Raw genomic sequence first — 72,089 nt, forward strand, 5'->3', positions numbered from 1 at the left:
ACCTAAAGGGCGTGGTATGGCTTTTGACCCCATTCATTTTTGGGGGTTCCAGTCAGGCCAGGCCCAAAGAGTCCAGTATGGCTTTTGGTGGGAGGGGTACACATGCATAACTTTGGGGGGCCACTCACTTCAGACCTAAAATGTCTGGTTTGGGTTGTTTTGATGAAGCAGGGGGAGGGTTGCAGCAAGACCAGACCTGAAGGGCCTGGTATGACTTTTGGCAGGGAGGGACCCCACACCATTTTGAGGGGTTCCAGTCACATCAGACCTTAAGGGCCTTGTATGACTTTTGGGGGACCTACAGTGAAGGAAATAAGTATTTGATCCCATGCTGGTTTTGAATGTTTGCCCACTCACAAAGAAATGATCAGTCTAAAAATCAAATGGTAGGTGTATTGTAACACAGAGACAGAATAGCAACAACAATTTCAAAAGAAATGCATGTCTAAAAAATGATGCACTGATTTGCATGTTCATGAGGGAAATAAGTATTTGATCTCCTTCACAAAACAGTACTTGGTGGCCAATCCCTTGTTGGCAATCACGTTTTCACCACCATGTTTGACAGTTGGGATGGTGTTCTTGGGGTCATAGGCAGCATTCATCCTCCTACAAACACGGCGAGTTGAATTGATGCCAAAGAGCTTGATTTTGGTCTCATCTGACCACAGCACTTTCAACCAGTCCTCCTCTGCATTATTCAGGTGATCAGTGGTAAACTTCAGACGGTCCTGGACATGTGCTTTCTTGAACAGAGGGACCTTGCGGGCACTGCAGGATTTCAATCCTTGTTGCGTAGTGTGCTACCAATTGTTTTCTTGGTGACTGTGGTCCCAGCTGCCTGGAGATCATTGACAAGATCCTCACGTGTAGTTCTGGGATAATTCCTCACTGTTCTCATCATCATTGACACTCCACGAGGTGAGATCTTGCACGGTGCACCAGATCTAGGGAGACTGACAGTTGTTTTGCGTTTCTTATATTTGCGAACGATTGCACCAACTGTTGTCGCCTTCTCACCAAGCTGCTTGGCGATAGTTTTGTAGCTCAGTCCAGCCTTGTGTAGGTCTACAATCTCGTCCCTGACATCCTTGGAAAGCTCTTTGGTCTTCTCCATGGTGGAGAGTTTGGAATCTGATTGTTTAATTGCTCCCATGGACAGGTGTCTTTTATACAGGTAACAAAATGAGATTAGCAGCACTCCCTTTAAGAGACTGCTTCTAATCTCAGCTTGTTACCTGTATGAAAGACACCTGGTAGCCAGAAATCCTGCTGAATGATAGGGGATCAAATACGTATTTCCCTCGTGAACATGCAAATCAGTGCATCATTTGTTAGACATTCATTCAAAGTCAGCAGGGGATCAAATACTTATTTCCTTCACTGTATATATCTAACTAGAGCTCGGACACTAATAAGGGCCATGGCTGAAAACATCCCAAAATACCACCATGAAATAGAACGCTCCTCTATCTCTCCTCTCCATCCCCCACAAAGGAAATGATGACACAAGGAATAACCACAGGAAAAAACGCACCAAAATGCAATAGGAGAGGAATAAAACGCAGATAAACGTTGGTGAATGTATGTGAGAGTTTCTGCACAAACGTGTGACGAGTCCTATATGAGAGGAGGAGGGGAGGAGAGGAGTACAGGGATATGGGGGAGGACGTCTCCAATGTCATGGGGCATTCTCTGTGTGCGCCCCCCCCCCCCCCAACGCAGGACATTGGTGGGAAGTGAAGCCTTCGGACATGGAGCACACTGCCTTGTACCTGGACAAGGTGGCCGAATGCTGGTGGTGGACTTGAATGGGTCACATTCAGCAGGCACTAGGCCCATCCAAAGCAACAGGTGGGAGATTCCTGCTGCAGCCACTAAGCCAAACATTGCCGCCACGCCATGACTACACCCTTGGACACTGCCTCTGCAGCTACAGGGGGAGGGGTTGGGGGCCAAGAAAAATGCAGCTCATTCGGGAGGTTTTACTGCCCCTCAACCACTAGTGTGAACAAGTCCTTCTGCAGGGGGTTGAGGCATGGTGCTCCAGGTTTTTAATAGTTAACACATATGGTGTGGAGGTGACATAACTCCTACGAGCCACCTCTCAAATGCTTTTATAAAGAGATCTCCTGTGGATTGCTTTTCAGAAGACAACATGTGTAAACAAGGCCTTAGAGGAATCGCTATCTGACCATAGGTAGGCTGGGGCAGCATGAAGTGTGGGCTCCGTACTTCTATGGAACATCAGGGAAATGTACCGGGAAGGAGATCACAGCAGGTCAAAGCTCTACCAATTCCCCAGCATTCAGTCCAGCTATTCAGCTCTGAAGATCCAACTAGAAGGAGCCATTCACACCGGAGCATTGCTATCACTTCTAGGGAAATGCATTTTCCCCGCATATCGGCATAACACACAAAGCTGGGAACAGCACCACATGTGCCATGACATTTCACGTTGTCACCAGAACAGGAATTCAGAGAAAATGTTCCAATGGAGACACTTGTTCCGGTGACAACTGTCTAAAAGGGGATTTCCCTCACATTGGAAAGATATCCTCTCACATCCTGCTGAGTCTACAGGACAGGAAGTGAAGGGAAATCTCCCTCATGAGACACAGGCAATAACAAAAGTTACAGCAGTTCCTTACTTAAGGGCTCATTCTACCCTTTTAGCACTCTGAAAAGAGATGTGATGGGTTGCTTTTCAGAGGACATTTGCCAGGCAATGAGGAGACATTAGGTTGTCTCCTCATGGCCTTATTTAAACCCTAAAAAGACTGCACCACCCTGCTGCAATCATGTACACTGCATGCAGTTGTGGCCTGGCCCTATTCACTTGAATGAGTCACATTAGTGTAGGCATATAAAATGTGTGTATCATAGATAGAATGATATATATAAAATATGAGGAAATGCACTATATACACATTCTTGTGTGTGACGTTGGCACTGATAGCGGACCAGACAAACTGCATTTTTTCATATCAAAAGAATAGAATAAGGACTCCTTACTATGTTCATTTATGCACGAGGTCATTACTTTACCTTTGTTATGTTGGGTTCACCAGTTTTTGGATAAATATGTGGAGAGTCAGGGGGAGTTTCAGAGCAGGTTATGTGCAAATCTACCAGCATTGTAAAATGCAAGTTTGTCTGATTAGATTTGGAAAGGTCTTAATATTCATAGTGTACCTGTTTATGGTGAAGAGAATTTCAACGTGGTTGTCGTGTCCACCTTTGTACAAGGATGTTGGAGATTGCCGTTTTGCTATAAACAAGACAAGGAGTATCTATTTAACTTTTTAATTAAAATCAAAATTAAAGAAACGTCCATTCTTTTTTAGTTCCAGATTTTATTGAAATAACAGTTAAAAAAAAGAAAGAAAGGGCCCTGGGGGGGCCAAAGCCAACATTACAGCAATAGATGTGAAGGAGAGAGCGGGGAAAGAGAATTTATCCAAAAATACCAAACCAAACATCTGGTCATTAATCAGAACAATGCGTAGGAGTTGCGTACATGAGGTGACAGGCTATATACCAGTAATGAGCTATGAGTACATAACCAAGGCCCTGGTGTGTAGGGGACGATTACAGGATACAGGGTATAGTGCAATGAGCCACAGTCCCCATGCAGTGGGGGACTAATGATAGAAGGGTCTAGACCTGGATTTCTCTACCAGGGTTCCTCTAGAGGTTCCTTAAACAATTTCTGCCTCTTAGATAACTTCCCACTGACACCATTGGTCCTTTTAGCTTTCTGGAAGAGGGTAATTCTTCCCCATGACCCTAAGTGTAAGGAGCATTCTTCCCCCCGACCATCACACTAATGTATCATGAGTTGTAGATATAGTCACTTTTAGCAGAGGTTCCCTGAGACCGGAAAGTTATTTCAAGGCTTCCTCTGTGTTGAAAAGGTTGAGAAAAACTGGTCTAGACCAACCTTTCTCAACCCTTTTATCCCAGCGGCAACCCTTGAAATAACTTTACGGTCTCGGGGAACCCCTACCAGTGAAAAATTGCCCCTTACATTGGTGGTCAATGAGAAGAATGCAACCCCCCCAGACAGCTAGAAAGATCACTGGCTTCAGGCAACTGGCTCTACCAAGTGCCGTTGACCTCAGAACTATGGCAGCCCCATCAAATGGAAGTAGGGGAAGGGAAGCAGAGGAAAAGAGAGGGGAAGAGGGGCATGAGATAAGAAAAAAGGAGATGGGGAGAAGAGTGGGGGAGAGAAGGAGAGTGAGGTAGGAAAGACGCATAGGGTATGGTGTTGGGCCATGAAGGGGAATGGAGGGAAGTGGTAGGTGAGAAGTGTGGGGAGTCCCTCTCAGCTGTTCAGCTGCCCCTCTCCGGCCCAAGCCCCCACCTCTTGAAGTCCATCCTTTTTTATGCTTTCTATCCCCTCTTCCTTTATCAGAAGCTACATGATGAAAATATATATCAATATATTGCACTCAATTAACCAAGTCAATACTGGCATGTAACACCCCCTCCATTACCAAGTTATTTTGCAGTTTTAAAAAGTGTTACTAAACCCACAACTGTAAAATCAGTCTGTGTTTGCAGTAAAGCATGCTGGTTATACTCACTGTGGAACCTAAGGGGTTAAACCTCCACATTATGTAAAAAGGCGGTTTGATCCTGTCTTCTCTGATCCTCCCTTTCTTTTACTGTCCCCAATCCATCTGCTGAAAGTACAGAGCCCCTAGGAGACACTCTGCACATGTTCAGTTTGGTGTGTATTCCTAGTTTTTTGGGGGGAGGGTGCATGTGATCGGTACAGGGCTAATAGGCAATGTCCAGAGGGTCAGGGGTCATACAGCCTCATAGGATAGTCAGAGAAGAATGGAAACACCTCCTATAAGCTTAGCCAGTGCTCGGCTGGACACTAACAGAAGTCACAAGACTGCTATATACTGCTGATGAAAAAAAGTATTTTGCTGTTTCTATTTACTGAAATGATTGCATTTCCATGTTCTGTGTACTGTGGGAGACCAGGTATAGTGAATGCAGGCTCCGGGGTTTAGTAACACTAAGTGCTGTGATAGTGTGACTGACAATTATAGGTCATGCAACACAGGACCCAGATTATTTTTAGATCATTTTTTTTTATACAGATAGAGATTTTGAGGCATTTATAACTACTTTTATATTTTCAACTCAAAAAAGGAAACAAGAACATTTATTTTTTAAACTTCCCTTTACGATATTGTTATCAAACAAAAATGACCCCTTTTGTGAAATCAGACACCTCATGGGGATCCCATGTTTTGCACGCTGGTATTGAGGTGGTTACATAAGGCTTCAGTGATCAATTCAAAGCCAGAGTGACCACAGAGAAAGTGGAAGATATAAATGGGGAGTCGGCCAGATCTGAACTGGAGTGCACTAAGACATATTGGCTCTGCCTGGATCATTTACCATGAAGGGTTACACAAGGGGATTCTCTCAACACAAAACCAGTCATACTACTGTGGGCTGCAGTGTGCGATTGTGTATTACTCCAGGGTCTGATTTACGAAAAACCTATTTTTGGTTCATTTCTAACAGTCATTTTTTTTTGCGGAAATTAAAGAAAATTATTTTTGTAATAAATGAATGAACCCAGCCGGTGTTTACTACTGGAATAGCTTTGATTGGTTTACAACGATCACAAGGCACAGAGCCACTCGGATTGGCTCGAGCCCTCATTTATAAGGGGCATACTACAGCATATGTCCATGCAAGGGCCGTGTTTACCTATGGATGCACAGAACAGTCATGTGGATGCGGGTGCATGCAGGTCCCTGAACTCCACACGGTCTGCATTCGAGGACCCGCACCCACACAGATGTCAAAATGGAAGCAGAGGCTGTCTATGCAGCTGCTGCATCCCAATTGATATCAGTGGGACCGTCTGCACAGAGATGCACGGAACGAACATGTGTGCATCCCCTGTGTGGGTAAACACGGCCCTCGCACAGGCAGAGCACACCCTGTGTGAATGAGGCCTTACATTTTGTGCTGCCTAATGATATTGTGAGTACGCCTGGAAAATGCATGCTTGTTGGGAAAAATGACATATATATTGTATATCTATTCTGTACACATAAATGAGGTGAAGGAGAATAGCAGCTCTTGTTGCCCCTTTGAAAAGCCTTGCACAGTGAATTGCTTTTCAGAGGTCAGTAGAGAAAGCTATCATTTCACTTCCTGCTGAGTCTACAGGACAAGAAGTGAAGGGAAACCTTCCTAATGACAGCGCTGATAAAAAGAAAATTACAACAGTTCTTTACTTAAGGGCTTGTTGCACTGAAGGACTTTAGTACTCTGAAGAGTGGTGGATCGCTTTTCAGAGGACATTTTACAGGTGATAAGGACATGGCCTGCTTTAACCCCTAAAAAGTCTGCACCACCACGCTGCAACCGTGTACATTGCACACGGTTGCAGCTTGGACCAATTCACTTGAATTTACTGCCACCAAGTAAACCCCCCTTTTTTACCAGTCAAATGGAAATCTTGTATGTAAATATCACACCACAAGCCAAGTGATTGAGTTGTGACATGGACCTGTTTACTTGAATGGGTCGCATGTGGCGGCTCAACCTCCTGTTTTTACCTCCTGTGACAGCCGTGTGTGTGTGAAGCAATAAAGTATGGATCAGGCGCACTTCTAAAATTGAAAAATGACGCTCCGGGCTGGTTTAACCAGGATGTGGTGGGGGAAGGGCGAGTTCTCACTCAAAACGCACCGCCTTTGTGAGCTGCTGCAGGTGTCAATATATTCTTAAGCAGATATACTGCTACAAGGCGGCAAGGGTGCGCAAAATCACATATATATACACATGTGATTTAGAAGTTCAAGGTAGGGGACACACGTGTGCCATACCCGCACCGCCATTCATGGCCTCGGCTGTCAATCACCGGGTCCCGGCTGGTGATTTCTCGCCGGCACCCAGTGATCGCTGAGTATTTCCGACGGGGGAGAGACCTGTGCATAAACAACACAGATCCTTTCCCTGTCAGCTCCTGTTTTGTGACATCCGTGCCCATTCAGTCTCTGCCCGCATTTTGACAGCAGACATCTCTGGACCCGTGATGGCCCTATGGGCAGCTGGAAGTAAGTGGATTTGTGTCCGTTTACATCAGACTACCTCTGATAAGTCACAATTAGATGCTGAAAAACTGGAAAGGACAACGCCTGTTCTGTCCTATACAGAACCTGAATGGACTCAGAGGTAGGCAGATGTAAATGGGCACGTCCAGTTACAGTCACCTGACCATAGAGCTGCATGGAGCTTTTGATCAGGTCCACCTAAAAACTGATAATTGGAGCTTTCTGGAAATCCTGTGTAAAAAGGGTTTTTTTCATCCCCATCCACTCCAAGTTCCAGAAATTTCAAGGAACAGCAGGAAACACAGGCTGACCCATGATAATGTACCCAACGCAACTAAAAAAAAAAAAAAGGAGCTCTGCACACATGCATAGATCTAAGTAGGTCCTCACTGTAACCTGCGTTAACACGGTGCACAGGTTTGAAGCCGGCCTATAGAGCCCAGTAACAACAAAGTAAGAGGTCATTTGTGCAATGGGGACAAAAACAACCCCCTCCTCCATTTCCTGGTTGCACAACACCCCAATCATGTTAGGTTTGAGATAAAAGCTGTCAAATGTACTTTGTACGCGGTACCTACCAGACTTGCTGCTTATGTCACAGGCACCTCCTCTAATGTGGGTAAAGGGACGCAGAACACCACATTTTGGAGGACATGCCCAAAGGTCAAAGGTTTGGGATTTGTGTATACAATTTTGGGTTTTCTTTGACCCTCGTCAATTTTAAGAAGTCCCCATTACAGGCCCTACTTAACCAACCAATAGAGGAGGAACCAAAGCATTCCAAAAAATTGGTCTGGTTTACATTCCTAGCAGCCAGAATAGCAGTCACCAGGTCCTGGATGTCTTTTGTCCATCCCCTTTTCAGTAGTGAACGCTGTCATGGTAAATGATGCATAAAAAGCCATCAGCCACATTGAATGATAAACTACATTTATTGGAAAGATCATGGGACCCTTGGATAAGTTATATTTCAGCAGACAGACAATCAGCGAAGTTCCAACAAAGGGCAGAGGAGATGGACACGGAACAAAACTCGGATTACCCACATGTCCTGATATTCTTCTTCTAGCTTTCTCTCTCTTCTCTTCCTTTTCTTTCTCTATTCGGCCTTCCTTCTGCATTTACCTGGGTTGTCATATGCACCTGATTAAAGAAACATGTTCATTAGAGTATATCATTTTGGTGAGCACTCAACCTGCGTAAAAAATGTATGGCACAGCTATTGATATGAGAAATATCAAACCAGACCTCAGTACAAAAAATGATGCTGTACATGAAATCCCTTTTGCACTTAAAGGGTAACTCCACTTTCATGGGAAGAAAATTAGCAAACAAATCCCCCCCAAAAAATATAGCGTGTACAATGCCGATCAATGTAATATTGTAATTGAGTGTTATTAAAGATTACCTTTCCTTTTCAATCTGCAGCGTAAATTTTTGTAAATGTAATACAATATGGCTACCTGAAGGTGTTCTGTACACAGATGGTGTACAGAACATCCCCTAGAAATGTCATTTCCTGCTTTTGTGATTGGCTTACTGATTTTCCCAGAAGTCAGCACTAAGATGCAAGTCATATTTTTGGCATCCTCTGCAACAAAAATATAATTTTTGGTGAGATATTCTCAAAGGGAAATCACATCTAAAAAGGGATGCAGACCCTGCCAACTTCCCCAGAGCCTTGCAGGTGCAGCAGCTAATTGATCATTATAAAACCACTCCTATAAAAATTCACTCTGAACATGGGACACAAACAGCTATTCTTTCAGAATAACAAAAGGTAGGAACCCTTGCAATGTAAGTACATCACCCAGAGGGGAAGGTTTTTTTCTCAACAAAAGTGAAGTTACTCTTTAAATTACCTGCTAAGTCTTGGATGCGATGTTCCTATAATTTGTACATTTAATTGCCAATACAAATATTCAAACAGAAAAGCAGTCAAGCGGAGGGAGCATGGACACAAAGGTCCTCTGCTTGCGAGAGGGTAAAGAAAAGTAATAAATAACAAAGTAAAAATATTAAATAATAAAGAAATTTACGTCCTTTTTTCCCATGAATAGAGCTTTCTTTCGGTGGCATTTGATCGCCTGTGTGGTTTTTATTTTTTGCGCTATAAAAAAAAAAAAAAAAAGACCGAAAATTTTGAGAAAAAAAACAGTATTGTTGACTTTTTCCTAATAAACACATTAAGTAAAAAAAATTTAAAAATCAAATTTCGTCACAAATTTAGGCCAAAATGTATTCTGTGACATGTCTTTGATAAAAAAAAAATCCCAATACACGTAAATGAATTGTTTTATGCAAAAGTTATAGTGTCTACAAATGGCGGTATATATAGTGGAATTTGTTTTTTATACTAGTAATGGTAGCAATCAGCAACTTATAATCAAAAAAATATATAGGTTGCGCTAAACAAAATGAATAAACTAATCAAAAAAATACTGCAGTCAAAAATTAAAATGCAATCAAACAAATGATATATAAATCAATAATATTGTGAACAATATAAAATAAAAAATGCAGCGCTAAGTAAATAAATGATACTGGTCATAATAAACTGGAAAGTGTTAAAAACCAGAGATATAAAAACAATGCGTAATAAAATCAATATGTAGGTAATAAAACTCTATCAGATAACAACAATAAAGTGCTGAGATAATGGTGGTGATGCGTGCACATAATCTCAAAATATCAAAGTCTTGTGGCTTCCGTGGTGAGAAAGACAAACATTGCACTAACCAGATAGCGCAAAGGAAATGCGCATGGAGCAATTAAGACCAGCTCCTGGTACTCAGGGTATATGATACTGGAAGGAAGTGGTGTCATCTATGTAGTAGCCACTAGGTGTCCTCCATCTGAGAGAAAAGCATCCAGGATCCAGGAATGTCAGCCACAGCCACCAGGGGGGGTTTTGTTACACACAGCTCCCAGCCACAGCAAAGTACCTTCAAAACACAGGCTCCCAAGGAAATAAAGAGCCCGCAGAGAAGGCCTCCAATAGTGTGATAATGTTTTATTCAGGGGTAAAACAAATAACAAATAGAAAACCAACTTACATTAGTAGCTCAGCCGTCAGGAGACAGCTGGCTTGGTAGTACATGTACAAGAAGCAGTGAAATGGCACTTCCCTGACGCGTATCGTGTCCATACACATCATCAGAGGGAATCCTTTGCGCTATCTGGTTAGTGCAATGTTTGTCTTTATCACCACGGAAGCCACAAGACTTTGATATTTTGAGATTATGTGCACGCATCACCACCATTATCTCAGCACTTTAATGCACTTTATTGTTGTTATCCGATAGAGTTTTATTACCTACATATTGATTTTATTACGCATTGTTTTTATATCTCTGGTTTTTAACACTTTCCAGTTTATTATGACCAGTATCATTTATTTACTTAGCGCTGCATTTTTTATTTTATATTGTATACTGTGTATGGGTTCTCGAGGTACCTTTTAATGCTAGCGGCTACTACATATTCTATACCCAGCGCACGATATCTCATCTCTTTTAATAATATTGTGAAGTCCAAAAAAAGTCCAAAGTAATACGTGATGAAATAATAGTTGATCCAAATATCACCAAAAGTGCATCCACCACCGAATGAATTGAATAAACTCACCAGAGCGAGATGCTGATCATGTTATAAATCAGCATAGAACGCTTTCTGCTCTGGGAGCAATGATCAATAACTTGGGGCTGCAACACTGGGAATTTAGTAACTGGTATCCAGGGAGCAATACTCTGCAGGGAATATATATCATCCAGATCCACTTCACCCCTCAGTCACCGACTCTTTAGGATGATCAGACCTCCACTCAAAATACAAGGGAATAAAGACTCATGGTGCAGTACTTCATAAAACTTCCAATTTACTCAAAACACATTGCACTTACAAAAAGCAGTGTCTTAGCCGACGCCAGCATGAACAGCGCGTTGAATATCACAGACACGGACCCAGCCTGGCTGCGCATGCGCCGTATCAACGACTCGGGAACGTCCTGACGTCACATCCAAAGGCTCCGCCCCATGCGTTTCGCCATCGACGTCTTCACATGACGTCCTCTGGTGAGTTTATTCAGTTCATTCGGTGCTGGATGCACTTTTGGTGATATTTGGATCAACTATTATTTCATGACGTATTACTTGGGACTTTTTTTGGACTTCACAATATTATTGATTTATATATCATTTGTTTGATTGCATTTTAATTTTTGACTGCAATATTTTTTTGATTAGTTTATTCATTTTGTTTATTTTTTTGATTTACGCACCCTATTTTTATAGGTTAGGTTTTGCCGCTATTTTTACACTGTGTTCCGTGGCGCTATATTTTAAAATCAGCAACTTATAGTGGGACTGCAGGGGGGCATTCTAACACTGAGCGATGTGGAATGGGACACTGACTAACTGTCACTGAGATCACCAGTGACACCAAAATAGCAATCAGTACTAATATAAAGCACGGACACTGTACTAATGACACTGGGCAGGAAGGGGTTAACTTCTGGGGCGATCAAAGGGTTAACTGTGTGCTGTTTCGCTGTGTGTGTGCTTTACACTGTAAGCACACTGCTTTGTATGGCTTTGCAATGCAGAGCCATACAAAGCAGTGTGCAGGAGCTGACAGAGGAGGGATCTGTTTGTTTACAAATAGGTCTCTACCCGGACCGTGATACACGGTGATCGCCGTGTGCCGGCGGGAAATCATTGGCCGGGACCGGGTGATTTTCAGCCAAGGCCGTGCACGCCCCCTACCCAGAAATGCAAAATCACGTATATAAATATACACATGTGATTTTGCGCACCCCTGCCACCCTGTAGAAGTATTTCTGCTATAGGCCGGTGGGAAAGCGGTTAAACACTACAGCTAAATATTTCAGGATATTTTTTTATTGGACCCTTTCCCCGGGACAAACGTTGCAAGCTGCAATTTCTACTAAACTGCTTTGTTTGAGACATGCCAACTTTGGAAAACACCGGTGCTAAAACTAATGAATGGCAACTAGTCTGCAAAGGACTTGCACCATTGGGACGGTCGGTTCTCTTGCAGTAATGGAGACAGATCTTGCTAATTGGGCCATACACATACCAATTATCTCACAAGAGATCCTAAAAGGTACAAACTAAGAAGCATTTTGTAATGTAAATAAAGTTTCATGTCTTGGCTTCTAAAACTTACCTATAAGCTCGGCAATGCCTGTATGCATATCAAAGAATGGATCGGTAACCAAAGGAGCCCGGTTCTGGCTGTAGGACTTGCTGATGGTCTCAAACAGCAGTAGGTTCTATGATCCGTCCTTGTCAGGGTATCCAGGTGGATTCCAGCTCACATCCATCACAATCTGCTCTGGGAGGAACTAAGTCCACTGCAGCTGAAACCCATTCATCCGCCCTGCCACAGAAACATAAAAGCGTCACAACAACCACAGCTGACCGGCATACTCTTGATCAAAGCTACAAGTAAAGCCGCACTTTTCCCTATGAAGAGGAAAGCAATGGGTGTGCCTTCCCAAGTAGCAGGCAATCTTTATTGCCCACTGTGTGTGTTCAGTCATCAGCTACAATGACTCTGCTCAGAGCTTACACAGGGGAGAGGACCCCCCCATCCCCCACCTGCCTGATGTGAAAACTCTGGAGAAGGATATTTACCTGGAAAGTGAAATGGATCCCCTCCAATATTATTTCCCCATTCCACAAACCAAACAAGGCTTTGCCATAGTGTGAGGATGAGAGCACCTTAACACAGCGTTCCCACTCCAGACTGGACGGGACCATGTTGTAGTTCTGGTTCTGCTAATGTTCGGTCCAGTTTCATTGTAATGCTGCCTAAAGCAATACCTACATATGGTTCAGTGCTGCACAGACAGCTGCACAATAAAACCGCACAACACACTGACTTAAAGCCGTACTAAGCCCAAAAACAAAAATGTCATATATTGCCGTGTACCGATCCTTGGATGTGATGCATGCATTAGATTTGGTGATCCTGCCAGTAACACACCTCCTGTATTAGAGTGCCCTACTCTGGATGAAGGAGCACAGGTACACACAAGGACAGCAGCACTGTCAGTCTGGGGGGAGGGGAGTGTTACGTGTACTAGCAGATTCTGATACACTAAAAAATTGAAGCCAAACTTCAGCTCACACTGCCGCTACACAAGCAGTTACAGCAAAAAGGTTTTTTTTTTGGTGGGGGGAATAAAGGTATTACGTTCAAAAATAAAAGCAGACCATTGTAATCACCTGTCAGTGGAAAATGGTTTCAACAATCTAACTGCTACACTTGCAGTAGAGCTTGTTTTCTTGAAAAATGTACTCTGAGCTGGGAGACTCCGTGTACATGACAGCTGACAGGCGGGGGAAGCATCTATGACAGCAGAAAGCGATTGGGTCTCTTCTGTCATAAAACTCTACCTGTCACATTTATTTAACCACTTGCCTACCGGACACTTTTACCCCCTTCGTGCCCAGGACAATTTTCAGCTTTCGACGCTCTCACACTTTGAATGGCAATTGCGCAGTCATGCAGCACTGTACCCATATGACATTGTTATCATTTTTTTAAACACACAGAGCTTTGTTTTGGTGGTATTTAAAAGGAAGGAAATATAGAAGGAAATGACAGGAGGACGTCATATGATGTCCTCCCACTCTAACTGCGCATGTGTGCCCCCAGGGACGTGCAGCGATCAGTGGTGCGCTGTGTCCCCGGGAAACAGCGGATGACATCAACTCTGTCATGTGATCAGCTGTGTCCAATCACAACTGATCACATGTAAACAAGGAAACGCCGGTTATCGGCATTCCTCTCCTCACACTGACAGCGCGTGAGGAGAGCCGGTAAGGGGCATTCCTCAGAGGGGACATGTACACTGATCATCAGGGCACTGATGATCAGTGTAGCCCCATCAGTGCCCATCAATGCCACTTGTCAGTGCCTACCAATGCAAAACAATGCCACATATCAGTGCCCATCTGAGCTGCCTTTCAGTGCCATATATCAGTGCTGCTTTTCAGTGCTCATCATATATGCCTGTCAATGCCCATCACTGATACCTACAAGTACCTCCTCATCAGTGCCCGTCAGTGACGCTTATCAGTGCAGCCTCATTAGCGCACATCAGTGAAGGAGAAAAAATTACTTATTTACAAAATTTTCTAACAGAACTAAGAAAAAAAATATTTTTCAAGATTTTCAGTCTTTTTTAGTGTGTTAAGCAAAAAAACCCCGTGGTGATTAAATACCACCAAAAGAAAGCTCTGTCTAAAAAAAATATACATAAATTTCATATGAGTACAGTGTTGCATGACCGCGCAATTGTCATTCAAAGTGCAACAGCGATGAAAGCTGAAAATTGACCTGGGCAGGAAGGGGGTGAAAATGCACGGTAGGCAAGTGGTTAATCACCACTGGGTGTTTTATTTTTGCACCATAAAAAAAAAAAAGAGCAAAAAATTTGAAAAAAAAACATTTTTTTCTATGTTTCTACAAAAAAATTTTCCAAACAGGTAATTTTTCTCCTTCACTGATGTGCGTTGATGAGGATGCACTGATAGGCGACACTGAGGCTGCACTGATGAGGAGGCATCAATGAGGAGGCACTGATGATGCCGCACTGATATGCAGCAATGATGGGCACTGATAGGCGGCACTGCTGGGCACCGATTATCAGTGCCGATCTGTTCTGTGTCATTTGCTGATTATCGGCAGTCCTTTCCTCACGCTGTGACAGTGTGAGGTACAGGACAAGGGAAGAGTGTTGTGGAGCTTTTTGTTTATGGATAGAAACACTCCAGGAACAAGTGTGAACATTGCAGCACTCTGATACAAGTTGAGGCACTCTGACATTGGTGCGGCTTGTCATGTGATTTAAAAGCTCCAAATTGCATGACAAATTGCACCCCATTGCCAGCAATGGAGCCGTTCATATTGCAGAGACTCATATTGCAGCGATTATGAAAAAGGTTCCTGAACGATTTTTGCTGATTTCATTGCGACTTGCATAGACTTCTGTTATATGAGGCTGCAAGCCGCAATGAAATCGGCGGTGCAAATCGCACTGATATGCGGCTCTGGAATGGCGCTGAAGTAGTGTGATTTCAGTGCCGCACCAGTGTGAACCGGGGCTCACTGGATGCTTGTGCAGCACTTGGACACAATTTGGACATCATTGTAAAGCAGAATTCTGGGTACAAATGACTTTTCCCTGTTCAGTGGGGCTGTGCGGGTCAGCTGAGTATGAGCTTTGCGCTCCCCCCCCCGAGAAAAAACAAGCAGCTGATCCATGCAGTGGGGGGGGGGGGGGCAAACATTTGTGAGCGCAATTCTGCTTTCATGTAGAAGTATAGGCCACATCTTTGGGGGGGTTAGAACCCTGGCACAGCTGCTGGGGGGGGTGATTGGGGGTCTTTCTGCACAGTGCCGTGTTACTATGGACAGGTGGGGGGGGGGGGGGGCAATTGATGGTGGAGCTGCAGCTGTCTGTCCCTCACCCCCCATCACCTATCAGCCTCTCCATACAGAATATACCCCCCAACCCCCTCCACCTTCCCTCATACCACCTCCATGCGGCCCCCCCTCACCTCCTCAGCTGGTCTCTCCCGGTCGCCATCACCTCAGAGACGGTTTCTCTAGCCCTCCCTCACTCTCAGCTTCTTCTCTCCTCTCCCCCGTACATTAGATAGAATAAAATGGCCTCCGTTGGGGAAGAAAGCCGAACTCTATGATGTGTATTGGAGCTGACTGGGAAGGGAGACATCTATGGCGGGAGGCGGTATTACCGCTACGGCACAATCACACCTAGTGACCTCTTGTGGCCGCTTTTATGAATAACCCTTAAACTCACCAAAAGACTGTCAAATTTCTGTCAAATCAATAAAATGATATCAAATTTATTTGGGTACAAGCGTCAATCAAAATAGGTAGGCCTGAAAAATGACAGCTGGTGTGAGGTGGCAGAGTGTGATTGGCTGATTGGCAGGAAGTCCGCTTAGCTCCGCCCCCAGGCTGCAGCTCACCTCAATGCTGCCCTGGTATCCGAGCCATAAGCAGCATCAGAGCTTGTCTCCTGCGACTGACAGAGATTATCGCCATTTATACGGATTTCGATTCCTATTATCACTACTATATAATTCTTTATATTATTAGTGGTAATATTTCATATTTTTAGCCATTTACAGGTCATCCAGCACCACCAGGATGCCTCGGCCTTCACGACGCCCATCTCGTGGGAGGCCTTCACATCAGGAGGACGGAGAGTCTCCGATCGCCCATCGGACTAGGTCCAGAGTCCAGCGTCATCGGAGACGGGAGGAGGCCTCCACCCACCGAAGCCGTTCACCAAGAGAACGAGCCGGGGCCCCTGAGCACTACCCACCTCCGGCCATGCAGCAGCATGCCAGGGCCCCTGAGAACCATCCTCCACTGGCCATGGAGCAGCACGACAGGGCCCCTGAGAACCACCCACCACCGGCCATGGAGCAGCGCGCCGAGGAGGAGGTAAGTGTGTGTCCCATTTGTTTGGCAGGTTGTGAAGATGGAGAGAACACGACCATCCTGGCCTGCGATCACGAGTTCCACACCAGCTGCATCTGCCGATGGTTTGGAGAGAACCCCACCTGTCCACTCTGCCGGGCTGATTTTTCCAACCAGCTATTTCTCCTTCGGAACTACGTACACGAAGTCGTCAATGGAGACATGTGGATTGGGTATGTAATTGGTGATGATGGTGCTATTTACGTTCAGTTTATTGCAGTCGGTAATTTGACCATCTTGCTTTAAAAGCCTGGATGACATCAGCTGTGTTGGAAATGTATATGACAACTGGTGTTGTGTATGTAATATTTTTTTTTTTCAATATATATTATACTATTAGTATTATTATTATACATGTTTACCTGTTTAAACCATACTTGTAGTAGTTATAGGTTAATGCTTTGAAAAAAAAACAACAAAAAAATTAAAAAAAAAACAACAAAAAAACAAAAAAAAATTTCTTCTTCTTATTATTTACTCTTAGCCATTTTATGATTGTAATATAGTATTTAATGCTTTGAAAAAAAAACAAAAAAAGTAAAAAAAAAATTAGTATTATTATTATTATTATCCGTTTTATGATTGTAGGAGTTATAGTATTTAATACTTTGAAAAAAAAAAAATAAATAAATAAAAAATGTATTATTATTAGCCGTTTTATGATTGTAGATGTTATAATATTTAATGCTTTGAAAAACATGGCCGGATCTAGGGGGGTGCTGGGGTGGACTGCACCCCCATAGATTTCAGTGGTGCCCCCCCAGACTACTGAGCTCCTTCCCCCCCATCCCCACACTCAGAGCCGGGACAAAGGAAAGGAAGCCTGGAGTTAAGTCCTGAAAGTGACAAGAGAGCAAGGAGTAGCGGTTCTGTGCTCTGCCCCCTCCTCCTGTCAGAACAGTGCTGCTCCATATAGCTGATGACACAGGATCGCTCCGTCCATCGGACTGTACACAGTTTCAATACCTGCCCCTATCTCTTCCAAGGACCGCTTATCTCCCACAGCAGTAAATGTAGATCGGGGCGGGTAATGAGACTGTGTACAGCCCCATGGTCAGAGCGATCCTGTGTCATCAGCTATATAGAGCAGTTCTGTTCTGACAGGAGGAGGGGGCAGAGCACAGCACCGCTCCTCTAGACTGTAATTTGGGGGGAGGGGGGGCTTACAGGCAAATTGTACATAATGAGGGGAGAGGTGTGGGGGAAACAGTCATTTCTGCTTGGGATGAGAAGGGGCTATCTGTGCTGGAAAGGGTAATGGCAGTTGCGGGGGGGATTCTGTTAGAAGGATTTGGGGGGATTTAAGCCAGGAGGGGGCATGGGGGAAATGTTTGTGCCTATTTGTGCTAAGAGGAGGCGGGGGATTTGGGCTAAGTGGGGGCAGAGGATTTGGAAAAGGAGAGGATCTGTGCTGGGAAGGGTACTTTGGAAGGGGTTGTACTAGGAGTAGGAATTTAGAGGAATTTGACATAGGGAGGGTATTGGAAGATGGGGATTTGGGGGAGGGGGGATTTGTTCTAGAAGGAGGATGGGGGATATGTGCTAGGAGGGGGGATTAGCGGGGAGATTTGTGCTATAAGGGGGGATAGGGGCGATTGTGCTAGGAGAGGGGATTGGAGGGATATGTGCTAGCAGAGAGGATTAGCGGGGAGATTTGTGCTAGAAGGGCGGATGAGGTTGATTGCGCTAGGAGAGGGGATTGGAGGGAATTGTGCTAGGAGGTAAGATTGGGGGGATTTGTGCTAGTAAGAGGTGATGGAATTTGGGTTAAGAGGGGGGACTGGGGGGGGGGGGGGATTTGGAGATTTGTGCTTGGATGGGAAATTTGAAACGAAGGTGGATGTGTGCATGGAGGGATTATTTTTTGGGCGAGGGAGATTTGTGCTAGGATGAGGGAATTGGGGGCACTGGAAGCGGAATTGGGGGGCAAAGATTTGTGCTGGGAAAGGGGTCTATACTGGGAGGAGGGGGAATTTTTGCATTGTTGTGTGGGGAGAATTTTGGTTTGCAGACACAAGTTATGCTTGGGGGGAGCATGCTGATTCATTCTCTTTTCTTTTTGGGGGGGGGGATTTATGCTGAGACATGATGCTCACACATGAGGGGGGGCTTAGTTTGTCATCTTCACCCTGGGAGCTAGTCGACCTTGTCCTGGCACTACACACAGGGCAGTCAATAGATCTCCTCCTCCCCACTCATCACATTGCTGAAATCGGATTCCCTTACAGACACAGCCTCGATCTGCATGTATAGCTGGCTGCTATGTTGCAGTTCTGACCCTGTCCTCTCCTCTTCTGACCCTGTCCTCTCCTCTTCTGACCCCTGTCCTCTACCCTGCTGACCCCTGTCCTCTACCCTGCTGACCCTCTGTACCCTGCCATGCTGACCTCTGTCCTCCATCCTGCTGACCCGTGTACACTGCCCGTCGGCTTTCTTTACAACTTACCTTTTCTTGGAGCGGGTCCGGTGTCACCCCGTATAGGTTGCATGCTGGCGATCCCCGCAGGATGGATCGGATCCATCCCGCGGGGATTGTCGGCTTGCTTTGCAACTTACCTTTTTGTGGAGCGGGTCCGGTGTCACCCCATGCTTTCGGGGTCACCCGGTGCGGGCCGCACTTGCCTCGGGACGCCACTGCTCCCATCCTCTGCCCTGCTGACCGCCTGTACACTGCCCTCCTGAGTCTTGTACACTCCCCTGCTGACCTCTCATCCTCTGTCCTGCTGACCCCCTGTACACTGCCCCGCTAACCCTTGTACACTGCCTTGATAACCCGCTGTAAACTTCCCAACAAAGTAATGGCCTCTGTACTCTGCCCTACAAACTGCTGTCCCTATCTCTCTGCCCTGCTGGCCCCCCTGTACACTGCCCTAATGACTTCTATACACTGCCCTGCTGACCTCGCATCCTCTGCCCCCATGATGTTTTTTACTGCACCACCACATCAGACAGGCTAGATCCGGCCCTGTTGAAAAAAAAAATGATTACACTAGTATTGTTTATACTGTTATTAATATGATTATATATTTTTAGCTTTTTTAGGATTGTAGTAGTTATACTGTAGTAGCTGATTCTTTGGAAAAAAAAATTATACAATTATACTGGTATTGTTTATATTATTATTTTTATTATTATTATATATTTTTAGCTTTTTTATTATTGAAGTAGTTATAGTAGTTGATTCTTTACAAAAAATGACACTGGTATTGTTTGTATTATTATTATTATTATAAACCGGTTGCTGAACAGCCACAGTACATATACTGCGGCAGGGCGGCACCGCTGCACAAAATCACATTTATAAACATCATTCACACTCCCGATGTTTTCGCGGGCAGGGGGGGGCGCGCACGCGCCTCCGCCGACCCGCGGGTGTCACGATTCGATCCCTGAGGGATCAATCATTCAATTTCAGCCAGTGATGTCCGGCTGAAGTTGAATGATTGGTCTTTGTCCTATCCTATCCTGTGTTGACAGTTACACAGGACAGGATATGATGTAAATCTTCTCTGCCTGGGCACATTCCATCCCAGAGAGAGAAGAAGACACAGAAAATGTGAGTACAAAGCACTAAACTAACAGTTAGAACACACCTAGGTCACATTTAACCCATTGATCGCCCCCCCCCCCCCCCCCGGTTAACCCCTTCACTGCCCTGTTACCAGTGTCATTGTTTACAGTGCATAGATTTTTACTGATTACTGTATTAGTGTCACTGGCGACTTCTGATAGTGTTAGCATCAGTTAGCGCCCATCCCAGAAAGCATCAGATTGCCCGCTAGTACACCAGTAATCATATTTAACCCCTTGATTGCCAGGAACACGCTCACTTGCACACTAAACCTCCATTGCTAGTATAGTGTCTGATTGGATCAATATCTTTGATCAGATCAGCGATATACCAGCGTTCACATTAGTATAGTGTCCCCAAAAATGCAGCGTTAGCGGGATCAGCCCCGACACCTGCGTTTAGCCCCTACGACCCCCCCTTCTTCCCCAGCAAGTGCAGTGTCAGTAGATAACTGTCACTTGATACTTTACACACAAAACCGCAGTGTTCACAGAATCGGACCTGATCTCTGTTAGCACGTGTCGGTAAATTTCCTGTAGCGGTTCAAGCAGTCCCTGACAGCCAGGCGCTCTTTTTCCCGTGAGTCGCACTAGGTACCTATAAATTTAGTGGCCAAAATGTCCAACCAAAGGTACTCTAGTGAAGAGGCCTACAGGATTCGGAGCATGTCAGGTGAGAGCGAAGGTGAAGACTCACTAAAAATTAAAAATACAAATCCCCCCAAAAAAATAAAAAAATTTAAAAACCAAAAATAGTTATAGTTTTTTTTGTTGTCATTTTTTGTGATTGTTCTACTTTTACTGTTTTATTGTTACTGTTTTATTGTTAATCATTTCTGTTTGTAGGAATGCTTTCAGCTGCAACACTGACCTGTTTATTCTGACAGCAACAGGAACTTGCTCTCAGAATAGACATAAATCAATGTGGGCAGGGCTGTTGGATGAGATTTATCATCCACAGTTAAAAAAAAGAGAATATATGCCAAAGCATGGGGGCCTGGGGTGGCCAGTGGGTGGATGGCCCCTATGCTTCGGCATATATATTTTATATTTGTTGGCACACTTCATGTGTGCCCACCATTAGAAGTGGGTGGATGCAGGGAGGTTTTCTAATGGTGGGCATACCACCAAACACTTTTCCTTATAAAGTTGTTTTATTGAGTTTGTTTTATTGTTAACCATTGTTGATTTCCGTGCAGGAATGTCAAACTGCAGCACTGACCTGTTTATTCTGACAGCAATAGGGTCTTGCTTTCAGAATAGACATAAGTAGGTGTGTGCAGTGCTGTCGGATGAGATTTTTCATCCACAGTTAAAAAAAAAGAATATATGCCAAAGCATGGGGGCCTGGGGTGGCCAGTGGGTGGATGGCCCCTATGCTTCGGCATATATATTTTATATTTGTTGGCACATTTCATGTGTGCCCACCATTAGAAGTGGGTGGATGCAGGGAGGTTTTCTAATGGTGGGCATACCACCACACACTTTTCCTTATAAAGTTGTTTTATTGAGTTTGTTTTATTGTTAACCATTGTTGATTTCTGTGCAGGAATGTCAAACTGCAGCACTGACCTGTTTATTCTGACAGCAACAGGGTCTTGCTTTCAGAATAGACATAAGTAGGTGTGTGCAGTGCTGTTGGATGAGATTTTTCATCCACAGTTAAAAAAAAGAGAATATATGCCAAAGCATGGGGGCCTGGGGTGGCCAGTGGGTGGATGGCCCCTATGTTTCGGCATATATATTTTATATTTGTTGGCACACTTCATGTGTGCCCACCATTAGAAGTGGGTGGATGCAGGGAGGTTTTCTAATGGTGGGCATACCACGCACTTTTTCTGGCAGAGATTTCTTCTCTTTTTTTTCATTCAGCCAACAGGCTGCATAAAGAAAAACAAAACATAGCATATACACCCAACAAGGACCAGCGACGTACTGGTACATCACTGGACTTTGAATGGTTATACCAGGGTGATGCCTGCAGCTGCAGGCATCATCCTGGTATCTTTTTTCAGCCGGCAATGGGCTTTCATGTAAAAGCATTTCTAGTGGCTAATTAGCTGCAGGATTGCTTTTACAAGCAGCGGGGGAAAATGCCGCCCCCCTCCTCCTCCCTGAGATAGCATTAAAAGTGATAAAAAAAAAAAAATTAAAGGGACAGTGTAAAAATAATTAAATAAATCAGAAAAAGAAAAAAAAAAAAAAAGTACCCTCGCCCATCCGCGCACCCCTGCGGTTGTAAGCGTTGACCCTGTGCCAGTATGGAAACAGCGATTGCACCATGCATGTGAGGTATCGCCATGAACGTCAGATCAAGGGCAGTAATTATAGCTCTAGACCTCCTCTGTAAATCTAAAATGGTAGCTTGTAAAGGCTTCACCGCTAGCTCCGGCCAATGGTGTACGTCTGACTGGAAACTGTCAGAACTGTCATCCACTATTGGGCGAAGCTATTGATGAAATCACCGCTAGCTGAGACTTTGGCAGATCATGGCTCTTACTGTTAACTCAGCTGTGATTGGTCAAAGTATTGCACCTGACCTGTTGTCAGATGCAATGCTTTGGCCAATTACAATGTGCCGCCAGAGCGTATTACATTGTGGGGCGCGCGGGCAAACGGCCCAGATAATCGTGTGTTTAGCGATCACATGAACAACCAATGTTCGACATATAGATCAGCCCTAATATACAGCTAAGAGGCTGGAGGTACCACCGAAAGTGCCCCGTTTGTTTGTTTTAGGAGGAATTGGGGGCACGGACTTTGGCTATTGGGAGTAGAAAAGGTCCTGATGTGCGTGGGAATAGACAATGCACCAGGGTGTTGTCAGAGAAAGAACTAGCACCCCATCATTGGTGACAGTGGGAGGAATTGTGACCCACCATGAGTGTCATTGGGAGGAATTGTGACCCACCATGAGTGTCATTGGGAGGAATTGTGACCCACCATGAGTGTCATTGGGAGGAATTGTGACCCATCATGAGTGTCATTGGTAGGAATTGTGACCCATCATTAGTGTCATTGGGCCCTATTACTGCTGTCATTGGAAGGAATTATGACCATTTTTGGTGTCATTGGGAGGAATTATGACCCATCATGAGTGTCATTGGGAGGAATTGTGACCCATCATGAGTGTCATTGGGAGGAATTGTGACCCATCATGAGTGTCATTGGGCCCTATTACTGCTGTCATTGGAAGGAATTATGACCGGTTTTGGTGTCATTGGGAGGAATTATGACCCATCGTTGGTGTCAATGGGCCCCATTACTGTTGTCATTGGCAGGAATTGCGACCCATCGTTGGCGTCATTGGGAGGAATTGTGACCCATCGTTGGTGACAATGAGAGGAACTGTGACGCTTCGTTGGTGTCATTGGGAGGAATTGTGACCCATCGTTGGTGTCACTGGGAGGAATTGCGACCCATCGTTGGCGTCATTGGGAGGAATTGTGACCCATCGTTGGCGTCATTGGGAGGAATTGTGACCCATCGTTGGCGTCATTGGGAGGAATTGTGACCCATCGTTGGTGTCATTGAGAGGGACTGTGAAGCTTCGTTGGTGTCATTGGAAGGAATTGTGACCCATTGTTGGTGTCATTAAGAGGGACTGTGATGCTTCGTTGGTGTCATTGGGAGGAATTGTGACCCATCGTTGGTGTCATTGGGCATAATTACTGGTGTCATTGGGAGGAAATGCGCCCCTTCATTGGTGGCAGTAGGGGGAATTATGTCCCTTTGTTGCTATCAGTGGATGGAATAGTGCCCCAAGGGCTGGACAAAGGGCCGCAGTTTGGAGACCACGGCTGTAGAAGATGGAAAACCTTTCCTTCCTGAGATCAGTTCCACTGTAAAAGAATGAGGTGTGTCACCAGATTCCATATTTCCTTCCAATCCAAACAGCTGGATCTCTATGATTGGAGGAGAGAAGACATGGCAATGTATGGGGGTCACTGTCATCACTCAGAGCGTCCCGCTACAAAGACAAGTCTACACCCCCCACAGGGGACTAGGGGGAGGAGGAGCCAGTACCCCCCCATCTATACACACCTTACCTCTCACCATATACATCGTACTCCATACCAATCCCGGGATCTATTCATCCATCCTATGGGGAGTGCTGTGCACCCCTCCCCTACCCCATCACACCACTCACCACAATGACCCCCCCCCATCCACATCTACACTATGGCACACCCCATATGTTTCCTACACACTCTTCTACATCACAGCGCACTCCAGGTGTCCCCCATACACTCTCCTATACCCCATAACACACTCCATGCGTCCCCTATTCACCACTATAACACATCGCACACATCTACCATACACTATCCTAAACCCCATAACACACTCCATGCATCCCCCATACACTGTCCTATACCCCATAACGCACTCCCATGCATCCCCCATACACACTCCATATGTCCCCGATACACTCTCCTATACCCCAAAGCGCACTCAACGCCTTCTCCATAACCCAGTCCATACGTCCACCATACAGTCTCCATGATACACTCCATGCGTCCACACACATTCTCCTATACCCCGTAATGCACTCCATGTGTCCCCCATAACACACTCCATACATCTCCCATATACTTGTCTATACCCCATAACGCACTCCCATGTATCCCCCATACACACTCCATGCGTCCCCATACACTTTCCTATACCCCGTAACACACTTCATGCCTCCTCCATACGCTCTCCTATACCCCATAACAACATGCGTCCACCACACTTTGTCCGATACCCCATAACACCCTCCATGTGTTCCCATACTCTCCTATACCCCCTAACACACTCCTTGTGTCCTTTATACACTGTCCTACACCCCACAACATACTCCATGCATCCCACATACACTCTCCATAACACACTCTGTGTTGCCCATAAACTCTCCTAAACTCGGAAAGCACTCCATGCGTCCCCCATACACTCTCCTATACCCCAAAGCGCACTCCATGCCTTCTCCATAACACACTCCATGCGTCCCCATACATTCTCCTATACCCCGTAATGCATTCCATGTCTCCCTCATACACTCTCGTATACCCAATAACACACTCCATGCATCCCCTATTCACCATCCATAACCCATTCCACGCATCTACCATACACTATCCTATACCCCATAACACACTCCATACATCTCCCATATACTCGCCTATACCCCATAACACACTCCAAGCACCCCCCATACACTGTCCTATACCCCATAACACACTCCATACATCTCCCATATACTCGCCTATACCCCATAACACACTCCAAGCACCCCCCATACACTGTCCTATACCCCATAACACACTCCATACATCTCCCATATACTCGCCTATACCCCATAACACACTCCAAGCACCCCCCATACACTGTCCTATACCCCATAACACACTCCATACATCTCCCATATACTCGCCTATACCCCATAACACACTCCAAGCACCCCCCATACACTGTCCTATACCCCATAACACACTCCATACATCTCCCATATACTCGCCTATACCCCATAACACACTCCAAGCACCCCCCATACACTGTCCTATACCCCATAACACACTCCATACATCTCCCATATACTCGCCTATACCCCATAACACACTCCAAGCACCCCCCATACACTGTCCTATACCCCATAACACACTCCATACATCTCCCATATACTCGCCTATACCCCATAACACACTCCAAGCACCCCCCATACACTGTCCTATACCCCATAACACACTCCATACATCTCCCATATACTCGCCTATACCCCATAACACACTCCAAGCACCCCCCATACACTGTCCTATACCCCATAACACACTCCATACATCTCCCATATACTCTCCTATACCCCATAACACACTCCAAGCACCCCCCATACACTGTCCTATACCCCATACATCTCCCATATACTCGCCTATACCCCATAACACACTCCAAGCACCCCCCAGACACTGTCCTATACCCCATAACGCACTCCCATGCGTTCTTCATACACACTCCATGCTTCCCTTATTCACCATCCATAACACACTTCACGCATCTACCATACACTGTCCTATACCCCATAACACACTCCATGCATACCCCATACACACTTCATGCGTCCCCCATACACTCTCCTATATCCCGTAATGCACTCCATGCGTCCCCCATACACTCTCCTATATCCCGTAACCCACTCAATGTGTCCCCCATTCACTCTCGTATACCCCATAACACACTCCATGCGTCCCCTGTTCACCATCCATAACACACTCCACGCATCTATCATACACCATCATATACCCCATAACACACTCCATGCATCCCCCATACACTGTCCTATACCCCATAATGCACTCCCATGCGTCCTCCATACACTCACCTATAACCCCATAACACACTCCATGCATCCCCCATACACTCTCCATAAAACACTCCATGCATACCCTATACACTCTCATATATCCCATAACACACTCCATGGGTCCTCCATACATTCTCCTTTACCCCATAACACACTCCATGTGTCCCCCATACACATTCCTATACCCTGTAATGCACTCCATGCGTCCCCCATACACTCTCCTATACCCCATAACACTCCATGCATCCCCTATACATTCTCCTCTCTCCCTTAATACACTCCATGCACTACACACACACTTTCTTATACTCCACACATTCCATGTGTCCCCATACACTCTACATAGCACACTCCATGCGTCTCGCATACACTCTACATAACTCACTCCATGAGTTCCCCCATACACTCTCCTATACCCCATAACACTCCATGCATCCCCTATACATTCTCCTCTCTCCCTTAATACACTCCATGCACTACACACACACTTTCTTATACGCCACACATTCCATGTGTCCCCATACACTCTACATAGCACACTCCATGCGTCCCGCATACACTCTACATAACTCACTCCATGAGTTCCCCCATACACTCTCCTATACCCCATAACACTCCATGCATCCCCTATACATTCTCCTCTCTCCCTTAATACACTCCATGCACTACACACACACTTTCTTATACTCCACACATTCCATGTGTCCCCATACACGCTACATAGCACACTCCATGCGTCCCGCATACACTCTACATAACTCACTCCATGAGTTCCCCCATACACTCTCCTATACATTCTCCTCTCTCCCTTAATACACGCCATGCATCCCTCATTCACTCTCTTATACTCCACACATTCCATGCGTCCCCATACACTCTCCATAACTTACTCCATGCATCCCGCATACACTCTCCATAACACACTCCATGCGTCCACCATACACTCTGCATAACATACTCCATGTGTCCTCCATACAATCTCCTATACCTAACACACTCTCTTATACCCCATAGTGCACTCCATACATTCCCCATACACTCTCAATAACAAACTGCATGCATCCTCCATACAATCTCCAAAACACACTCCATGCGTCCCCAACACACCCCTCCATATTCCCTGCACACTCCATGCATTCTCAACTATCCTATACCCCATACGTTCCCCATACACTCTCCATAACAAACTCCATCCATCCTCCATACAATCTCCATAACACACTCCATGCATCCACCATACACTCTGCATAACATACTCCATGTGTCCTCCATACAATCTCCTATACCTAACACACTCCACACTCTCTTATACCCCATAGTGCACTCCATACGTTCCCCATACACTCTCAATAACAAACTGCATGCATCCTCCATACAATCTCCAAAACACACTCCATGCGTCCCCAACACACCCCTCCATATTCCCTGCACACTCCATGCATTCTCAACTATCCTATACCCCATACGTTCCCCATACACTCTCCATAACAAACTCCATCCATCCTCCATACAATCTCCAAAACACACTCCATGCGTCTCCAACGCACCCCTCCATATTCTCTGCACACTCCATGCATTCCCCACAACACACTCCATGCGCCCCCCCCCCTTCCCCCATACACCCCTCCATGCTTCCAGCACATTCCATGCAGTCAGCAGTCCTCTGTCCTCCTCGTTCATCCGGGTCTTTCTATGCCCCGCCCACGTACACCGCTCTGTACCACCCCCCCCCGACACTCTACGGCATGTAATGGCTCCGCCCTGACAAATGACTCACCTTTGACACTCCGCCCCTCTACTATACAACCCAACCACAGACTTCCGGAAAGTTTTTGTGTTTGAAGAACTATTTTCCGATTCATTCTTGGAAGTGTAATTCAGAGCTGTGCCGTCTGCCTTTAGATAGTGGAAGATCCAGGCACGGAGGACTACAACTCCCAGAAGGAAGTGCGCCCTATTAATGCCCAACCTAAACCGAATCAAGAATCAGGAAGGCAGAATCCCCACCCATCTTGAGGCGGTGCTCCACTTCTTTAGGTGGTGGGCGCGATTTGTCAGCTACAGATGGAGCTGACCGGGGTGCCGGAGGCACAGTTCGGATGCTAATAGGAGCCGGGCGGGCGCTAGCAGGGCGCAAGGCGGGCAGAGGTTAGGCGAGAACATTGCGCCGGGCATGAGCCGTGTTTGTCCAGTCATGTTGGTACCTCTAGCGCCTCCTCTCGCCTCTCCCGCTTTCTCGGTAGTTGACAAGCTCCGCCCACAAGCTCTAGAAGTGGAGCGTCGCACTCAAGGATAGATTATGGGCGGAGATTCCGTCATGCCTCTTCCTGATTCGCTAATGGCGCTCAGGGCGGGGAGAAGGGAGGTGCTAGTAGTCGATGGAATCATATCGCACGGTAGGAAGCCCCCACTGACTGTAGGGTCGCGCATTCCCTGCCCCACTGGAAACGCCTACAAAGGGGAGTGGCCACACTGCAGCCCCGCCTAGTTGCACAGACGTTCGATCTCCTCCAATCAAATGGACACACAGCGATCGGTCGGTGGGTTGTGATGTGGCAGCGTGGTCGGAAACACCGAGCCGGGATCGGTCCCCCATGAAATGACTGGATTCTTCCTGTGTCTGGGTTTTCCTCCTAATAAAGGACTTTTTCTAAGTGTGGTGTCTCTCGTCTCTATTGCTGGATTGGATGGTTGTGAAGGAGCAACAAGGTGTACTATGTACCCCATACTGTTCCACGGAGGGGGCGGGATCTGGGGCCCTCTTACTTTTCAGGGGACTTCCACATTCTGATAAGTCACCCACCGAACCTCACAACCACCGGGCCAGAGTTGTGATGAAGAGGCCCTTGTCCTCATCAACATGGGGGCCGGCTACTGTGCCTGGGGTCACCCCTGCCAGGGACCCCCCATGTTGAGGGCATGTGGCCCGGTAAGATTCAGGAGGGGGGGGCTGCATGCCCACCCCCCCTTTCCTGGCCTGCCAGGCATTGTGCTCGGATGAAGGGTCTGGTAGGGCTTCTGGGGGGAACCCTACGCTAAATTTTTCACTGGTGTTCCCCTTAAAAGCCTTACCAAATCTGAAGGGCCTGGTATGACATATGGGGGCACCTCCGCATTTTGTTTTATGGGGTCTGATATGGGGGACCCCATGGATGTTTTTGAAATTCCAGTCAGACTAGTCTTAAAGAGCCTGCTATGGCTTTTTTGGGGGGACTATACACACATTTGTCACATTTATAGGGCCTGGTGTGGCTTTTAGTGGGGACCGCACACATTTTGGGAATTCTAGTCAGAGCAGACCTAAAGGGCCTGGCATGGCTTTTGGGGGACCGCATGCATATTTTTGGAATTTCAGCCAGAGAAGACCTAAAGGGCGTGGTATGGCTTTTGACCCCATTCATTTTTGGGGGTTCCAGTCAGGCCAGGCCCAAAGAGTCCAGTATGGCTTTTGGTGGGAGGGGTACACATGCATAACTTTGGGGGGCCACTCACTTCAGACCTAAAATGTCTGGTTTGGGTTGTTTTGATGAAGCGGGGGGAGGGTTGCAGCAAGACCAGACCTGAAGGGCCTGGTATGACTTTTGGCAGGGAGGGACCCCACACCATTTTGAGGGGTTCCAGTCACATCAGACCTTAAGGGCCTTGTATGACTTTTGGGGGACCTACAGTGAAGGAAATAAGTATTTGATCCCATGCTGGTTTTGAATGTTTGCCCACTCACAAAGAAATGATCAGTCTAAAAATCAAATGGTAGGTGTATTGTAACACAGAGACAGAATAGCAACAACAATTTCAAAAGAAATGCATGTCTAAAAAATGATGCACTGATTTGCATGTTCATGAGGGAAATAAGTATTTGATCTCCTTCACAAAACAGTACTTGGTGGCCAATCCCTTGTTGGCAATCACGTTTTCACCACCATGTTTGACAGTTGGGATGGTGTTCTTGGGGTCATAGGCAGCATTCATCCTCCTACAAACACGGCGAGTTGAATTGATGCCAAAGAGCTTGATTTTGGTCTCATCTGACCACAGCACTTTCAACCAGTCCTCCTCTGCATTATTCAGGTGATCAGTGGTAAACTTCAGACGGTCCTGGACATGTGCTTTCTTGAACAGAGGGACCTTGCGGGCACTGCAGGATTTCAATCCTTGTTGCGTAGTGTGCTACCAATTGTTTTCTTGGTGACTGTGGTCCCAGCTGCCTGGAGATCATTGACAAGATCCTCACGTGTAGTTCTGGGATAATTCCTCACTGTTCTCATCATCATTGACACTCCACGAGGTGAGATCTTGCACGGTGCACCAGATCTAGGGAGACTGACAGTTGTTTTGCGTTTCTTATATTTGCGAACGATTGCACCAACTGTTGTCGCCTTCTCACCAAGCTGCTTGGCGATAGTTTTGTAGCTCAGTCCAGCCTTGTGTAGGTCTACAATCTCGTCCCTGACATCCTTGGAAAGCTCTTTGGTCTTCTCCATGGTGGAGAGTTTGGAATCTGATTGTTTAATTGCTCCCATGGACAGGTGTCTTTTATACAGGTAACAAAATGAGATTAGCAGCACTCCCTTTAAGAGACTGCTTCTAATCTCAGCTTGTTACCTGTATGAAAGACACCTGGTAGCCAGAAATCCTGCTGAATGATAGGGGATCAAATACGTATTTCCCTCGTGAACATGCAAATCAGTGCATCATTTGTTAGACATTCATTCAAAGTCAGCAGGGGATCAAATACTTATTTCCTTCACTGTATATATCTAACTAGAGCTCGGACACTAATAAGGGCCATGGCTGAAAACATCCCAAAATACCACCATGAAATAGAACGCTCCTCTATCTCTCCTCTCCATCCCCCACAAAGGAAATGATGACACAAGGAATAACCACAGGAAAAAACGCACCAAAATGCAATAGGAGAGGAATAAAACGCAGATAAACGTTGGTGAATGTATGTGAGAGTTTCTGCACACACGTGTGACGAGTCCTATATGAGAGGAGGAGGGGAGGAGAGGAGTACAGGGATATGGGGGAGGACGTCTCCAATGTCATGGGGCATTCTCTGTGTGCGCCCCCCCCCACGCAGGACATTGGTGGGAAGTGAAGCCTTCGGACATGGAGCACACTGCCTTGTACCTGGACAAGGTGGCCGAATGCTGGTGGTGGACTTGAATGGGTCACATTCAGCAGGCACTAGGCCCATCCAAAGCAACAGGTGGGAGATTCCTGCTGCAGCCACTAAGCCAAACATTGCCGCCACGCCATGACTACACCCTTGGACACTGCCTCTGCAGCTACAGGGGGAGGGGTTGGGGGCCAAGAAAAATGCAGCTCATTCGGGAGGTTTTACTGCCCCTCAACCACTAGTGTGAACAAGTCCTTCTGCAGGGGGTTGAGGCATGGTGCTCCAGGTTTTTAATAGTTAACACATATGGTGTGGAGGTGACATAACTCCTACGAGCCACCTCTCAAATGCTTTTATAAAGAGATCTCCTATGGATTGCTTTTCAGAAGACAACATGTGTAAACAAGGCCTTAGAGGAATCGCTATCTGACCATAGGTAGGCTGGGGCAGCATGAAGTGTGGGCTCCGTACTTCTATGGAACATCAGGGAAATGTACCGGGAAGGAGATCACAGCAGGTCAAAGCTCTACCAATTCCCCAGCATTCAGTCCAGCTATTCAGCTCTGAAGATCCAACTAGAAGGAGCCATTCACACCGGAGCATTGCTATCACTTCTAGGGAAATGCATTTTCCCCGCATATCGGCATAACACACAAAGCTGGGAACAGCACCACATGTGCCATGACATTTCACGTTGTCACCAGAACAGGAATTCAGAGAAAATGTTCCAATGGAGACACTTGTTCCGGTGACAACTGTCTAAAAGGGGATTTCCCTCACATTGGAAAGATATCCTCTCACATCCTGCTGAGTCTACAGGACAGGAAGTGAAGGGAAATCTCCCTCATGAGACACAGGCAATAACAAAAGTTACAGCAGTTCAGGGCTCATTCTACCCTTTTAGCACTCTGAAAAGAGATGTGATGGGTTGCTTTTCAGAGGACATTTGCCAGGCAATGAGGAGACATTAGGTTGTCTCCTCATGGCCTTATTTAAACCCTAAAAAGACTGCACCACCCTGCTGCAATCATGTACACTGCATGCAGTTGTGGCCTGGCCCTATTCACTTGAATGAGTCACATTAGTGTAGGCATATAAAATGTGTGTATCATAGATAGAATGATATATATAAAATATGAGGAAATGCACTATATACACATTCTTGTGTGTGACGTTGGCACTGATAGCGGACCAGACAAACTGCATTTTTTCATATCAAAAGAATAGAATAAGGACTCCTTACTATGTTCATTTATGCACGAGGTCATTACTTTACCTTTGTTATGTTGGGTTCACCAGTTTTTGGATAAATATGTGGAGAGTCAGGGGGAGTTTCAGAGCAGGTTATGTGCAAATCTACCAGCATTGTAAAATGCAAGTTTGTCTGATTAGATTTGGAAAGGTCTTAATATTCATAGTGTACCTGTTTATGGTGAAGAGAATTTCAACGTGGTTGTCGTGTCCACCTTTGTACAAGGATGTTGGAGATTGCCGTTTTGCTATAAACAAGACAAGGAGTATCTATTTAACTTTTTAATTAAAATCAAAATTAAAGAAACGTCCATTCTTTTTTAGTTCCATATTTTATTGAAATAACAGTTAAAAAAAAGAAAGAAAGGGCCCTGGGGGGGCCAAAGCCAACATTACAGCAATAGATGTGAAGGAGAGAGCGGGGAAAGAGAATTTATCCAAAAATACCAAACCAAACATCTGGTCATTAATCAGAACAATGCGTAGGAGTTGCGTACATGAGGTGACAGGCTATATACCAGTAATGAGCTATGAGTACATAACCAAGGCCCTGGTGTGTAGGGGACGATTACAGGATACAGGGTATAGTGCAATGAGCCGCAGTCCCCATGCAGTGGGGGACTAATGATAGAAGGGTCTAGACCTGGATTTCTCTACCAGGGTTCCTCTAGAGCAGCGGTTCTCAACCTGGGGGTCGGGACCCCTTTGGGGGTCGAACGACCATTTCCCAGGGGTCGCCTAAGACCATCGGAAAACACATATTTCCGATGGTCTTAGGAACCGAGACACCGCTCCTCTGACTCAGTCGATGTGTGGGCGGGATGACACGCTGCCCTGTCACCTGGCCACACCTCCGGGATCCCTCAACAACTCCGCCTCCTCGCCGCTGATTGGCCACCGGAACTGTAGCTCAGGAGAGGCACACAGGCGGCCAATCACCGGCGAGGAGGTGGAGCTTGGAGAGGAGGAGCCGAGCGGCAGCGCGCGTAGATCTAAGAAGATCGAGGGAACTGCCGGAGTAAGTGAAGAGGAGAGCGGCCAGAGAAGGAAGACAGCTGACAGGTAAGTGAGAGAGCGAGCCCAGGCTGGAGCAGGGGTCAGCAAGGTAAGTATCATTGGTGTCAGTGGGAGGAATAGTGCCCCATCATTTGTGTGACTAATACCAACAATGGGGCACCATTTCTCCCACTGACACCAATGATGGGGCACTATTTCCTCCCCCCCCCGCACTGACACCAACGATGGGGCACTATTCCTCCCTCCCACTGACACCAACGATGGGGCACTATTCCTCCCCCCCACTGACACCAACGATGGGGCACTATTCCTCCCCCCCACAGACACCAACGATGGGGCACTATTCCTCCCCCCACTGACACCAAGAATGGGGCCCTATTCCCCCCCCTGACCCCAAAGATGGGGCACTATTTCCCCCTCCACCACACTGAAATCAATGATGGGGCACTATTCCTCCCACTGACACCAATGATGGGGCACTATTCCTCCCACTGACACCAATGATGGGGCACTATTCCCCCCCCTGACCCCAAAGATGGGGCACTATTTCCCCCTCCACCACACTGAAATCAATGATGGGGCACTATTCCTCCCACTGACACCAATGATGGGGCACTATTCCCCCCACTGACACCAATGATGGGGCACTATTCCCCCCACTGACACCAATGATGGGGCACTATTCCCCCCACTGACACCAAGAATGGGGCACTATTCCCCCCCCTGACCCCAAAGATGGGGCACTATTTCCCCCTCCACCACACTGAAATCAATGATGGGGCACTATTCCTCCCACTGACACCAATGATGGGGCACTATTCCTCCCACTGACACCAATGATGGGGCACTATTCCTCCCACTGAAACCAATGATGGGGCACTATTCCCCCCACTGACACCAATGATGGGGCACTATTCCCCCCACTGACACCAATGATGGGGCACTATTCCTCCCACTGACACCAATGATGGGGCACTATTCCCTCCACTGACACCAATGATGGGGCACTATTCCCCCCACTGACACCAATGATGGGGCACTATTCCCCCCACTGACACCAATGATGGGGCACTATTCCTCCCACTGACACCAATGATGGGGCACTATTCCTCCCACTGACACCAATGATGGGGCACTATTCCTCCCACTGACACCAATGATGGGGCACTATTCCTCCCACTGACACCAATGATGGGGCACTATTCCTCCCACTGACACCAATGATGGGGCACTATTCCTCCCACTGACACCAATGATGGGGCACTATTCCTCCCACTGACACCAATGATGGGGCACTATTCCTCCCACTGACACCAATGATGGGGCACTATTCCTCCCACTGACACCAATGATGGGGCACTATTCCTCCCACTGACACCAATGATGGGGCACTATTCCCCCCACTGACACCAATGATGGGGCACTATTCCCCCACTGACACCAATGATGGGGCACTATTCCCCCCACTGACACCAATGTTGGGGCACTATTCCCCCCACTGACACCAATGTTGGGGCACTATTCCCCCCACTGACACCAACGTTGGGGCACTATTCCCCCCACTGACACCAACGATGGGGCACTATTCCCCCCACTGACACCAACGATGGGGCACTATTCCCCCCACTGACACCAACGATGTGGCACTATTCCCCCCACTGACACCAACGATGGGGCACTATTCCCCCCACTGACACCAACGATGGGGCACTATTCCCCCCACTGACACCAACGATGGGGCACTATTCCCCCCCCTGACCCCAAAGATGGGGCACTATTTCCCCCTCCACCACACTGAAATCAATGATGGGGCACTATTCCTCCCACTGACACCAATGATGGGGCACTATTCCTCCCACTGACACCAATGATGGGGCACTATTCCCCCCACTGACACCAATGATGGGGCACTATTCCCCCCACTGACACCAATGATGGGGCACTATTCCCCCCACTGACACCAATGATGGGGCACTATTCCCCCCACTGACACCAATGATGGGGCACTATTCCCCCCACTGACACCAAGAATGGGGCACTATTCCCCCCCCTGACCCCAAAGATGGGGCACTATTTCCCCCTCCACCACACTGAAATCAATGATGGGGCACTATTCCTCCCACTGACACCAATGATGGGGCACTATTCCTCCCACTGACACCAATGATGGGGCACTATTCCTCCCACTGACACCAATGATGGGGCACTATTCCCCCCACTGACACCAATGATGGGGCACTATTCCCCCCACTGACACCAATGATGGGGCACTATTCCTCCCACTGACACCAATGATGGGGCACTATTCCCTCCACTGACACCAATGATGGGGCACTATTCCCCCCACTGACACCAATGATGGGGCACTATTCCCCCCACTGACACCAATGATGGGGCACTATTCCTCCCACTGACACCAATGATGGGGCACTATTCCTCCCACTGACACCAATGATGGGGCACTATTCCTCCCACTGACACCAATGATGGGGCACTATTCCTCCCACTGACACCAATGATGGGGCACTATTCCTCCCACTGACACCAATGATGGGGCACTATTCCTCCCACTGACACCAATGATGGGGCACTATTCCCCCCACTGACACCAACGATGGGGCACTATTCCCCCCACTGACACCAACGATGGGGCACTATTCCCCCCACTGACACCAACGATGGGGCACTATTCCCCCCACTGACACCAACGATGGGGCACTATTCCCCCCACTGACACCAACGATGGGGCACTATTCCTCCCACTGACACCAACGATGGGGCACTATTCCCCCCACTGACACCAACGATGGGGCACTATTCCCCCCACTGACGCCAACGATGGGGCACTATTCCCCCCACTGTCGCCAACGATGGGGCACTATTCCCCCCACTGACACCAACGATGGGGCACTATTCCCCCCACTGACATCAACGATGGGGCACTATTCCCCCCACTGACACCAACGATGGGGCACTATTCCTCCCACTGACACCAACGATGGGGCACTATTCCTCCCACTGACACCAACGATGGGGCACTATTCCCCCCACTGACACCAACGATGGGGCACTATTCCTCCCACTGACACCAACGATGGGGCACTATTCATCCCACTGACATCAGTGATGGGGCACTACTCCTTCCACTGACACCAATGATGTGGCACTAGTCCTCCCACTGCAAAATTACAGTTATGAAGTAGCAACGAAAATAATTTTATGGTTGGGGGTCACCACAACATGAGGAACTGTTTTAAGGGGTCGCGGCATTAGAAAGGTTGAGAACCACTGCTCTAGAGGTTCCTTAAACAATTTCTGCCTCTTAGATAACTTCCCACTGACACCATTGGTCCTTTTAGCTTTCTGGAAGAGGGTAATTCTTCCCCATGACCCTAAGTGTAAGGAGCATTCTTCCCCCCGACCATCACACTAATGTATCATGAGTTGTAGATATAGTCACTTTTAGCAGAGGTTCCCTGAGACCGGAAAGTTATTTCAAGGCTTCCTCTGTGTTGAAAAGGTTGAGAAAAACTGGTCTAGACCAACCTTTCTCAACCCTTTTATCCCAGCGGCAACCCTTGAAATAACTTTACGGTCTCGGGGAACCCCTACCAGTGAAAAATTGCCCCTTACATTGGTGGTCAATGAGAAGAATGCAACCCCCCCAGACAGCTAGAAAGATCACTGGCTTCAGGCAACTGGCTCTACCAAGTGCCGTTGACCTCAGAACTATGGCAGCCCCATCAAATGGAAGTAGGGGAAGGGAAGCAGAGGAAAAGAGAGGGGAAGAGGGGCATGAGATAAGAAAAAAGAAGGAGATGGGGAGAAGAGTGGGGGAGAGAAGGAGAGTGAGGTAGGAAAGACGCATAGGGTATGGTGTTGGGCCATGAAGGGGAATGGAGGGAAGTGGTAGGTGAGAAGTGTGGGGAGTCCCTCTCAGCTGTTCAGCTGCCCCTCTCCGGCCCAAGCCCCCACCTCTTGAAGTCCATCCTTTTTTATGCTTTCTATCCCCTCTTCCTTTATCAGAAGCTACATGATGAAAATATATATCAATATATTGCACTCAATTAACCAAGTCAATACTGGCATGTAACACCCCCTCCATTACCAAGTTATTTTGCAGTTTTAAAAAGTGTTACTAAACCCACAACTGTAAAATCAGTCTGTGTTTGCAGTAAAGCATGCTGGTTATACTCACTGTGGAACCTAAGGGGTTAAACCTCCACATTATGTAAAAAGGCGGTTTGATCCTGTCTTCTCTGATCCTCCCTTTCTTTTACTGTCCCCAATCCATCTGCTGAAAGTACAGAGCCCCTAGGAGACACTCTGCACATGTTCAGTTTGGTGTGTATTCCTAGTTTTTTGGGGGGAGGGTGCATGTGATCGGTACAGGGCTAATAGGCAATGTCCAGAGGGTCAGGGGTCATACAGCCTCATAGGATAGTCAGAGAAGAATGGAAACACCTCCTATAAGCTTAGCCAGTGCTCGGCTGGACACTAACAGAAGTCACAAGACTGCTATATACTGCTGATGAAAAAAAGTATTTTGCTGTTTCTATTTACTGAAATGATTGCATTTCCATGTTCTGTGTACTGTGGGAGACCAGGTATAGTGAATGCAGGCTCCGGGGTTTAGTAACACTAAGTGCTGTGATAGTGTGACTGACAATTATAGGTCATGCAACACAGGACCCAGATTATTTTTAGATCATTTTTTTTTATACAGATAGAGATTTTGAGGCATTTATAACTACTTTTATATTTTCAACTCAAAAAAGGAAACAAGAACATTTATTTTTTAAACTTCCCTTTACGATATTGTTATCAAACAAAAATGACCCCTTTTGTGAAATCAGACACCTCATGGGGATCCCATGTTTTGCACGCTGGTATTGAGGTGGTTACATAAGGCTTCAGTGATCAATTCAAAGCCAGAGTGACCACAGAGAAAGTGAAAGATATAAATGGGGAGTCGGCCAGATCTGAACTGGAGTGCACTAAGACATATTGGCTCTGCCTGGATCATTTACCATGAAGGGTTACACAAGGGGATTCTCTCAACACAAAACCAGTCATACTACTGTGGGCTGCAGTGTGCGATTGTGTATTACTCCAGGGTCTGATTTACGAAAAACCTATTTTTGGTTCATTTCTAACAGTCATTTTTTTTTGCGGAAATTAAAGAAAATTATTTTTGTAATAAATGAATGAACCCAGCCGGTGTTTACTACTGGAATAGCTTTGATTGGTTTACAACGATCACAAGGCACAGAGCCACTCGGATTGGCTCGAGCCCTCATTTATAAGGGGCATACTACAGCATATGTCCATGCAAGGGCCGTGTTTACCTATGGATGCACAGAACAGTCATGTGGATGCGGGTGCATGCAGGTCCCTGAACTCCACACGGTCTGCATTCGAGGACCCGCACCCACACAGATGTCAAAATGGAAGCAGAGGCTGTCTATGCAGCTGCTGCATCCCAATTGATATCAGTGGGACCGTCTGCACAGAGATGCACGGAACGAACATGTGTGCATCCCCTGTGTGGGTAAACACGGCCCTCGCACAGGCAGAGCACACCCTGTGTGAATGAGGCCTTACATTTTGTGCTGCCTAATGATATTGTGAGTACGCCTGGAAAATGCATGCTTGTTGGGAAAAATGACATATATATTGTATATCTATTCTGTACACATAAATGAGGTGAAGGAGAATAGCAGCTCTTGTTGCCCCTTTGAAAAGCCTTGCACAGTGAATTGCTTTTCAGAGGTCAGTAGAGAAAGCTATCATTTCACTTCCTGCTGAGTCTACAGGACAAGAAGTGAAGGGAAACCTTCCTAATGACAGCGCTGATAAAAAGAAAATTACAACAGTTCTTTACTTAAGGGCTTGTTGCACTGAAGGACTTTAGTACTCTGAAGAGTGGTGGATCGCTTTTCAGAGGACATTTTACAGGTGATAAGGACATGGCCTGCTTTAACCCCTAAAAAGTCTGCACCACCACGCTGCAACCGTGTACATTGCACACGGTTGCAGCTTGGACCAATTCACTTGAATTTACTGCCACCAAGTAAACCCCCCTTTTTTACCAGTCAAATGGAAATCTTGTATGTAAATATCACACCACAAGCCAAGTGATTGAGTTGTGACATGGACCTGTTTACTTGAATGGGTCGCATGTGGCGGCTCAACCTCCTGTTTTTACCTCCTGTGACAGCCGTGTGTGTGTGAAGCAATAAAGTATGGATCAGGCGCACTTCTAAAATTGAAAAATGACGCTCCGGGCTGGTTTAACCAGGATGTGGTGGGGGAAGGGCGAGTTCTCACTCAAAACGCACCGCCTTTGTGAGCTGCTGCAGGTGTCAATATATTCTTAAGCAGATATACTGCTACAAGGCGGCAAGGGTGCGCAAAATCACATATATATACACATGTGATTTAGAAGTTCAAGGTAGGGGACACACGTGTGCCATACCCGCACCGCCATTCATGGCCTCGGCTGTCAATCACCGGGTCCCGGCTGGTGATTTCTCGCCGGCACCCAGTGATCGCTGAGTATTTCCGACGGGGGAGAGACCTGTGCATAAACAACACAGATCCTTTCCCTGTCAGCTCCTGTTTTGTGACATCCGTGCCCATTCAGTCTCTGCCCGCATTTTGACAGCAGACATCTCTGGACCCGTGATGGCCCTATGGGCAGCTGGAAGTAAGTGGATTTGTGTCCGTTTACATCAGACTACCTCTGATAAGTCACAATTAGATGCTGAAAAACTGGAAAGGACAACGCCTGTTCTGTCCTATACAGAACCTGAATGGACTCAGAGGTAGGCAGATGTAAATGGGCACGTCCAGTTACAGTCACCTGACCATAGAGCTGCATGGAGCTTTTGATCAGGTCCACCTAAAAACTGATAATTGGAGCTTTCTGGAAATCCTGTGTAAAAAGGGTTTTTTTCATCCCCATCCACTCCAAGTTCCAGAAATTTCAAGGAACAGCAGGAAACACAGGCTGACCCATGATAATGTACCCAACGCAACTAAAAAAAAAAAAAAGGAGCTCTGCACACATGCATAGATCTAAGTAGGTCCTCACTGTAACCTGCGTTAACACGGTGCACAGGTTTGAAGCCGGCCTATAGAGCCCAGTAACAACAAAGTAAGAGGTCATTTGTGCAATGGGGACAAAAACAACCCCCTCCTCCATTTCCTGGTTGCACAACACCCCAATCATGTTAGGTTTGAGATAAAAGCTGTCAAATGTACTTTGTACGCGGTACCTACCAGACTTGCTGCTTATGTCACAGGCACCTCCTCTAATGTGGGTAAAGGGACGCAGAACACCACATTTTGGAGGACATGCCCAAAGGTCAAAGGTTTGGGATTTGTGTATACAATTTTGGGTTTTCTTTGACCCTCGTCAATTTTAAGAAGTCCCCATTACAGGCCCTACTTAACCAACCAATAGAGGAGGAACCAAAGCATTCCAAAAAATTGGTCTGGTTTACATTCCTAGCAGCCAGAATAGCAGTCACCAGGTCCTGGATGTCTTTTGTCCATCCCCTTTTCAGTAGTGAACGCTGTCATGGTAAATGATGCATAAAAAGCCATCAGCCACATTGAATGATAAACTACATTTATTGGAAAGATCATGGGACCCTTGGATAAGTTATATTTCAGCAGACAGACAATCAGCGAAGTTCCAACAAAGGGCAGAGGAGATGGACACGGAACAAAACTCGGATTACCCACATGTCCTGATATTCTTCTTCTAGCTTTCTCTCTCTTCTCTTCCTTTTCTTTCTCTATTCGGCCTTCCTTCTGCATTTACCTGGGTTGTCATATGCACCTGATTAAAGAAACATGTTCATTAGAGTATATCATTTTGGTGAGCACTCAACCTGCGTAAAAAATGTATGGCACAGCTATTGATATGAGAAATATCAAACCAGACCTCAGTACAAAAAATGATGCTGTACATGAAATCCCTTTTGCACTTAAAGGGTAACTCCACTTTCATGGGAAGAAAATTAGCAAACAAATCCCCCCCAAAAAATATAGCGTGTACAATGCCGATCAATGTAATATTGTAATTGAGTGTTATTAAAGATTACCTTTCCTTTTCAATCTGCAGCGTAAATTTTTGTAAATGTAATACAATATGGCTACCTGAAGGTGTTCTGTACACAGATGGTGTACAGAACATCCCCTAGAAATGTCATTTCCTGCTTTTGTGATTGGCTTACTGATTTTCCCAGAAGTCAGCACTAAGATGCAAGTCATATTTTTGGCATCCTCTGCAACAAAAATATAATTTTTGGTGAGATATTCTCAAAGGGAAATCACATCTAAAAAGGGATGCAGACCCTGCCAACTTCCCCAGAGCCTTGCAGGTGCAGCAGCCAATTGATCATTATAAAACCACTCCTATAAAAATTCACTCTGAACATGGGACACAAACAGCTATTCTTTCAGAATAACAAAAGGTAGGAACCCTTGCAATGTAAGTACATCACCCAGAGGGGAAGGTTTTTTTCTCAACAAAAGTGAAGTTACTCTTTAAATTACCTGCTAAGTCTTGGATGCGATGTTCCTATAATTTGTACATTTAATTGCCAATACAAATATTCAAACAGAAAAGCAGTCAAGCGGAGGGAGCATGGACACAAAGGTCCTCTGCTTGCGAGAGGGTAAAGAAAAGTAATAAATAACAAAGTAAAAATATTAAATAATAAAGAAATTTACGTCCTTTTTTCCCATGAATAGAGCTTTCTTTCGGTGGCATTTGATCGCCTGTGTGGTTTTTATTTTTTGCGCTATAAAAAAAAAAAAAAAAAGACCGAAAATTTTGAGAAAAAAAACAGTATTGTTGACTTTTTCCTAATAAACACATTAAGTAAAAAAAATTTAAAAATCAAATTTCGTCACAAATTTAGGCCAAAATGTATTCTGTGACATGTCTTTGATAAAAAAAAAATCCCAATACACGTAAATGAATTGTTTTATGCAAAAGTTATAGTGTCTACAAATGGCGGTATATATAGTGGAATTTGTTTTTTATACTAGTAATGGTAGCAATCAGCAACTTATAATCAAAAAAATATATAGGTTGCGCTAAACAAAATGAATAAACTAATCAAAAAAATACTGCAGTCAAAAATTAAAATGCAATCAAACAAATGATATATAAATCAATAATATTGTGAACAATATAAAATAAAAAATGCAGCGCTAAGTAAATAAATGATACTGGTCATAATAAACTGGAAAGTGTTAAAAACCAGAGATATAAAAACAATGCGTAATAAAATCAATATGTAGGTAATAAAACTCTATCAGATAACAACAATAAAGTGCTGAGATAATGGTGGTGATGCGTGCACATAATCTCAAAATATCAAAGTCTTGTGGCTTCCGTGGTGAGAAAGACAAACATTGCACTAACCAGATAGCGCAAAGGAAATGCGCATGGAGCAATTAAGACCAGCTCCTGGTACTCAGGGTATATGATACTGGAAGGAAGTGGTGTCATCTATGTAGTAGCCACTAGGTGTCCTCCATCTGAGAGAAAAGCATCCAGGATCCAGGAATGTCAGCCACAGCCACCAGGGGGGGTTTTGTTACACACAGCTCCCAGCCACAGCAAAGTACCTTCAAAACACAGGCTCCCAAGGAAATAAAGAGCCCGCAGAGAAGGCCTCCAATAGTGTGATAATGTTTTATTCAGGGGTAAAACAAATAACAAATAGAAAACCAACTTACATTAGTAGCTCAGCCGTCAGGAGACAGCTGGCTTGGTAGTACATGTACAAGAAGCAGTGAAATGGCACTTCCCTGACGCGTATCGTGTCCATACACATCATCAGAGGGAATCCTTTGCGCTATCTGGTTAGTGCAATGTTTGTCTTTATCACCACGGAAGCCACAAGACTTTGATATTTTGAGATTATGTGCACGCATCACCACCATTATCTCAGCACTTTAATGCACTTTATTGTTGTTATCCGATAGAGTTTTATTACCTACATATTGATTTTATTACGCATTGTTTTTATATCTCTGGTTTTTAACACTTTCCAGTTTATTATGACCAGTATCATTTATTTACTTAGCGCTGCATTTTTTATTTTATATTGTATACTGTGTATGGGTTCTCGAGGTACCTTTTAATGCTAGCGGCTACTACATATTCTATACCCAGCGCACGATATCTCATCTCTTTTAATAATATTGTGAAGTCCAAAAAAAGTCCAAAGTAATACGTGATGAAATAATAGTTGATCCAAATATCACCAAAAGTGCATCCACCACCGAATGAATTGAATAAACTCACCAGAGCGAGATGCTGATCATGTTATAAATCAGCATAGAACGCTTTCTGCTCTGGGAGCAATGATCAATAACTTGGGGCTGCAACACTGGGAATTTAGTAACTGGTATCCAGGGAGCAATACTCTGCAGGGAATATATATCATCCAGATCCACTTCACCCCTCAGTCACCGACTCTTTAGGATGATCAGACCTCCACTCAAAATACAAGGGAATAAAGACTCATGGTGCAGTACTTCATAAAACTTCCAATTTACTCAAAACACATTGCACTTACAAAAAGCAGTGTCTTAGCCGACGCCAGCATGAACAGCGCGTTGAATATCACAGACACGGACCCAGCCTGGCTGCGCATGCGCCGTATCAACGACTCGGGAACGTCCTGACGTCACATCCAAAGGCTCCGCCCCATGCGTTTCGCCATCGACGTCTTCACATGACGTCCTCTGGTGAGTTTATTCAATTCATTCGGTGCTGGATGCACTTTTGGTGATATTTGGATCAACTATTATTTCATGACGTATTACTTGGGACTTTTTTTGGACTTCACAATATTATTGATTTATATATCATTTGTTTGATTGCATTTTAATTTTTGACTGCAATATTTTTTTGATTAGTTTATTCATTTTGTTTATTTTTTTGATTTACGCACCCTATTTTTATAGGTTAGGTTTTGCCGCTATTTTTACACTGTGTTCCGTGGCGCTATATTTTAAAATCAGCAACTTATAGTGGGACTGCAGGGGGGCATTCTAACACTGAGCGATGTGGAATGGGACACTGACTAACTGTCACTGAGATCACCAGTGACACCAAAATAGCAATCAGTACTAATATAAAGCACGGACACTGTACTAATGACACTGGGCAGGAAGGGGTTAACTTCTGGGGCGATCAAAGGGTTAACTGTGTGCTGTTTCGCTGTGTGTGTGCTTTACACTGTAAGCACACTGCTTTGTATGGCTTTGCAATGCAGAGCCATACAAAGCAGTGTGCAGGAGCTGACAGAGGAGGGATCTGTTTGTTTACAAATAGGTCTCTACCCGGACCGTGATACACGGTGATCGCCGTGTGCCGGCGGGAAATCATTGGCCGGGACCGGGTGATTTTCAGCCAAGGCCGTGCACGCCCCCTACCCAGAAATGCAAAATCACGTATATAAATATACACATGTGATTTTGCGCACCCCTGCCACCCTGTAGAAGTATTTCTGCTATAGGCCGGTGGGAAAGCGGTTAAACACTACAGCTAAATATTTCAGGATATTTTTTTATTGGACCCTTTCCCCGGGACAAACGTTGCAAGCTGCAATTTCTACTAAACTGCTTTGTTTGAGACATGCCAACTTTGGAAAACACCGGTGCTAAAACTAATGAATGGCAACTAGTCTGCAAAGGACTTGCACCATTGGGACGGTCGGTTCTCTTGCAGTAATGGAGACAGATCTTGCTAATTGGGCCATACACATACCAATTATCTCACAAGAGATCCTAAAAGGTACAAACTAAGAAGCATTTTGTAATGTAAATAAAGTTTCATGTCTTGGCTTCTAAAACTTACCTATAAGCTCGGCAATGCCTGTATGCATATCAAAGAATGGATCGGTAACCAAAGGAGCCCGGTTCTGGCTGTAGGACTTGCTGATGGTCTCAAACAGCAGTAGGTTCTATGATCCGTCCTTGTCAGGGTATCCAGGTGGATTCCAGCTCACATCCATCACAATCTGCTCTGGGAGGAACTAAGTCCACTGCAGCTGAAACCCATTCATCCGCCCTGCCACAGAAACATAAAAGCGTCACAACAACCACAGCTGACCGGCATACTCTTGCTCAAAGCTACAAGTAAAGCCGCACTTTTCCCTATGAAGAGGAAAGCAATGGGTGTGCCTTCCCAAGTAGCAGGCAATCTTTATTGCCCACTGTGTGTGTTCAGTCATCAGCTACAATGACTCTGCTCAGAGCTTACACAGGGGAGAGGACCCCCCCATCCCCCACCTGCCTGATGTGAAAACTCTGGAGAAGGATATTTACCTGGAAAGTGAAATGGATCCCCTCCAATATTATTTCCCCATTCCACAAACCAAACAAGGCTTTGCCATAGTGTGAGGATGAGAGCACCTTAACACAGCGTTCCCACTCCAGACTGGACGGGACCATGTTGTAGTTCTGGTTCTGCTAATGTTCTGTCCAGTTTCATTGTAATGCGGCCTAAAGCAATACCTACAAATGGTTCAGTGCTGCACAGACAGCTGCACAATAAAACCGCACAACACACTGACTTAAAGCCGTACTAAGCCCAAAAACAAAAATGTCATATATTGCCGTGTACCGATCCTTGGATGTGATGCATGCATTGGATTTGGTGATCCTGCCAGTAACACACCTCCTGTATTAGAGTGCCCTACTCTGGATGAAGGAGCACAGGTACACACAAGGACAGCAGCACTGTCAGTCTGGGGGGAGGGGAGTGTTACGTGTACTAGCAGATTCTGATACACTAAAAAATTGAAGCCAAACTTCAGCTCACACTGCCGCTACACAAGCAGTTACAGCAAAAAGGTTTTTTTTTTGGTGGGGGGAATAAAGGTATTACGTTCAAAAATAAAAGCAAACCATTGTAATCACCTGTCAGTGGAAAATGGTTTCAACAATCTAACTGCTACACTTGCAGTAGAGCTTGTTTTCTTGAAAAATGTACTCTGAGCTGGGAGACTCCGTGTACATGACAGCTGACAGGCGGGGGAAGCATCTATGACAGCAGAAAGCGATTGGGTCTCTTCTGTCATAAAACTCTACCTGTCACATTTATTTAACCACTTGCCTACCGGACACTTTTACCCCCTTCGTGCCCAGGACAATTTTCAGCTTTCGACGCTCTCACACTTTGAATGGCAATTGCGCAGTCATGCAGCACTGTACCCATATGACATTGTTATCATTTTTTTAAACACACAGAGCTTTGTTTTGGTGGTATTTAAAAGGAAGGAAATATAGAAGGAAATGACAGGAGGACGTCATATGATGTCCTCCCACTCTAACTGCGCATGTGTGCCCCCAGGGACGTGCAGCGATCAGTGGTGCGCTGTGTCCCCGGGAAACAGCGGATGACATCAACTCTGTCATGTGATCAGCTGTGTCCAATCACAACTGATCACATGTAAACAAGGAAACGCCGGTTATCGGCATTCCTCTCCTCACACTGACAGCGCGTGAGGAGAGCCGGTAAGGGGCATTCCTCAGAGGGAACATGTACACTGATCATCAGGGCACTGATGATCAGTGTAGCCCCATCAATGCCACTTGTCAGTGCCTATCAATGCAAAACAATGCCACATATCAGTGCCCATCTGAGCTGCCTTTCAGTGCCATATATCAGTGCTGCTTTTCAGTGCTCATCATATATGCCTGTCAATGCCCATCACTGATACCTACAAGTACCTCCTCATCAGTGCCCGTCAGTGACGCTTATCAGTGCAGCCTCATTAGCGCACAACAGTGAAGGAGAAAAAATTACTTATTTACAAAATTTTCTAACAGAACTAAGAAAAAAAATATTTTTCAAGATTTTCAGTCTTTTTTAGTGTGTTAAGCAAACCCCCCCCCGTGGTGATTAAATACCACCAAAAGAAAGCTCTGTCTAAAAAAAATATACATAAATTTCATATGAGTACAGTGTTGCATGACCGCGCAATTGTCATTCAAAGTGCAACAGCGATGAAAGCTGAAAATTGACCTGGGCAGGAAGGGGGTGAAAATGCACGGTAGGCAAGTGGTTAATCACCACTGGGTGTTTTATTTTTGCACCATTAAAAAAAAAAAAAGAGCAAAAAATTTGAAAAAAAAACATTTTTTTCTATGTTTCTACAAAAAAGTTTTCCAAACAGGTAATTTTTCTCCTTCACTGATGTGCGTTGATGAGGATGCACTGATAGGCGACACTGAGGCTGCACTGATGAGGAGGCATCAATGAGGAGGCACTGATGATGCCGCACTGATATGCAGCAATGATGGGCACTGACAGGCGGCACTGCTGGGCACCGATTATCAGTGCCGATCTGTTCTGTGTCATTTGCTGATTATCGGCAGTCCTTTCCTCACGCTGTGACAGTGTGAGGTACAGGACAAGGGAAGAGTGTTGTGGAGCTTTTTGTTTATGGATAGAAACACTCCAGGAACAAGTGTGAACATTGCAGCACTCTGATACAAGTTGAGGCACTTTGACATTGGTGCGGCTTGTCATGTGATTTAAAAGCTCCAAATTGCATGACAAATTGCACCCCATTGCCAGCAATGGAGCCGTTCATATTGCAGAGACTCATATTGCAGCGATTATGAAAAAGGTTCCTGAACGATTTTTGCTGATTTCATTGCGACTTGCATAGACTTCTGTTATATGAGGCTGCAAGCCGCAATGAAATCGGCGGTGCAAATCGCACTGATATGCGGCTCTGGAATGGCGCTGAAGTAGTGTGATTTCAGTGCCGCACCAGTGTGAACCGGGGCTCACTGGATGCTTGTGCAGCACTTGGACACAATTTGGACATCATTGTAAAGCAGAATTCTGGGTACAAATGACTTTTCCCTGTTCAGTGGGGCTGTGCGGGTCAGCTGAGTATGAGCTTTGTGCTCCCCCCCCCCCGAGAAAAAACAAGCAGCTGATCCATGCATTGGGGGGGCAAACATTTGTGAGCGCAATTCTGCTTTCATGTAGAAGTATAGGCCACATCTTTGGGGGGGTTAGAACCCTGGCACAGCTGCTGGGGGGGGTTATTGGGGGTCTTTCTGCACAGTGCCGTGTTACTATGGACAGGTGGGGGGGGCAATTGATGGTGGAGCTGCAGCTGTCTGTCCCTCACCCCCCATCACCTATCAGCCTCTCCATACAGAATATACCCCCCAACCCCCTCCACCTTCCCTCATACCACCTCCATGCGGCCCCCCCTCACCTCCTCAGCTGGTCTCTCCCGGTCGCCATCACCTCAGAGACGGTTTCTCTAGCCCTCCCTCACTCTCAGCTTCTTCTCTCCTCTCCCCCGTACATTAGATAGAATAAAATGGCCTCCGTTGGGGAAGAAAGCCGAACTCTATGATGTGTATTGGAGCTGACTGGGAAGGGAGACATCTATGGCGGGAGGCGGTATTACCGCTACGGCACAATCACACCTAGTGACCTCTTGTGGCCGCTTTTATGAATAACCCTTAAACTCACCAAAAGACTGTCAAATTTCTGTCAAATCAATAAAATGATATCAAATTTATTTGGGTACAAGCGTCAATCAAAATAGGTAGGCCTGAAAAATGACAGCTGGTGTGAGGTGGCAGAGTGTGATTGGCTGATTGGCAGGAAGTCCGCTTAGCTCCGCCCCCAGGCTGCAGCTCACCTCAATGCTGCCCTGGTATCCGAGCCATAAGCAGCATCAGAGCTTGTCTCCTGCGACTGACAGAGATTATCGCCATTTATACGGATTTCGATTCCTATTATCACTACTATATAATTCTTTATATTATTAGTGGTAATATTTCATATTTTTAGCCATTTACAGGTCATCCAGCACCACCAGGATGCCTCGGCCTTCACGACGCCCATCTCGTGGGAGGCCTTCACATCAGGAGGACGGAGAGTCTCCGATCGCCCATCGGACTAGGTCCAGAGTCCAGCGTCATCGGAGACGGGAGGAGGCCTCCACCCACCGAAGCCGTTCACCAAGAGAACGAGCCGGGGCCCCTGAGCACTACCCACCTCCGGCCATGCAGCAGCATGCCAGGGCCCCTGAGAACCATCCTCCACTGGCCATGGAGCAGCACGACAGGGCCCCTGAGAACCACCCACCACCGGCCATGGAGCAGCGCGCCGAGGAGGAGGTAAGTGTGTGTCCCATTTGTTTGGCAGGTTGTGAAGATGGAGAGAACACGACCATCCTGGCCTGCGATCACGAGTTCCACACCAGCTGCATCTGCCGATGGTTTGGAGAGAACCCCACCTGTCCACTCTGCCGGGCTGATTTTTCCAACCAGCTATTTCTCCTTCGGAACTACGTACACGAAGTCGTCAATGGAGACATGTGGATTGGGTATGTAATTGGTGATGATGGTGCTATTTACGTTCAGTTTATTGCAGTCGGTAATTTGACCATCTTGCTTTAAAAGCCTGGATGACATCAGCTGTGTTGGAAATGTATATGACAACTGGTGTTGTGTATGTAATATTTTTTTTTTTCAATATATATTATACTATTAGTATTATTATTATACATGTTTACCTGTTTAAACCATACTTGTAGTAGTTATAGGTTAATGCTTTGAAAAAAAAACAACAAAAAAATAAAAAAAAAAACAACAAAAAAACAAAAAAAAATTTCTTCTTATTATTTACTCTTAGCCATTTTATGATTGTAATATAGTATTTAATGCTTTGAAAAAAAAACAAAAAAAGTAAAAAAAAAATTAGTATTATTATTATTATCCGTTTTATGATTGTAGGAGTTATAGTATTTAATACTTTGAAAAAAAAAAAAAAAAAAAATAAAAAATGTATTATTATTAGCCGTTTTATGATTGTAGATGTTATAATATTTAATGCTTTGAAAAACATGGCCGGATCTAGGGGGGTGCTGGGGTGGACTGCACCCCCATAGATTTCAGTGGTGCCCCCCCAGACTACTGAGCTCCTTCCCCCCCCATCCCCACACTCAGAGCCGGGACAAAGGAAAGGAAGCCTGGAGTTAAGTCCTGAAAGTGACAAGAGAGCAAGGAGTAGCGGTTCTGTGCTCTGCCCCCTCCTCCTGTCAGAACAGTGCTGCTCCATATAGCTGATGACACAGGATCGCTCCGTCCATCGGACTGTACACAGTTTCAATACCTGCCCCTATCTCTTCCAAGGACCGCTTATCTCCCACAGCAGTAAATGTAGATCGGGGCGGGTAATGAGACTGTGTACAGCCCCATGGTCAGAGCGATCCTGTGTCATCAGCTATATAGAGCAGTTCTGTTCTGACAGGAGGAGGGGGCAGAGCACAGCACCGCTCCTCTAGACTGTAATTTGGGGGGAGGGGGGGCTTACAGGCAAATTGTACATAATGAGGGGAGAGGTGTGGGGGAAACAGTCATTTCTGCTTGGGATGAGAAGGGGCTATCTGTGCTGGAAAGGGTAATGGCAGTTGCGGGGGGGATTCTGTTAGAAGGATTTGGGGGGATTTAAGCCAGGAGGGGGCATGGGGGAAATGTTTGTGCCTATTTGTGCTAAGAGGAGGCGGGGGATTTGGGCTAAGTGGGGGCAGAGGATTTGGAAAAGGAGAGGATCTGTGCTGGGAAGGGTACTTTGGAAGGGGTTGTACTAGGAGTAGGAATTTAGAGGAATTTGACATAGGGAGGGTATTGGAAGATGGGGATTTGGGGGAGGGGGGATTTGTTCTAGAAGGAGGATGGGGGATATGTGCTAGGAGGGGGGATTAGCGGGGAGATTTGTGCTATAAGGGGGGATAGGGGCGATTGTGCTAGGAGAGGGGATTGGAGGGATATGTGCTAGCAGAGAGGATTAGCGGGGAGATTTGTGCTAGAAGGGCGGATGAGGTTGATTGCGCTAGGAGAGGGGATTGGAGGGAATTGTGCTAGGAGGTAAGATTGGGGGGATTTGTGCTAGTAAGAGGTGATGGAATTTGGGTTAAGAGGGGGGACTGGGGGGGGGGGGGGATTTGGAGATTTGTGCTTGGATGGGAAATTTGAAACGAAGGTGGATGTGTGCATGGAGGGATTATTTTTTGGGCGAGGGAGATTTGTGCTAGGATGAGGGAATTGGGGGCACTGGAAGCGGAATTGGGGGGCAAAGATTTGTGCTGGGAAAGGGGTCTATACTGGGAGGAGGGGGAATTTTTGCATTGTTGTGTGGGGAGAATTTTGGTTTGCAGACACAAGTTATGCTTGGGGGGAGCATGCTGATTCATTCTCTTTTCTTTTTGGGGGGGGGGATTTATGCTGAGACATGATGCTCACACATGAGGGGGGGCTTAGTTTGTCATCTTCACCCTGGGAGCTAGTCGACCTTGTCCTGGCACTACACACAGGGCAGTCAATAGATCTCCTCCTCCCCACTCATCACATTGCTGAAATCGGATTCCCTTACAGACACAGCCTCGATCTGCATGTATAGCTGGCTGCTATGTTGCAGTTCTGACCCTGTCCTCTCCTCTTCTGACCCCTGTCCTCTACCCTGCTGACCCCTGTCCTCTACCCTGCTGACCCTCTGTACCCTGCCATGCTGACCTCTGTCCTCCATCCTGCTGACCCGTGTACACTGCCCGTCGGCTTTCTTTACAACTTACCTTTTCTTGGAGCGGGTCCGGTGTCACCCCGTATAGGTTGCATGCTGGCGATCCCCGCAGGATGGATCGGATCCATCCCGCGGGGATTGTCGGCTTGCTTTGCAACTTACCTTTTTGTGGAGCGGGTCCGGTGTCACCCCATGCTTTCGGGGTCACCCGGTGCGGGCCGCACTTGCCTCGGGACGCCACTGCTCCCATCCTCTGCCCTGCTGACCGCCTGTACACTGCCCTCCTGAGTCTTGTACACTCCCCTGCTGACCTCTCATCCTCTGTCCTGCTGACCCCCTGTACACTGCCCCGCTAACCCTTGTACACTGCCTTGATAACCCGCTGTAAACTTCCCAACAAAGTAATGGCCTCTGTACTCTGCCCTACAAACTGCTGTCCCTATCTCTCTGCCCTGCTGGCCCCCCTGTACACTGCCCTAATGACTTCTATACACTGCCCTGCTGACCTCGCATCCTCTGCCCCCATGATGTTTTTTACTGCACCACCACATCAGACAGGCTAGATCCGGCCCTGTTGAAAAAAAAAATGATTACACTAGTATTGTTTATACTGTTATTAATATGATTATATATTTTTAGCTTTTTTAGGATTGTAGTAGTTATACTGTAGTAGCTGATTCTTTGGAAAAAAAAATTATACAATTATACTGGTATTGTTTATATTATTATTTTTATTATTATTATATATTTTTAGCTTTTTTATTATTGAAGTAGTTATAGTAGTTGATTCTTTACAAAAAATGACACTGGTATTGTTTGTATTATTATTATTATTATAAACCGGTTGCTGAACAGCCACAGTACATATACTGCGGCAGGGCGGCACCGCTGCACAAAATCAAATTTATAAACATCATTCACACTCCCGATGTTTTCGCGGGCAGGGGGGGGCGCGCACGCGCCTCCGCCGACCCGCGGGTGTCACGATTCGATCCCTGAGGGATCAATCATTCAATTTCAGCCAGTGATGTCCGGCTGAAGTTGAATGATTGGTCTTTGTCCTATCCTATCCTGTGTTGACAGTTACACAGGACAGGATATGATGTAAATCTTCTCTGCCTGGGCACATTCCATCCCAGAGAGAGAAGAAGACACAGAAAATGTGAGTACAAAGCACTACACTAACAGTTAGAACACACCTAGGTCACATTTAACCCATTGATCGCCCCCCCCCCCCGTTAACCCCTTCACTGCCCTGTTACCAGTGTCATTGTTTACAGTGCATAGATTTTTACTGATTACTGTATTAGTGTCACTGGCGACTTCTGATAGTGTTAGCATCAGTTAGCGCCCATCCCAGAAAGCATCAGATTGCCCGCTAGTACACCAGTAATCATATTTAACCCCTTGATTGCCAGGAACACGCTCACTTGCACACTAAACCTCCATTGCTAGTATAGTGTCTGATTGGATCAATATCTTTGATCAGATCAGCGATATACCAGCGTTCACATTAGTATAGTGTCCCCAAAAATGCAGCGTTAGCGGGATCAGCCCCGACACCTGCGTTTAGCCCCTACGACCCCCCCTTCTTCCCCAGCAAGTGCAGTGTCAGTAGATAACTGTCACTTGATACTTTACACACAAAACCGCAGTGTTCACAGAATCGGACCTGATCTCTGTTAGCACGTGTCGGTAAATTTCCTGTAGCGGTTCAAGCAGTCCCTGACAGCCAGGCGCTCTTTTTCCCGTGAGTCGCACTAGGTACCTATAAATTTAGTGGCCAAAATGTCCAACCAAAGGTACTCTAGTGAAGAGGCCTACAGGATTCGGAGCATGTCAGGTGAGAGCGAAGGTGAAGACTCACTAAAAATTAAAAATACAAATCCCCCCAAAAAAATAAAAAAATTTAAAAACCAAAAATAGTTATAGTTTTTTTTGTTGTCATTTTTTGTGATTGTTCTACTTTTACTGTTTTATTGTTACTGTTTTATTGTTAATCATTTCTGTTTGTAGGAATGCTTTCAGCTGCAACACTGACCTGTTTATTCTGACAGCAACAGGAACTTGCTCTCAGAATAGACATAAATCAATGTGGGCAGGGCTGTTGGATGAGATTTATCATCCACAGTTAAAAAAAAGAGAATATATGCCAAAGCATGGGGGCCTGGGGTGGCCAGTGGGTGGATGGCCCCTATGCTTCGGCATATATATTTTATATTTGTTGGCACACTTCATGTGTGCCCACCATTAGAAGTGGGTGGATGCAGGGAGGTTTTCTAATGGTGGGCATACCACCAAACACTTTTCCTTATAAAGTTGTTTTATTGAGTTTGTTTTATTGTTAACCATTGTTGATTTCCGTGCAGGAATGTCAAACTGCAGCACTGACCTGTTTATTCTGACAGCAATAGGGTCTTGCTTTCAGAATAGACATAAGTAGGTGTGTGCAGTGCTGTCGGATGAGATTTTTCATCCACAGTTAAAAAAAAAGAATATATGCCAAAGCATGGGGGCCTGGGGTGGCCAGTGGGTGGATGGCCCCTATGCTTCGGCATATATATTTTATATTTGTTGGCACATTTCATGTGTGCCCACCATTAGAAGTGGGTGGATGCAGGGAGGTTTTCTAATGGTGGGCATACCACCACACACTTTTCCTTATAAAGTTGTTTTATTGAGTTTGTTTTATTGTTAACCATTGTTGATTTCTGTGCAGGAATGTCAAACTGCAGCACTGACCTGTTTATTCTGACAGCAACAGGGTCTTGCTTTCAGAATAGACATAAGTAGGTGTGTGCAGTGCTGTTGGATGAGATTTTTCATCCACAGTTAAAAAAAAGAGAATATATGCCAAAGCATGGGGGCCTGGGGTGGCCAGTGGGTGGATGGCCCCTATGTTTCGGCATATATATTTTATATTTGTTGGCACACTTCATGTGTGCCCACCATTAGAAGTGGGTGGATGCAGGGAGGTTTTCTAATGGTGGGCATACCACGCACTTTTTCTGGCAGAGATTTCTTCTCTTTTTTTTCATTCAGCCAACAGGCTGCATAAAGAAAAACAAAACATAGCATATACACCCAACAAGGACCAGCGACGTACTGGTACATCACTGGACTTTGAATGGTTATACCAGGGTGATGCCTGCAGCTGCAGGCATCATCCTGGTATCTTTTTTCAGCCGGCAATGGGCTTTCATGTAAAAGCATTTCTAGTGGCTAATTAGCTGCAGGATTGCTTTTACAAGCAGCGGGGGAAAATGCCGCCCCCCTCCTCCTCCCTGAGATAGCATTAAAAGTGATAAAAAAAAAAAAATTAAAGGGACAGTGTAAAAATAATTAAATAAATCAGAAAAAGAAAAAAAAAAAAAAAGTACCCTCGCCCATCCGCGCACCCCTGCGGTTGTAAGCGTTGACCCTGTGCCAGTATGGAAACAGCGATTGCACCATGCATGTGAGGTATCGCCATGAACGTCAGATCAAGGGCAGTAATTATAGCTCTAGACCTCCTCTGTAAATCTAAAATGGTAGCTTGTAAAGGCTTCACCGCTAGCTCCGGCCAATGGTGTACGTCTGACTGGAAACTGTCAGAACTGTCATCCACTATTGGGCGAAGCTATTGATGAAATCACCGCTAGCTGAGACTTTGGCAGATCATGGCTCTTACTGTTAACTCAGCTGTGATTGGTCAAAGTATTGCACCTGACCTGTTGTCAGATGCAATGCTTTGGCCAATTACAATGTGCCGCCAGAGCGTATTACATTGTGGGGCGCGCGGGCAAACGGCCCAGATAATCGTGTGTTTAGCGATCACATGAACAACCAATGTTCGACATATAGATCAGCCCTAATATACAGCTAAGAGGCTGGAGGTACCACCGAAAGTGCCCCGTTTGTTTGTTTTAGGAGGAATTGGGGGCAAGGACTTTGGCTATTGGGAGTAGAAAAGGTCCTGATGTGCGTGGGAATAGACAATGCACCAGGGTGTTGTCAGAGAAAGAAATAGCACCCCATCATTGGTGACAGTGGGAGGAATTGTGACCCACCATGAGTGTCATTGGGAGGAATTGTGACCCACCATGAGTGTCATTGGGAGGAATTGTGACCCACCATGAGTGTCATTGGGAGGAATTGTGACCCATCATGAGTGTCATTGGTAGGAATTGTGACCCATCATTAGTGTCATTGGGCCCTATTACTGCTGTCATTGGAAGGAATTATGACCATTTTTGGTGTCATTGGGAGGAATTATGACCCATCATGAGTGTCATTGGGAGGAATTGTGACCCATCATGAGTGTCATTGGGAGGAATTGTGACCCATCATGAGTGTCATTGGGCCCTATTACTGCTGTCATTGGAAGGAATTATGACCGGTTTTGGTGTCATTGGGAGGAATTATGACCCATCGTTGGTGTCAATGGGCCCCATTACTGTTGTCATTGGCAGGAATTGCGACCCATCGTTGGCGTCATTGGGAGGAATTGTGACCCATCGTTGGTGACAATGAGAGGAACTGTGACGCTTCGTTGGTGTCATTGGGAGGAATTGTGACCCATCGTTGGTGTCACTGGGAGGAATTGCGACCCATCGTTGGCGTCATTGGGAGGAATTGTGACCCATCGTTGGCGTCATTGGGAGGAATTGTGACCCATCGTTGGCGTCATTGGGAGGAATTGTGACCCATCGTTGGTGTCATTGAGAGGGACTGTGAAGCTTCGTTGGTGTCATTGGAAGGAATTGTGACCCATTGTTGGTGTCATTAAGAGGGACTGTGATGCTTCGTTGGTGTCATTGGGAGGAATTGTGACCCATCGTTGGTGTCATTGGGCATAATTACTGGTGTCATTGGGAGGAAATGCGCCCCTTCATTGGTGGCAGTAGGGGGAATTATGTCCCTTTGTTGCTATCAGTGGATGGAATAGTGCCCCAAGGGCTGGACAAAGGGCCGCAGTTTGGAGACCACGGCTGTAGAAGATGGAAAACCTTTCCTTCCTGAGATCAGTTCCACTGTAAAAGAATGAGGTGTGTCACCAGATTCCATATTTCCTTCCAATCCAAACAGCTGGATCTCTATGATTGGAGGAGAGAAGACATGGCAATGTATGGGGGTCACTGTCATCACTCAGAGCGTCCCGCTACAAAGACAAGTCTACACCCCCCACAGGGGACTAGGGGGAGGAGGAGCCAGTACCCCCCCATCTATACACACCTTACCTCTCACCATATACATCGTACTCCATACCAATCCCGGGATCTATTCATCCATCCTATGGGGAGTGCTGTGCACCCCTCCCCTCCCCCATCACACCACTCACCACAATGACCCCCCCCCCATCCACATCTACACTATGGCACACCCCATATGTTTCCTACACACTCTTCTACATCACAGCGCACTCCAGGTGTCCCCCATACACTCTCCTATACCCCATAACACACTCCATGCGTCCCCTATTCACCACTATAACACATCGCACACATCTACCATACACTATCCTAAACCCCATAACACACTCCATGCATCCCCCATACACTGTCCTATACCCCATAACGCACTCCCATGCATCCCCCATACACACTCCATATGTCCCCGATACACTCTCCTATACCCCAAAGCGCACTCAACGCCTTCTCCATAACCCAGTCCATACGTCCACCATACAGTCTCCATGATACACTCCATGCGTCCACACACATTCTCCTATACCCCGTAATGCACTCCATGTGTCCCCCATAACACACTCCATACATCTCCCATATACTTGTCTATACCCCATAACGCACTCCCATGTATCCCCCATACACACTCCATGCGTCCCCATACACTTTCCTATACCCCGTAACACACTTCATGCCTCCTCCATACGCTCTCCTATACCCCATAACAACATGCGTCCACCACACTTTGTCCGATACCCCATAACACCCTCCATGTGTCCCCATACTCTCCTATACCCCCTAACACACTCCTTGTGTCCTTTATACACTGTCCTACACCCCACAACATACTCCATGCATCCCACATACACTCTCCATAACACACTCTGTGTTGCCCATAAACTCTCCTAAACTCGGAAAGCACTCCATGCGTCCCCCATACACTCTCCTATACCCCAAAGCGCACTCCATGCCTTCTCCATAACACACTCCATGCGTCCCCATACATTCTCCTATACCCCGTAATGCATTCCATGTCTCCCTCATACACTCTCGTATACCCAATAACACACTCCATGCATCCCCTATTCACCATCCATAACCCATTCCACGCATCTACCATACACTATCCTATACCCCATAACACACTCCATACATCTCCCATATACTCGCCTATACCCCATAACACACTCCAAGCACCCCCCATACACTGTCCTATACCCCATAACACACTCCATACATCTCCCATATACTCGCCTATACCCCATAACACACTCCAAGCACCCCCCATACACTGTCCTATACCCCATAACACACTCCATACATCTCCCATATACTCGCCTATACCCCATAACACACTCCAAGCACCCCCCATACACTGTCCCATACCCCATAACACACTCCATACATCTCCCATATACTCGCCTATACCCCATAACACACTCCAAGCACCCCCCATACACTGTCCTATACCCCATAACACACTCCATACATCTCCCATATACTCTCCTATACCCCATAACACACTCCAAGCACCCCCCATACACTGTCCTATACCCCATACATCTCCCATATACTCGCCTATACCCCATAACACACTCCAAGCACCCCCCAGACACTGTCCTATACCCCATAACGCACTCCCATGCGTTCTTCATACACACTCCATGCTTCCCTTATTCACCATCCATAACACACTTCACGCATCTACCATACACTGTCCTATACCCCATAACACACTCCATGCATACCCCATACACACTTCATGCGTCCCCCATACACTCTCCTATACCCCGTAATGCACTCCATGCGTCCCCCATACACTCTCCTATATCCCGTAACCCACTCAATGTGTCCCCCATTCACTCTCGTATACCCCATAACACACTCCATGCGTCCCCTGTTCACCATCCATAACACACTCCACGCATCTATCATACACCATCATATACCCCATAACACACTCCATGCATCCCCCATACACTGTCCTATACCCCATAATGCACTCCCATGCGTCCTCCATACACTCACCTATAACCCCATAACACACTCCATGCATCCCCCATACACTCTCCATAAAACACTCCATGCATACCCTATACACTCTCATATATCCCATAAAACACTCCATGGGTCCTCCATACATTCTCCTTTACCCCATAACACACTCCATGTGTCCCCCATACACATTCCTATACCCTGTAATGCACTCCATGCGTCCCCCATACACTCTCCTAGACCCCATAACACTCCATGCATCCCCTATACATTCTCCTCTCTCCCTTAATACACTCCATGCACTACACACACACTTTCTTATACTCCACACATTCCATGTGTCCCCATACACTCTACATAGCACACTCCATGCGTCTCGCATACACTCTACATAACTCACTCCATGAGTTCCCCCATACACTCTCCTATACCCCATAACACTCCATGCATCCCCTATACATTCTCCTCTCTCCCTTAATACACTCCATGCACTACACACACACTTTCTTATACGCCACACATTCCATGTGTCCCCATACACTCTACATAGCACACTCCATGCGTCCCGCATACACTCTACATAACTCACTCCATGAGTTCCCCCATACACTCTCCTATACCCCATAACACTCCATGCATCCCCTATACATTCTCCTCTCTCCCTTAATACACTCCATGCACTACACACACACTTTCTTATACTCCACACATTCCATGTGTCCCCATACACGCTACATAGCAAACTCCATGCGTCCCGCATACACTCTACATAACTCACTCCATGAGTTCCCCCATACACTCTCCTATACATTCTCCTCTCTCCCTTAATACACGCCATGCATCCCTCATTCACTCTCTTATACTCCACACATTCCATGCGTCCCCATACACTCTCCATAACTTACTCCATGCATCCCGCATACACTCTCCATAACACACTCCATGCGTCCACCATACACTCTGCATAACATACTCCATGTGTCCTCCATACAATCTCCTATACCTAACACACTCTCTTATACCCCATAGTGCACTCCATATGTTCCCCATACACTCTCAATAACAAACTGCATGCATCCTCCATACAATCTCCAAAACACACTCCATGCGTCCCCAACACACCCCTCCATATTCCCTGCACACTCCATGCATTCTCAACTATCCTATACCCCATACGTTCCCCATACACTCTCCATAACAAACTCCATCCATCCTCCATACAATCTCCAAAACACACTCCATGCGTCTCCAACGCACCCCTCCATATTCTCTGCACACTCCATGCATTCCCCACAACACACTCCATGCGCCCCCCCCCCTTCCCCCATACACCCCTCCATGCTTCCAGCACATTCCATGCAGTCAGCAGTCCTCTGTCCTCCTCGTTCTTCCGGGTCTTTCTATGCCCCGCCCACGTACACCGCTCTGTACCACCCCCCCCCCCGACACTCTACGGCATGTAATGGCTCCGCCCTGACAAATGACTCACCTTTGACACTCCGCCCCTCTACTATACAACCCAACCACAGACTTCCGGAAAGTTTTTGTGTTTGAAGAACTATTTTCCGATTCATTCTTGGAAGTGTAATTCAGAGCTGTGCCGTCTGCCTTTAGATAGTGGAAGATCCAGGCACGGAGGACTACAACTCCCAGAAGGAAGTGCGCCCTATTAATGCCCAACCTAAACCGAATCAAGAATCAGGAAGGCAGAATCCCCACCCATCTTGAGGCGGTGCTCCACTTCTTTAGGTGGTGGGCGCGATTTGTCAGCTACAGATGGAGCTGACCGGGGTGCCGGAGGCACAGTTCGGATGCTAATAGGAGCCGGGCGGGCGCTAGCAGGGCGCAAGGCGGGCAGAGGTTAGGCGAGAACATTGCGCCGGGCATGAGCCGTGTTTGTCCAGTCATGTTGGTACCTCTAGCGCCTCCTCTCGCCTCTCCCGCTTTCTCGGTAGTTGACAAGCTCCGCCCACAAGCTCTAGAAGTGGAGCGTCGCACTCAAGGATAGATTATGGGCGGAGATTCCGTCATGCCTCTTCCTGATTCGCTAATGGCGCTCAGGGCGGGGAGAAGGGAGGTGCTAGTAGTCGATGGAATCATATCGCAGGGTAGGAAGCCCCCACTGACTGTAGGGTCGCGCATTCCCTGCCCCACTGGAAACGCCTACAAAGGGGAGTGGCCACACTGCAGCCCCGCCTAGTTGCACGGACGTTCGATCTCCTCCAATCAAATGGACACACAGCGATCGGTCGGTGGGTTGTGATGTGGCAGCGTGGTCGGAAACACCGAGCCGGGATCGGTCCCCCATGAAATGACTGGATTCTTCCTGTGTCTGGGTTTTCCTCCTAATAAAGGACTTTTTCTAAGTGTGGTGTCTCTCGTCTCTATTGCTGGATTGGATGGTTGTGAAGGAGCAACAAGGTGTACTATGTACCCCATACTGTTCCACGGAGGGGGCGGGATCTGGGGCCCTCTTACTTTTCAGGGGACTTCCACATTCTGATAAGTCACCCACCGAACCTCACAACCACCGGGCCAGAGTTGTGATGAAGAGGCCCTTGTCCTCATCAACATGGGGGCCGGCTACTGTGCCTGGGGTCACCCCTGCCAGGGACCCCCCATGTTGAGGGCATGTGGCCCGGTAAGATTCAGGAGGGGGGGGCTGCATGCCCACCCCCCCTTTCCTGGCCTGCCAGGCATTGTGCTCGGATGAAGGGTCTGGTAGGGCTTCTGGGGGGAACCCTACGCTAAATTTTTCACTGGTGTTCCCCTTAAAAGCCTTACCAAATCTGAAGGGCCTGGTATGACATATGGGGGCACCTCCGCATTTTGTTTTATGGGGTCTGATATGGGGGACCCCATGGATGTTTTTGAAATTCCAGTCAGACTAGTCTTAAAGAGCCTGCTATGGCTTTTTTGGGGGGACTATACACACATTTGTCACATTTATAGGGCCTGGTGTGGCTTTTAGTGGGGACCGCACACATTTTGGGAATTCTAGTCAGAGCAGACCTAAAGGGCCTGGCATGGCTTTTGGGGGACCGCATGCATATTTTTGGAATTTCAGCCAGAGAAGACCTAAAGGGCGTGGTATGGCTTTTGACCCCATTCATTTTTGGGGGTTCCAGTCAGGCCAGGCCCAAAGAGTCCAGTATGGCTTTTGGTGGGAGGGGTACACATGCATAACTTTGGGGGGCCACTCACTTCAGACCTAAAATGTCTGGTTTGGGTTGTTTTGATGAAGCGGGGGGAGGGTTGCAGCAAGACCAGACCTGAAGGGCCTGGTATGACTTTTGGCAGGGAGGGACCCCACACCATTTTGAGGGGTTCCAGTCACATCAGACCTTAAGGGCCTTGTATGACTTTTGGGGGACCTACAGTGAAGGAAATAAGTATTTGATCCCATGCTGGTTTTGAATGTTTGCCCACTCACAAAGAAATGATCAGTCTAAAAATCAAATGGTAGGTGTATTGTAACACAGAGACAGAATAGCAACAACAATTTCAAAAGAAATGCATGTCTAAAAAATGATGCACTGATTTGCATGTTCATGAGGGAAATAAGTATTTGATCTCCTTCACAAAACAGTACTTGGTGGCCAATCCCTTGTTGGCAATCACGTTTTCACCACCATGTTTGACAGTTGGGATGGTGTTCTTGGGGTCATAGGCAGCATTCATCCTCCTACAAACACGGCGAGTTGAATTGATGCCAAAGAGCTTGATTTTGGTCTCATCTGACCACAGCACTTTCAACCAGTCCTCCTCTGCATTATTCAGGTGATCAGTGGTAAACTTCAGACGGTCCTGGACATGTGCTTTCTTGAACAGAGGGACCTTGCGGGCACTGCAGGATTTCAATCCTTGTTGCGTAGTGTGCTACCAATTGTTTTCTTGGTGACTGTGGTCCCAGCTGCCTGGAGATCATTGACAAGATCCTCACGTGTAGTTCTGGGATAATTCCTCACTGTTCTCATCATCATTGACACTCCACGAGGTGAGATCTTGCACGGTGCACCAGATCTAGGGAGACTGACAGTTGTTTTGCGTTTCTTATATTTGCGAACGATTGCACCAACTGTTGTCGCCTTCTCACCAAGCTGCTTGGCGATAGTTTTGTAGCTCAGTCCAGCCTTGTGTAGGTCTACAATCTCGTCCCCGACATCCTTGGAAAGCTCTTTGGTCTTCTCCATGGTGGAGAGTTTGGAATCTGATTGTTTAATTGCTCCCATGGACAGGTGTCTTTTATACAGGTAACAAAATGAGATTAGCAGCACTCCCTTTAAGAGACTGCTTCTAATCTCAGCTTGTTACCTGTATGAAAGACACCTGGTAGCCAGAAATCCTGCTGAATGATAGGGGATCAAATACGTATTTCCCTCGTGAACATGCAAATCAGTGCATCATTTGTTAGACATTCATTCAAAGTCAGCAGGGGATCAAATACTTATTTCCTTCACTGTATATATCTAACTAGAGCTCGGACACTAATAAGGGCCATGGCTGAAAACATCCCAAAATACCACCATGAAATAGAACGCTCCTCTATCTCTCCTCTCCATCCCCCACAAAGGAAATGATGACACAAGGAATAACCACAGGAAAAAACGCACCAAAATGCAATAGGAGAGGAATAAAACGCAGATAAACGTTGGTGAATGTATGTGAGAGTTTCTGCACACACGTGTGACGAGTCCTATATGAGAGGAGGAGGGGAGGAGAGGAGTACAGGGATATGGGGGAGGACGTCTCCAATGTCATGGGGCATTCTCTGTGTGCGCCCCCCCCCCCCCAACGCAGGACATTGGTGGGAAGTGAAGCCTTCGGACATGGAGCACACTGCCTTGTACCTGGACAAGGTGGCCGAATGCTGGTGGTGGACTTGAATGGGTCACATTCAGCAGGCACTAGGCCCATCCAAAGCAACAGGTGGGAGATTCCTGCTGCAGCCACTAAGCCAAACATTGCCGCCACGCCATGACTACACCCTTGGACACTGCCTCTGCAGCTACAGGGGGAGGGGTTGGGGGCCAAGAAAAATGCAGCTCATTCGGGAGGTTTTACTGCCCCTCAACCACTAGTGTGAACAAGTCCTTCTGCAGGGGGTTGAGGCATGGTGCTCCAGGTTTTTAATAGTTAACACATATGGTGTGGAGGTGACATAACTCCTACGAGCCACCTCTCAAATGCTTTTATAAAGAGATCTCCTGTGGATTGCTTTTCAGAAGACAACATGTGTAAACAAGGCCTTAGAGGAATCGCTATCTGACCATAGGTAGGCTGGGGCAGCATGAAGTGTGGGCTCCGTACTTCTATGGAACATCAGGGAAATGTACCGGGAAGGAGATCACAGCAGGTCAAAGCTCTACCAATTCCCCAGCATTCAGTCCAGCTATTCAGCTCTGAAGATCCAACTAGAAGGAGCCATTCACACCGGAGCATTGCTATCACTTCTAGGGAAATGCATTTTCCCCGCATATCGGCATAACACACAAAGCTGGGAACAGCACCACATGTGCCATGACATTTCACGTTGTCACCAGAACAGGAATTCAGAGAAAATGTTCCAATGGAGACACTTGTTCCGGTGACAACTGTCTAAAAGGGGATTTCCCTCACATTGGAAAGATATCCTCTCACATCCTGCTGAGTCTACAGGACAGGAAGTGAAGGGAAATCTCCCTCATGAGACACAGGCAATAACAAAAGTTACAGCAGTTCCTTACTTAAGGGCTCATTCTACCCTTTTAGCACTCTGAAAAGAGATGTGATGGGTTGCTTTTCAGAGGACATTTGCCAGGCAATGAGGAGACATTAGGTTGTCTCCTCATGGCCTTATTTAAACCCTAAAAAGACTGCACCACCCTGCTGCAATCATGTACACTGCATGCAGTTGTGGCCTGGCCCTATTCACTTGAATGAGTCACATTAGTGTAGGCATATAAAATGTGTGTATCATAGATAGAATGATATATATAAAATATGAGGAAATGCACTATATACACATTCTTGTGTGTGACGTTGGCACTGATAGCGGACCAGACAAACTGCATTTTTTCATATCAAAAGAATAGAATAAGGACTCCTTACTATGTTCATTTATGCACGAGGTCATTACTTTACCTTTGTTATGTTGGGTTCACCAGTTTTTGGATAAATATGTGGAGAGTCAGGGGGAGTTTCAGAGCAGGTTATGTGCAAATCTACCAGCATTGTAAAATGCAAGTTTGTCTGATTAGATTTGGAAAGGTCTTAATATTCATAGTGTACCTGTTTATGGTGAAGAGAATTTCAACGTGGTTGTCGTGTCCACCTTTGTACAAGGATGTTGGAGATTGCCGTTTTGCTATAAACAAGACAAGGAGTATCTATTTAACTTTTTAATTAAAATCAAAATTAAAGAAACGTCCATTCTTTTTTAGTTCCATATTTTATTGAAATAACAGTTAAAAAAAAGAAAGAAAGGGCCCTGGGGGGGCCAAAGCCAACATTACAGCAATAGATGTGAAGGAGAGAGCGGGGAAAGAGAATTTATCCAAAAATACCAAACCAAACATCTGGTCATTAATCAGAACAATGCGTAGGAGTTGCGTACATGAGGTGACAGGCTATATACCAGTAATGAGCTATGAGTACATAACCAAGGCCCTGGTGTGTAGGGGACGATTACAGGATACAGGGTATAGTGCAATGAGCCACAGTCCCCATGCAGTGGGGGACTAATGATAGAAGGGTCTAGACCTGGATTTCTCTACCAGGGTTCCTCTAGAGCAGCGGTTCTCAACCTGGGGGTCGGGACCCCTTTGGGGGTCGAACGACCATTTCCCAGGGGTCGCCTAAGACCATCGGAAAACACATATTTCCGATGGTCTTAGGAACCGAGACACCGCTCCTCTGACTCAGTCGATGTGTGGGCGGGATGACACGCTGCCCTGTCACCTGGCCACACCTCCGGGATCCCTCAACAACTCCGCCTCCTCGCCGCTGATTGGCCACCGGAACTGTAGCTCAGGAGAGGCACACAGGCGGCCAATCACCGGCGAGGAGGTGGAGCTTGGAGAGGAGGAGCCGAGCGGCAGCGCGCGTAGATCTAAGAAGATCGAGGGAACTGCCGGAGTAAGTGAAGAGGAGAGCGGCCAGAGAAGGAAGACAGCTGACAGATAAGTGAGAGAGCGAGCCCAGGCTGGAGCAGGGGTCAGCAAGGTAAGTATCATTGGTGTCAGTGGGAGGAATAGTGCCCCATCATTTGTGTGACTAATACCAACAATGGGGCACCATTTCTCCCACTGACACCAATGATGGGGCACTATTTCCTCCCCCCCCCGCACTGACACCAATGATGGGGCACTATTCCTCCCTCCCACTGACACCAACGATGGGGCACTATTCCTCCCCCCCACTGACACCAACGATGGGGCACTATTCCTCCCCCCCACAGACACCAACGATGGGGCACTATTCCTCCCCCCACTGACACCAAGAATGGGGCACTATTCCTCCCCCCACCGACACCAACGATGGGGCCCTATTCCCCCCCCTGACCCCAAAGATGGGGCACTATTTCCCCCTCCACCACACTGAAATCAATGATGGGGCACTATTCCTCCCACTGACACCAATGATGGGGCACTATTCCTCCCACTGACACCAATGATGGGGCACTATTCCTCCCACTGACACCAATGATGGGGCACTATTCCCCCCACTGACACCAATGATGGGGCACTATTCCCCCCACTGACACCAATGATGGGGCACTATTCCCCCCACTGACACCAATGATGGGGCACTATTCCCCCCCCTGACCCCAAAGATGGGGCACTATTTCCCCCTCCACCACACTGAAATCAATGATGGGGCACTATTCCTCCCACTGACACCAATGATGGGGCACTATTCCCCCCACTGACACCAATGATGGGGCACTATTCCCCCCACTGACACCAATGATGGGGCACTATTCCCCCCACTGACACCAATGATGGGGCACTATTCCCCCCACTGACACCAAGAATGGGGCACTATTCCCCCCCCTGACCCCAAAGATGGGGCACTATTTCCCCCTCCACCACACTGAAATCAATGATGGGGCACTATTCCTCCCACTGACACCAATGATGGGGCACTATTCCTCCCACTGACACCAATGATGGGGCACTATTCCTCCCACTGACACCAATGATGGGGCACTATTCCCCCCACTGACACCAATGATGGGGCACTATTCCCCCCACTGACACCAATGATGGGGCACTATTCCCCCCACTGACACCAATGATGGGGCACTATTCCCCCCCCTGACCCCAAAGATGGGGCACTATTTCCCCCTCCACCACACTGAAATCAATCATGGGGCACTATTCCTCCCACTGACACCAATGATGGGGCACTATTCCCCCCACTGACACCAATGATGGGGCACTATTCCCCCCACTGACACCAATGATGGGGCACTATTCCCCCCACTGACACCAAGAATGGGGCACTATTCCCCCCCCTGACCCCAAAGATGGGGCACTATTTCCCCCTCCACCACACTGAAATCAATGATGGGGCACTATTCCTCCCACTGACACCAATGATGGGGCACTATTCCTCCCACTGACACCAATGATGGGGCACTATTCCTCCCACTGAAACCAATGATGGGGCACTATTCCCCCCACTGACACCAATGATGGGGCACTATTCCCCCCACTGACACCAATGATGGGGCACTATTCCTCCCACTGACACCAATGATGGGGCACTATTCCCTCCACTGACACCAATGATGGGGCACTATTCCCCCCACTGACACCAATGATGGGGCACTATTCCCCCCACTGACACCAATGATGGGGCACTATTCCTCCCACTGACACCAATGATGGGGCACTATTCCTCCCACTGACACCAATGATGGGGCACTATTCCTCCCACTGACACCAATGATGGGGCACTATTCCTCCCACTGACACCAATGATGGGGCACTATTCCTCCCACTGACACCAATGATGGGGCACTATTCCTCCCACTGACACCAATGATGGGGCACTATTCCCCCACTGACACCAATGATGGGGCACTATTCCCCCCACTGACACCAATGTTGGGGCACTATTCCCCCCACTGACACCAATGTTGGGGCACTATTCCCCCCACTGACACCAACGTTGGGGCACTATTCCCCCCACTGACACCAACGTTGGGGCACTATTCCCCCCACTGACACCAACGATGGGGCACTATTCCCCCCACTGACACCAACGATGTGGCACTATTCCCCCCACTGACACCAACGATGGGGCACTATTCCCCCCACTGACACCAACGATGGGGCACTATTCCCCCCACTGACACCAACGATGGGGCACTATTCCTCCCACTGACACCAACGATGGGGCACTATTCCCCCCACTGACACCAACGATGGGGCACTATTCCCCCCACTGACGCCAACGATGGGGCACTATTCCCCCCACTGTCGCCAACGATGGGGCACTATTCCCCCCACTGACACCAACGATGGGGCACTATTCCCCCCACTGACATCAACGATGGGGCACTATTCCCCCCACTGACACCAACGATGGGGCACTATTCCTCCCACTGACACCAACGATGGGGCACTATTCCTCCCACTGACACCAACGATGGGGCACTATTCCTCCCACTGACACCAACGATGGGGCACTATTCATCCCACTGACATCAGTGATGGGGCACTACTCCTTCCACTGACACCAATGATGTGGCACTAGTCCTCCCACTGCAAAATTACAGTTATGAAGTAGCAACGAAAATAATTTTATGGTTGGGGGTCACCACAACATGAGGAAGTGTATTAAGGGGTCGCGGCATTAGAAAGGTTGAGAACCACTGCTCTAGAGGTTCCTTAAACAATTTCTGCCTCTTAGATAACTTCCCACTGACACCATTGGTCCTTTTAGCTTTCTGGAAGAGGGTAATTCTTCCCCATGACCCTAAGTGTAAGGAGCATTCTTCCCCCCGACCATCACACTAATGTATCATGAGTTGTAGATATAGTCACTTTTAGCAGAGGTTCCCTGAGACCGGAAAGTTATTTCAAGGCTTCCTCTGTGTTGAAAAGGTTGAGAAAAACTGGTCTAGACCAACCTTTCTCAACCCTTTTATCCCAGCGGCAACCCTTGAAATAACTTTACGGTCTCGGGGAACCCCTACCAGTGAAAAATTGCCCCTTACATTGGTGGTCAATGAGAAGAATGCAACCCCCCCAGACAGCTAGAAAGATCACTGGCTTCAGGCAACTGGCTCTACCAAGTGCCGTTGACCTCAGAACTATGGCAGCCCCATCAAATGGAAGTAGGGGAAGGGAAGCAGAGGAAAAGAGAGGGGAAGAGGGGCATGAGATAAGAAAAAAGAAGGAGATGGGGAGAAGAGTGGGGGAGAGAAGGAGAGTGAGGTAGGAAAGACGCATAGGGTATGGTGTTGGGCCATGAAGGGGAATGGAGGGAAGTGGTAGGTGAGAAGTGTGGGGAGTCCCTCTCAGCTGTTCAGCTGCCCCTCTCCGGCCCAAGCCCCCACCTCTTGAAGTCCATCCTTTTTTATGCTTTCTATCCCCTCTTCCTTTATCAGAAGCTACATGATGAAAATATATATCAATATATTGCACTCAATTAACCAAGTCAATACTGGCATGTAACACCCCCTCCATTACCAAGTTATTTTGCAGTTTTAAAAAGTGTTACTAAACCCACAACTGTAAAATCAGTCTGTGTTTGCAGTAAAGCATGCTGGTTATACTCACTGTGGAACCTAAGGGGTTAAACCTCCACATTATGTAAAAAGGCGGTTTGATCCTGTCTTCTCTGATCCTCCCTTTCTTTTACTGTCCCCAATCCATCTGCTGAAAGTACAGAGCCCCTAGGAGACACTCTGCACATATTCAGTTTGGTGTGTATTCCTAGTTTTTTGGGGGGAGGGTGCATGTGATCGGTACAGGGCTAATAGGCAATGTCCAGAGGGTCAGGGGTCATACAGCCTCATAGGATAGTCAGAGAAGAATGGAAACACCTCCTATAAGCTTAGCCAGTGCTCGGCTGGACACTAACAGAAGTCACAAGACTGCTATATACTGCTGATGAAAAAAAGTATTTTGCTGTTTCTATTTACTGAAATGATTGCATTTCCATGTTCTGTGTACTGTGGGAGACCAGGTATAGTGAATGCAGGCTCCGGGGTTTAGTAACACTAAGTGCTGTGATAGTGTGACTGACAATTATAGGTCATGCAACACAGGACCCAGATTATTTTTAGATCATTTTTTTTTATACAGATAGAGATTTTGAGGCATTTATAACTACTTTTATATTTTCAACTCAAAAAAGGAAACAAGAACATTTATTTTTTAAACTTCCCTTTACGATATTGTTATCAAACAAAAATGACCCCTTTTGTGAAATCAGACACCTCATGGGGATCCCATGTTTTGCACGCTGGTATTGAGGTGGTTACATAAGGCTTCAGTGATCAATTCAAAGCCAGAGTGACCACAGAGAAAGTGGAAGATATAAATGGGGAGTCGGCCAGATCTGAACTGGAGTGCACTAAGACATATTGGCTCTGCCTGGATCATTTACCATGAAGGGTTACACAAGGGGATTCTCTCAACACAAAACCAGTCATACTACTGTGGGCTGCAGTGTGCGATTGTGTATTACTCCAGGGTCTGATTTACGAAAAACCTATTTTTGGTTCATTTCTAACAGTCATTTTTTTTTGCGGAAATTAAAGAAAATTATTTTTGTAATAAATAAATGAACCCAGCCGGTGTTTACTACTGGAATAGCTTTGATTGGTTTACAACGATCACAAGGCACAGAGCCACTCGGATTGGCTCGAGCCCTCATTTATAAGGGGCATACTACAGCATATGTCCATGCAAGGGCCGTGTTTACCTATGGATGCACAGAACAGTCATGTGGATGCGGGTGCATGCAGGTCCCTGAACTCCACACGGTCTGCATTCGAGGACCCGCACCCACACAGATGTCAAAATGGAAGCAGAGGCTGTCTATGCAGCTGCTGCATCCCAATTGATATCAGTGGGACCGTCTGCACAGAGATGCACGGAACGAACATGTGTGCATCCCCTGTGTGGGTAAACACGGCCCTCGCACAGGCAGAGCACACCCTGTGTGAATGAGGCCTTACATTTTGTGCTGCCTAATGATATTGTGAGTACGCCTGGAAAATGCATGCTTGTTGGGAAAAATGACATATATATTGTATATCTATTCTGTACACATAAATGAGGTGAAGGAGAATAGCAGCTCTTGTTGCCCCTTTGAAAAGCCTTGCACAGTGAATTGCTTTTCAGAGGTCAGTAGAGAAAGCTATCATTTCACTTCCTGCTGAGTCTAC

Source organism: Staurois parvus, unplaced genomic scaffold, assembly GCF_062004578.1.
Source record: "Staurois parvus isolate SC_StPar_1 unplaced genomic scaffold, SC_StPar_1.0 ptg000446l, whole genome shotgun sequence".
NCBI lineage: Eukaryota > Metazoa > Chordata > Amphibia > Anura > Ranidae > Staurois > Staurois parvus.